At 37.7% G+C, this 70686-nt stretch overlaps 6 protein-coding genes, 1 long non-coding RNA gene and 1 pseudogene across 9 annotated transcripts; 5 read left to right on the top strand and 3 right to left on the bottom strand.

Moving 5' to 3' along the window:
• Window positions 1–8782: 8782 nt before the first annotated feature.
• LOC102720728 lies at window positions 8783–12459 on the top strand (annotated as a pseudogene).
• Window positions 12460–14311: 1852 nt separating this feature from the next.
• On the bottom strand, window positions 14312–19306 carry LOC102720897 (alpha/beta hydrolase domain-containing protein 17C). The gene is made up of 5 exons (XM_015840289.2): window positions 18418–19306; window positions 17770–17806; window positions 16677–16913; window positions 16540–16587; window positions 14312–15184 (listed from the first exon to the last, which is right to left on the bottom strand). The coding sequence occupies exons 1-5, from the start codon at window positions 18723–18725 to the stop codon at window positions 14609–14611; spliced, it is 1206 nt and encodes a 401-aa protein (XP_015695775.1). The 5' UTR covers window positions 18726–19306; the 3' UTR covers window positions 14312–14608.
• A 7151-nt stretch (window positions 19307–26457) lies between these two features.
• On the top strand, window positions 26458–28897 carry LOC102721184 (NADH dehydrogenase [ubiquinone] iron-sulfur protein 6, mitochondrial). Its single transcript, XM_006659089.1, has 3 exons — window positions 26458–26674; window positions 28375–28471; window positions 28604–28897. Exons 1-3 carry the CDS (start codon window positions 26528–26530, stop codon window positions 28714–28716), a joined length of 357 nt encoding a protein of 118 aa, XP_006659152.1. The 5' UTR covers window positions 26458–26527; the 3' UTR covers window positions 28717–28897.
• Window positions 28898–29392: 495 nt separating this feature from the next.
• Window positions 29393–32829, top strand: LOC102703236 (secretory carrier-associated membrane protein 5-like). 3 transcript variants are annotated; one of them, XM_015840335.1, is made up of 12 exons: window positions 29393–29636; window positions 29853–30015; window positions 30148–30210; window positions 30475–30508; window positions 30593–30715; window positions 30934–30996; window positions 31095–31188; window positions 31278–31323; window positions 31655–31722; window positions 31806–31854; window positions 32008–32073; window positions 32348–32829. In XM_015840335.1, exons 1-12 carry the CDS (start codon window positions 29620–29622, stop codon window positions 32378–32380), a joined length of 819 nt encoding a protein of 272 aa, XP_015695821.1. In that variant the 5' UTR covers window positions 29393–29619; the 3' UTR covers window positions 32381–32829. The 3 variants fall into 3 exon arrangements, with proteins under 3 accessions (XP_015695821.1, XP_015695822.1, XP_015695823.1); XM_015840336.1 differs by having other exon boundaries at window positions 29395–29636; window positions 29905–30015; XM_015840337.1 differs by having other exon boundaries at window positions 29579–29636; window positions 29870–30015.
• Window positions 32830–33002: 173 nt separating this feature from the next.
• LOC102721469 (choline-phosphate cytidylyltransferase 2-like) lies at window positions 33003–35323 on the bottom strand. Its single transcript, XM_006659090.3, has 8 exons — window positions 35065–35323; window positions 34456–34569; window positions 34267–34362; window positions 34070–34112; window positions 33828–33983; window positions 33676–33744; window positions 33490–33600; window positions 33003–33398 (listed from the first exon to the last, which is right to left on the bottom strand). The coding sequence occupies exons 1-8, from the start codon at window positions 35226–35228 to the stop codon at window positions 33309–33311; spliced, it is 843 nt and encodes a 280-aa protein (XP_006659153.1). The 5' UTR covers window positions 35229–35323; the 3' UTR covers window positions 33003–33308.
• A 2223-nt stretch (window positions 35324–37546) lies between these two features.
• Window positions 37547–39823, bottom strand: LOC102721757 (dnaJ homolog subfamily B member 4). Its single transcript, XM_006659091.3, has 3 exons — window positions 39242–39823; window positions 38341–38750; window positions 37547–38247 (listed from the first exon to the last, which is right to left on the bottom strand). The coding sequence occupies exons 1-3, from the start codon at window positions 39407–39409 to the stop codon at window positions 37794–37796; spliced, it is 1032 nt and encodes a 343-aa protein (XP_006659154.1). The 5' UTR covers window positions 39410–39823; the 3' UTR covers window positions 37547–37793.
• A 5344-nt stretch (window positions 39824–45167) lies between these two features.
• Window positions 45168–49632, top strand: LOC102703512 (transmembrane 9 superfamily member 2-like). Its single transcript, XM_006659797.3, has 8 exons — window positions 45168–45365; window positions 45509–45672; window positions 46275–46315; window positions 46671–47250; window positions 47335–47472; window positions 47559–47715; window positions 47808–48292; window positions 49014–49632. The coding sequence occupies exons 2-8, from the start codon at window positions 45521–45523 to the stop codon at window positions 49231–49233; spliced, it is 1773 nt and encodes a 590-aa protein (XP_006659860.1). The 5' UTR covers window positions 45168–45365; window positions 45509–45520; the 3' UTR covers window positions 49234–49632.
• An 866-nt stretch (window positions 49633–50498) lies between these two features.
• On the top strand, window positions 50499–52338 carry LOC102722037. The gene is made up of 4 exons (XR_001550858.2): window positions 50499–50541; window positions 50633–50789; window positions 51139–51231; window positions 51933–52338. It is a non-coding gene; the product is annotated as an uncharacterized LOC102722037 (long non-coding RNA).
• The last annotated feature ends 18348 nt before the right edge of the window (window positions 52339–70686 follow it).

Raw genomic sequence — 70686 nt, forward strand, 5'->3', positions numbered from 1 at the left:
AGCAACTGCAACTGCGCTGCTAGCAGTCGACGATCGATCAGGTGTGCACAACGACCTTTTCTATAAATGTTGGCATGGCATCTGCTCCCCGTCCCAAAATAAACCATTTTTCTATTTTTTACTTATAATTTTTGACTCTTCGTTTTATTTAAATTTTTTTATGATTGATATTTTTTTATTAGATGATAAATCATAAATAGTACTTTACGTGTGACTAATTTTTTTTCAGTTTTCTGAAAATTTTTTCAAATAAAACGGATGGTTAAACTTTTTGGACACGAAAACCATATATATATATATATATATATATATATATATATATCGATCCCAATCATTTATTAGATACGGCTGATCGATCGATCGAGATACCATGCTTCACAAGACGGGAACCAATTAAGCCAGGAAGCAAGCACGCACAAATATATATTCTCAACTGTGTGATTGTTGTACATGTCGTGATACTTGCATGCATGGGTGGACATGCCATGGAGCAGTACTGTTGTATGCTCAACGCATACAGATAGATTGATGTCAGATTAAACCACTGACACTGTACATGTGTAGCCTCCTGCGCGCGCACGTCTTAATTTCGACCGTATTTTGCTCGGAAAGTGGAAAGTTATTAACCTACCTGGCTAACTCCTTTGGAGGCAGTAATTTCACATGCTGATCTTATTTGTTCTAATTGCTACAAATATAATGTAGTCGGTTTCAGAGGGTGATCGTTTGGCTTATTTAATAAAAATGATATATTTGTAAATAAAAAATAATTTGCGAATAAAAATTTTGTATACATGTTCTTAGCGATCTAAAGTCAAAGATAAAAAAATAAATTACGATGAAAACATTGCAAAATTTGCTTCAAATTTAAGATTAGAAGTTAGAATTTGGCTTACGAGCATAAAGAGAAGCGAAAATATGAGGCTACAAATTAGTTAAACAAAATTTTTGTGTACAATATCGTGATTATGTGCTTATACTTTTAGTACACAACAAAATTCGATTATCAAGAAAAGACACTATCACAATATTGATATTTACGGATAGAGGTAACGGTCATCATAAATATTCATTTCGGATTGTAATGCGTCGAAAACACCGCTTTTTTTCATCTACCTCACACGTATGTATATAAAAAAAGTCCCAATTTGTTCCTAAATTTATCAAGCCCCAATGCGAACATCTCACTTTATCTGGTCTTAATATATTTATTTCTACTTCTAAAAACTGCAATATAATGATTGTATATATAAAAGATAAACTTACATAAATAAGCAAAAGAAGACAAAAAGTAATCTTATCATAAACCCGAGAATGCGGGTGCTATACTGTCACTCTCTCCGTCCTATAAAAAAAATTCAATTTAGTATTAAATGTAACATATACTAATACTATGAATTTGAATATATATATATATAGCAAAACTAATATGTGCACCCTCCTTGGAATAAGCTATTCTATCCTCCTCCTCTCATAAGGTCCAAACCCACTGAAATTTTGACAGGCGTCAATGACATTAGCGCAGTCAAAAAGGTCCATTTGTGCAATAAGTTTTTTAGGGTCTATTTATAAATAAGTTTTCTAAAAGGACCAAAATGTTAAAATTACAGTTTGGGGTTGCAATTTTGACATTTTGGTCATTTTAAAAAACTTATTTTATAAATAAACTTTGAAAAAACTTATTGCATAAATGGACCTTTTGGACGCGCTAACGTCATTGGCGTCGTCGCTGTATAGGGCGTCGCCAATGACATTGGCGCCGTCCTCTATAACAACGACGCCAATGACGTTGGCGTGGTAAAAAATGTCCATTTATTAATAAGTTTTTATGGACCTATTTATAAAATAAGTTTTTCAAAAGGACCAAAATGTCAAATTCCAGCCCTTCTCTTCTGGCCTGGTCAAAGCTCTCTCCCGTTGGTCAAACACATCCTTTGATATTCCTCCACACCTCACATTGTTCAGTCTTGTCTATCTGAAAAGTGCAGTAACACGAAGGCAATAATACAATAGCATGTCTTATGAAATACAGTAACAATGTCATGACAAATCTAGTTTTTTTTTAAATAAGATTTTTTAACCACCGTAGTGAAAATGGTTTTAAAAAATAATATAAGATACATGAGATATTAGTCTCTAAAGATTGAGAATACAACCTTTTAACTCTCTCACATGTATTAGTTGTATTATAGTAATAGTATTTACTACAATTGTACAGTAATAGCACACATGTTACTACACTTATATCATTATGTTACTGTAATTATGCAGTAACAATACACATATTTTATATTAACATGGCGTTATTTCTACATAGAATGTGTAGTGTTACTATGGCTATTGTCATAGTATTAGCGTATACTAATACAAATCCTATAGATATTTCTTAAGATTTCAAACTTTAAACAATTTTATCTCACCTCATATATTATTTTTTAAAAACGTATGTACCACATTGTTAGAAAAAGGTGATTTCAAAAAGTAGATCCCTCATGAGTATGTTTCAATGTTGTTACTGTAAATTAGTTGTCATATTACTGTAGAATTCTTATGAGACGAAAAGTGAGCTTAGATAGACATGAGAGGAAGCTCATAAGAGAGTTGACCCATGGGGGAACCCATTAACCAACCTTTAAATAAGGTGGGGATGGTTTTTAGGCCTTTGAAAGAGAGGTGAGAGGTGGGATGGGCCTCGGAAGTGAGGGTTATATAATATTTTGTACTAAGGGGTGTACGTATTAGTTTTGCTATATATATATTGTATTTCTCATAGTACGATATTCTATACTGTCTCTGTCACGTAATAACTTTATTTTTTGATTTCTGTGTCCAACGCTTTGACAATTCGTCTTATTTGAAAAATTTATAAAAAAACTTAAACAAACCTAGCCACACGTAAAGTACTATTCATGATTTATCATCTAATAATAATAAAAATATTAATCATAAAAAGTTTTTAATAAGACAAAGAGTTACAACATTACATCTAAAAACTAAAAAAAAATAAACTTATTTTGGGAATTTTGGGACGGAGGTCGTACTCGATTTATTTATTTTCGTAACAGAGGCGGTAGCGGTGATGCTGCGCGAGGGCGCCTAGTAGCAGTAGGTAGGTACGCATGTGGAGGAGGGAGGCTGGCATGCGGTCCGTCCGTGTACGTACCGTGTCGGTGCATGCGCCGTCGCATTTGTCTCGGCTAACCCAAGCCAAGCCAACCCATGCCGCAACGCAAACGCAAACGCGCCGCGCCGCGTTTCGCACAGCGGGGTTCCAAAGGCTACTTGCTACTACCGGTATATACTGGAGTAGTAGCATGTATGCTTCTTGCTGGAAGATAAACAATATTTTCTTATATTTACAATATCTATATAATAATAATTATAGTATAAATAATAAAATTGATAACTATGCAGCAAAAAGTTATTTTATAGATGCGCGGATTTTTTTTAAAAAAACATGCACCGTCTCGCTGTTTCGAAAGCGAATCACAGCAAAAACTAAGGTGGTGTTTAGATTGAGAAAATTTTTAGGAGAAGTGTCACATCAAATATTTGATCGGATGTCGGAAGGGGTTTTTGGACACGAATGAAAAAACGAATTTCACGGCTAGCCTGGAAACCGCGAGACGAATCTTTTGAGTACAATTAATCCATCATCAGTACATGTTGGTTACTGTAACACTTATGGCTAATCATAGGTTAATTAAGCTCAAAAGATTCGTCTCAAGATTTCTTTCATAACTGTGCAATTAGTTTTTTGATTCATCTATGTTTAATGTTTTTGAGAAAAATTTTAGAACTAAACAAGACCTAAGATTACTCTTGGGAAAAGAACACGCCCTATCTCTTCATCCTCTAGCCCGGCCCCACACCTCACTCCTTCCTTCTGTCCATCTCAGTCTCACCTCACTCAATTATTTTATTAATTAAACAACAATGCCCTTAACTAATTACAAATATTTTCTTCCTTGCCAAAAATAAATAAATAAATTGCCTGTGGTTGGAGCCTGCATGATTGCCCCGGTGGCCCCCCCACACACACATCGAACAGATACTCTAGCTTCCCTCACCACCCCCTCCAACTTGCATGTGCATGCATACATTTCAATATTCCCCATAGACCATAGTGATACTTAATCATGTGTAAGTGCTGTTGTGCATGCAGCATATACATAATCCTAGCTTCCTCGAGGCTAATTAATTTCCTTTTTTTTCAACGCTCTCTTGACCGGGTGATCGAATGGCCAATCAGAATCACACGGTATAAGTAACAGGGTTGGTCAGGGAACAGAGAGAGCCTCACGAGATCCTATCTAACAGTGACGTGCCACCATATGCATATATATGCAAATAACCCAGCCGACCCGACCCGACCCGGCCGCATTTTGTCAAAAAGGCAGCAGAATTGCATGGCACGTAGAAAATGGATCGATCGAGTTGGTGATGACCTAGCTAGCTAGCTCCTTCTCGATCGACACAGAGACTTATTAACGCCACAAAAACTAACCATCCATGTGCAACTAGCTAAAAAATATGTAAGCATATTATAGATTTTAATTTATCATGGATAAGATCACCCGGCCTTAATTTACTTCAAAAGATGCTGCAACCAATTATTACAAAGTTTACGTCACACTCTTACTCTTACCGGCCCCGAATACAAAGCTTTAAATATGACAAACTTGTACTCCTAAACACTGTTAAAAGACAAGAAATAACTATATTAGTTATATGATAAAATATTAGTATATCTCCATCCAAATTTGACGAAAATCTACATGACAGTAATTAGCTTATAGACTTCTGCACGCAACAAAGATGAGTTTCTTATCATCATCAAGCCTTTGAAACGGAATCCAAAACCTTAACCAGTATATTATACATATAGCTCATAGTAGTATTGTACTCCTTCTGTTTTATAATATAAGTCTTTCTAGCTTTGCCTAGATTCATATATAGATGTTAATGAATCTAGACACATATATAAAGTATATATATTCATCAATCAATGAATTTAGACAAAACTAAAAAGATTTACAATATAAAATGGATGTAGCAGCAATTAACCAGCTAAGTGATTAAAATCGATATGCAATTGTGTCGGCCAAGTTTGCAATGCAACACTACCTGAAACTCTTGATGCATGGGTCGGTTGTTAATTAATTATACGATGATTTAGAAGGGAATTTAGTGTGACATATTCTTGTGTCGGCCAAACCAAACAGACAGAAACACAAACCTTAACTATGTAGCTGCATGGATAAGCTAATCGATCCCCTGCAAATTGCAACTATCGGCCGTAGAATGGGTTTAGCTCAGCTCAGCTCAGTTGTGTTTTTGGTTAATTTGATTCAGAAATGGTCGAGATGATCGAATTTTGTATGCAGCTAACGATGGCACACTCAGTGTCCTCTTGACAGAAACAACACTGATCGATGACTGAGATGGAAGTACAGCTCGCTCTTAATGATGGGTCGTCGGTTGTTAATTATCCTATATGATTATATATAGAAAATCAAGTGTGGTTGTGTCGGCCACGCAGACAGAAACACAAACCCTAACTATACATGCAAACTAGCTTTCTATCTATCTATCTATCTATCTATCTTAATTAACTCCCTGATCCAATTGCACTGATCGAAGAGCAATGGGTAATTAATTCAGTTCGATCAGCTATTTTATTTCAGTTCAGTTCAGAAACGGTTGAGACGAATATATCCAGCGATGTCTACTCAGTGATCGAACATGTCAGTCCTCTTGACAGAGAGAACATCAACATCCTTTTGCAGTAATGCATGGTTGATCATTGTAAAAAGCTCGAGCACACTAATTGGGTCAGCTGGCACTACTTTTAAACACACTCATTAGACCTAAGACAAACATTCTGCCTAGTAGGAGAGAGGACTCCTCTCAATGATACAAATCATATGCAGTATGTATGTATGTATGTATATGTGGTCCTCAGTCAGTCAGTCAGAGACAGAATTAAAGATACTTCATTTGATCAATATATCTACCACATTATTAACCTACACTTACCCAATGCATGATAATAAACTAATTTCCAGAAATATATAGAATTATGTGCAGATTCCCCTTCCAGCTGAAATCATTTGGTGGCTTTGTTTCCTAGCTGGTACGGCTGAGAATGTACGTATTATCACTGGCATTGACACTGTACTGTACTGTGCTCTGTCTCTCTTACACGTTCATAACCTTCTCAGCGTGGTGGGGGCCCACGTGTAAGGGGACTAGCCAGCTACCGAACCCACATTGCAAATGATCAACAGAATTAATTAATATATGCAATTAGCTTGTTAATTAGGGAGATTCCTAGCATATACCCTGTAATAATGAGGCTTAGAAAATCAAGCAAAGCATAAGTATATTGGGAGATTCTTGGATGAGAGGAAGAGAGAATTGAAAGGAATCATCATTGGTGCAGCATTGGCAAACTGAACTTACTTAACTATCTCTTTCTGAATGCAATGCCATAGTGAAATTCTGTGTAAAATTCTTGTAAAATAAGAACTATATATATGTAATTGTTGCTATGCTGGACTGGAACTGAGAAATCTTAGAACCTATAGAACTGTGTGGCTATTCCATCCTTAACACTATTGCTAATGCATATGAATGACTGATTGACAGGATCCCTTAAACAAAAGGATGCTATTAAAATTAAGCTGAATGCACTGAACCACCAATAATTAAGCAGTGCCTTTACTTGCATGCACCAACCAGGCAGGCAAGCAAGCAATATTAAGCTAATGTTGTATACAGCTACAGATACGTACATTGCATTGGTTAGTGGGCCCTGCACAACACAACAAGATCTGCCAGGTTGCAAGATATGGAGAAGAGCATATATATATATACACACATACATGTTACATCAACACTAGCTAGCTAGCAAGCCCCAGCTTCCAGCCATGGAATGGAGCCATAAGCAACAGAATCAATCAATTCAATACACTTCATGATATGATATTTATATATGAATAAAGGGCATGAAAGGAAAATTAAAAGAACTGAAATAAAAATACAGGTACATATACATACATCATATCACAAGGGAAGAAGAAAAATCTGCATTGTTATTGTTATTAAGCATAGGGTTAGAGAAGCATGCATCATCATAATGCAACCAAGCTTAGGGTTCCCCATCACCTTAAGAGGGGCCCCATGGCCCACACACATCACATTACAATGGGCCAGTGTAGTGAGACACTTGAGCTACTGCTACTGCCAAGTCCACTGTACTACCACTGCTACATTTTGTATACACCTGCATGAGCCCCAAGGCCAGATGGCCTTGTTCCAACACTCATCTGAAGATCTGATCCTTCCATCCTGACCATTCATTCATTCATTCATTCATTGGCAGAATGCCCTAGTGAGTTCTACTAGTTGTGAGTAAGTAGCACTAGTACAGTAGGGTTTGCCATTCAATTCACTTGATCAGTTCATCCCCTTGTTACCAGAATCTTGATGGGTCATTGTGTCCTCATTTCCTGCCTTTACAGCAGCCATGCTATATGTTTGTACATGACAAAAATGTACTGTGTGGTGCTATGCTATAGCTGAGTTAGGTAGGCTAGATTGGCATAGTGAAAGGTACAGAGAGCAAGAGAACAAGCTAGCAACGGTCCTGTCCTCCTGCAGGCAAGCTTAATACAGCTTCTTGTGCCACTGCCTGCCCAGCTCACCATTGGATACATTCTTCAGACATGCCTGAATACAGACACACACACAGGATGGCTCAACGCGGCGAAAGGTCAGGGAAAACGCCCATGCTACCAAACCCTATGCCTTGAGAAACCATCGGAATCGGATTCTCTCGTCTCGTCGTTTCCAATTCTGCAGAGAGTTCTGAATATGGACAGTACAGTGCAGTGCAATGCTGATTAGTCAGTGAGTGATTGTTGCTGCTAGATGGTATAGCATGGTTTTTATATGCAAGTCAGAGGAGGAGGAAGAGGAAGAAGAAGAAACTGCATTGATCATCCAGTGAGTGAGGCAGTGATTGTTCTTCTGTGGGATCTTGGCATGAATTCAGAAAAAAAAGGGGGGGAATTGAATGCAATCACATGGCTTAGTACAGAATTATGAGTAGTTGGGCTTCCGGTATGCAACTGTGCAAACACACATAAATGATAAATGGGTGATCGTTTCTGAATTTGCACGCATAAATGAGAGGTCCATGATCTCAGGTTGGTACTGGTCCCCTGTGAATGCTAGTAGCTAATACCGAATGCCAGTCCATTACAGTGGTTTCCAAGGTCCTATGTGATGTGAAGGTTTCAAAATTTGAGTTGATGTTCCAAAATTTTCGTCGAAAATTTACTCAAAATTTAATTTCCAAATTTAAAATAAACAATTTTTTTCGTATAAAACTATGTTCGATACTACCATGTATTCCACTAGCGGAAAAGGCCCAAATATGGCCTGTTACAACCGGCCCGTGTCGTGTGCACACGCGTGGGCCGTATATGGGCCTTATAAGGCCGAAGCCCCATCCTCCTCTTTCTACCCCGGAGGACTCGCTCCGCCCCCGTCGGCGGCGCTCCTCCTCCGGCGAACGGCCGGCCCCGCGCGCCAGATCCTCCTCCGCCACCGCCCGCTCGTCCCCGCCGCCGCGTCCTCCACCCGGCCCTTCTCCCTCTTCTACTCCCGCGGCGACGGCTCCCGGTTAGTGTACCCTTGGTTCTCCCTTTTTCTGGTCGGGATGGCGTGGGAGGGGGAAATGACGGTGGGTGGCGCTGCAGCCCGCCGGTGAACTTGGGGGGGGGGGGTGAGCATGGTGTCAGAGACGGACGTGTTCGTGGTGGAGCGCTTCGGCAAGTACCTACCACCAGCCGCTCGACGCCGGGCTCCACCTGCTCGTGCCCTTCATCGACAGCATCGCCTACATCCACTCGCTCAGGCAGGAGGTCCTATCCGTCCCCGACCAGTGCGCCATCACCAAGGATAACGTTCGCGTCCATACAAGCGGCATCCTCTTCGTCAAGGTATACCTCGCACATCGCCGCCTTGCGCCGACGTTACTGCTTCGCCGCAATTTCGGTTGCTGGTGGTAGTGTAGATGCGATGCGTTGTGGTGCGATGGTTTTGCGCCGGTGATCGAGCTTGTAACTGCGCTTCTGTGGCCTGAGATATGGTTAGGATTTCTTGATTTAGATGGTCAGGTTTGGTGCTCTAGCTGAATGAAGGATGATTATTATGTATTGCAGGGTTTTTCAGCATGGATTCTCTCTTCACTGTTGTAGGACGTTCTAGGAGATGTTAATGCTTGCTGCATTTCATTTTTGGAATGAATATTTCGTTGCTGGTAGTATATGCAATATGTTGTGGTGTGATGCGGGGTTTACTTCTTCTGGGCAATCTTGATTGCTGGTAGTAGATGCAATTCTGTGGTGCGAGGGTTTTGTGCTTGTGATCGAACTTGGAACTGCGCTATTTGTGGCCTGGGTTATGCTTATGATTTCTGAATTTACAATTTAGATGGTAAGGTATGGTGCACTAGCTGACTGAAGGATAATAGCGGTTATTATATATTGCAAAGTTTTTCAGGGCGGAGTCTCTCTTCCCTGTTGTAGGATATGCTAATGCTTTCTGTATTATTAGGGATGGGGAAAATGTGTGGAAATGCTACCTTGCAAATTTCATTTTTAGAATGCATATTTTGCTCACATTTGTAGCTTTTAATCAGAGTTCAGTGTTTCAGTTGAATTTGATAGATGCTGTTGCAGATCCTAGTTTGGTTGTTTAGGGATATATATGTGTGGGAAAATACATTATGATGAGTTATCGTGAGGCTGTTTCTATAAAGTGCTAGCTATACCTTTTCTGGTGGCTATGAACTTTGCAGATTGTTGATCCCTATCTTGCCTCGTATGTCATAGGCAATCCAATCTCCGCAGTCATTCAACTTGCCCTGACAACTGCAAGAAGTGAGCAGGAAAAGGTTACCTTCAACAAGGCTATTGATGAGAGGAACACACTAAATGAGCAAATTGTGGTATGGCATCTTGTTCGCATTATAAGTTATCTGTTCTTCTTACCATACCATGACATTTATTGTGGATAACAGTGCATATGTGTTTAGAACTTAAAAAAAGCATGCAATGGCTATCTCTCTCCAAGTATCCTATATTATGTGATGCCTCAAGTAGATGGAAAAAGAATAATAATCGTACAGATTCTCTTTCAGTATCTTATATATGGTGTGTGTTGCATGATTGTTTTGGCTTGTCTGTACTCTGCCTCATGCCTTTCATCGCCTTTCATCATATTTCTAAGTTTTATCTTTTATGCAGTGCTTTTGATGTATTTTCTGCATTTGTCTGACAGAGGTCCATGAACGAGACTATAACTGATTGGGGACTGAAGTGTTCTCGCTATAAGATCAGTATGTTTTCTTTTTGCTACTGAACTGTTGAGCTAAAATTATTTCCTGTAATACATCTGATGTTTAACGATTGACTATGCAGAGTGTATATCTCATCCACATGGTGTTAATGTGGCTATGGAGATGCTATCGAAAGCAGAAGGAAACTACGTGCCCAAATGCTTGAATTAGAAGGTGATGAATGCACACTTTCTTCTTTTAAGTTTCTAACTGATTTGCCTTAGCATGATTGAAAGGTCATTATTGGATTATCGTACGTGGAAGATGAATTTTTGGCTGACTCATTCCATTTGATCTGGCAGGAACTAATGTTGGAGGCGGCATACGGATCTCGGTTTTAGATATCGTTTGTTGGGCTGCCTTAGTCTATATTCACTTGCAGAGAATGAAAACAGTCAAATTTATAGCCCTAGTTACCTGATAGATCACATTGAACATGTATCCCTACAGGGAATTTAACAGTGTTACCTCTCTATGTATATGCATCGCAATGGCGTTTATGACAGGGAAGTTAACTATTTGCTACTCTTACTGCATGCCATCCTTCAAAAGTTCAAATGCTGCTTTTACATTTATCCCTACAGATGTGCCATCGGAGATACTGTGTTCCTTTTAACTATATGCTTCAAGGTGTTTCTTATAACATCGGCCAGTAGATTATTTGAGGTTGTAGCATCTTATATGTTCAGTGTTCCATTTATTCTGCCATCATCTTATAGTGCTTGCTGAGCTTCTATGTCCCTCATTGTAACTGGCATGTATTTGTTCAGCTTTCATATATCCTTCTCTTTTCAAGTGCTTATCTTCAGCATTGCATCTCTTGTTTGTTCTATTACTGCACCATCCTCTTGTCTACTTATGGAGATGGGATCACTGCACTAGACTATATTTTTTGTTTTGGTTACTGCGAAACATCTTGTTTTGCATTTCTCTTTCGCTGTTGGGAATTAAAGGATTATCTACACGCATCAATGCCAGTACAATTTTCTGTAATGAATGCCTAGTGAGGTTGAAGCAATTCTTGGAAAGTTGGAGCAACTGCTCGGGGAATCAGATTGGTTTCTGAACTGTGAGGCCATGAGGACTAAAGGCAGCACAGATGTATCATGATGATAGCATGCTTTTTATTCTGTGTAGGTCATGAGAAGAAGGTGCCCTGATCAGTGTTAGTGCCAACACATTCCTTAGCGTAGAATTATGAGTAGTTTGGCTTCAGGCATGCAGCCGTGTGTGCAAACATGCATAAATGGGTGATCGTTTCTGAATCTGCACGCACGATTGAGAGGTCCATGATTTTAGGTCCAAGATTGCAAGCCATATTACTCCATTCTTTCATGCAATTCATAGTGATGCTATCTTTCCAGGCTACTTTTTAGCAGCTTGCAAACATAGTGATTTTCTTAGGAAAAATCTTTTTTTTTTGGGGTTCATATCTCAATTTGCCTGCAGACTCTCTGTTCCCCCTGTCCACTGCAAACCGTCAATTCAACTGAAAGCCCATACCAAAAATCAAACGATGCTCCAAACATTCTGTTCACTTTGGTCCACATCCAACTTTGCAGCCCACTTCAATCCCAAGGGCCAAGGCAACTTTGGATAAAAGCAAGCCCTCTGTAACCCAAATTCACCATTTTGTTGATAAATAACATGCACATGAAAAATAATTTATAAATAAAACTTTTATATACATGTTCTTAGCAATATAAAAGCAAAAGCTGAAAAATAAATTGTGATAGAAAAAACCCCTCCAAAAATAACTTTAAATTTAATGTTGAAATTTCAAAGTTTAGCTTATAAGAATAAACAAAAGAGAAAAGACAAGATTGTTTATCTCAGCATGATGACCAAATATCTGTTTGTTCTATGCACAATAGCAATATGTATTTACCAATCATTGCACATCAAAATTCTATTACAACTAATTGCTTTTTGTATGCTCAGTTCTCTTCTGCAAATTGCAAGAACTGGCATGCCCGAATATACAGAATGTTCATCGGATGAAGGAGGTGTTGCTTTCTGAGAAGGAAGAGTTTGAGCTCTATGCATGAGAGCTACCTATTCAAATTGGCATATTTTGGAGATCATTTACAAAATTTAATCAACCAAGCTGAAAGGTAAGTTAATAGTTATCCGATTTGAATATACACATATATTCGTTTTGTTGTCATGTAATTGTTTCTCTATCGTCGTACAGATCAAGAGAAAAAGACAGCCCTAAGATAAAGATAAACTTCAGTATTGTTCTAATTTTTTTCTTTTTGTATTATGTGGAATAGGAAAGATCTAGACATATATACAAAAGTGAACATGCTGATGCCAAGGTTTCTAAAACCGCGATCCTAATTAGAATCGAAATTTCTAAGTTGGCTCGCAATAATAGAACCGTAAACATAAAATATTAAAACCGTATATTTTACCTAAATATAGAATCATATAACCAAGCTACTCATTTAGAATCGTAGTAAAATCGTATGACATAATCGAGATTTTGAAAACTACTCCGTACGCAGGTGCCACGCATAAATTAGGGCAATGAATTATGTAGGTTGATAAAGAAATGCACTATGACGGGCCAAGATGGTATTTCAGTTTATAACATTGGTTTTTCCAGATAATAAGTTTATAACATTGTGGGAGTACATGTTGGATGATTATCTTAACGGCGTACTTTCAACTGTTCATCATCAATTTTCGGGATGCATCTGCCGGTAAGCAGTTTGTTAAGCAGAAAAATTCATGCAGAGCTACAATAATTGAGCCCAAAACTTTAACTTGCTCCATTCGGAGGAAAATAAATGATTTGGATTTCTAATAATTAATTCCTATAAGTGTCATTCATTTTATATGAATGAATGAAGTACATACTAATAAAAGAAAAGTTTCCTTTCCTACAAGTTTAGATAAAAAAATATAGAAAAATTTACATCCACTAAAACCTCATAGAAAATTTTACATCCACTAAAACCTCATAGAAAATTTCTATAGATATTGATGTGCCCATACATTCCATTTTTCCTACTCCAATGCAAAAAAATTCGTCCAAATCAAATAAGCCATAATTTTGGATCTTCGAACAGAATCCTGGCATCAAAATTGGTTGCCCAGAATGTGAAATCACTTAATGGAATTTAACAGTGCTACCTCCTCCGTTTTAATTTAAGATTTTTTTAGTCTGGTTTAGATTCCTTCATTAATGAATATATTTAATTTATATATATATAGTTGTGAAACAGAGGAAGGTCGTGTTCAGTAAAGGGTTAGTTATCCAGCAGAAAACATAGTAATAGTTAATACATGATTAATTAATTATTAATTATAAAAAATAAAATAGATTAATATGATTTTTTAAAGTAACTTTTCTATAGAAAATTTTATAAAAAATACACCGTTTAACCGTTTAGAAAATGTACGTGCCAAAAACAAGAAAATCTGAGTTAATAGGGGGCGACGAACACGGCCAAAGTACTCTATATACTCCTATGAGATGTTAATTTCTGGCTCCACTCCCACCAGTTAAAACCAAGACGACACGCAAAAATAAACTTCTGAATCTCTCCATTTCCTTCATTCAAGTGTGTATGAGATAGAAATCAGAAGGCCAATAACAGTTTTCCCCTCCAAAAATTAGCTAGAACTGTACCCCAGTACTATATGAAGCAAAAAATGTGAATTTCTGTGCTATAAAGATAAATTGCTAACAAAATATCTTCTAAAAAATGGCTAGGAGCTCTAGCTTACATAACCCAAGTCACCCTAGGATGTGAAACAAATGGTGGAAGGTTAAATTCCTCATCACCACCTGGTCATTTGCTTATTTGCGAATTAATCCAATTAATTGACAAGAAGAGAGGGGAAAAAAGAAAGCAAACTCTAATATATAGCAACAATCTACGGCTGGACACCTCATAATTGACCAATCTACACTTTGGAGGCTTCTATAATTTATTAAATAAATACCCACAATAACTATAAGCTGATGCTAAACACAAGCATGGGTTTTGCAAACAAAAATCTAATTGGAAGAAAACACAAAAACAATGAGAAAAATTCCAGACAAGCAACTGAAAAGGAGAAGCATCTCTATCTTGTTATGGTTGTTTTGCTAAGAGAATCCAGGTCTGGTTTCTACAGAATTAAACGGGTCAGATATATCGGAACCACTCTTTTTCCTATACACGAGCACATAAGAGATTGGCATTACTGCGCATCTCCGCATGAACCACAGCAGCAGCACTTGAAGCAGCTCCTGCAGTTGCAGGAGAAGCTAGTTGGGCACTTGAAGCAGCTCTTGCAGCTGCAGGAGAAGCAGGTTGGGCACTTGAAGCAGCTCTTCAAGCTGCAGGAGAAGCAGGTTGGGCACCTGAAGCAGCTCTTCAAGCTGCAGGAGAAGCAGGTTGAGCACTTGAATAGACGGCATGAGAAGAAACTCTTCAGACCGCTGCAGCAGCTGCAGCTGAAATTGCAGCTGGGGCAACTCGGTTTGCGGACTCGGATACGGCAGCAGCAGTTGGTGGTGAAGGTGGTAGTTGTCCCAGTGTGCACCCGGTGGGCCTTCTTCGCGGGTTGCAGGGACTGCCGAATCTTCTTGAGCCTCATCTTTGTTGTGATATTTTCCATTTCGCGGATGAACTTGGAGAGGTGGCGGATGAAGTCGGGATATAGCTCCAGATTGCAATGACCTCCTCCTTTGATCCATAGTGGATCATAGGGCTCCCTTGCCAATTTCCACAGCTCTTTACCATGCGACCAGTTCACAACATCATCATCAGTTCCCTGAAAACATCAGTCAAGTACACATGAAGTTGATGTTCAGGAAATTCAGACATCAACAATGGTGAGGGAAAGAATACACAAAATACTTCGGTAGATAAAATAAGTGGCTACAACAGGTTAAAGATGTATGCCGTTGACCTCAATTTAGCCACAGAACAAGATTTCTGGCCCGTCATCTTATACTGTGGCTTTTACTTCAAAAAAAAATCTTATTCTGTGGCTTTATTTATTAAAAGAGGCAATCAGGATTTATATTGACAGCTGATATTGGTATAACTCAAAGATGTTATATGCTTATATACCAAGACTGCAGTGAACAAATTTAATAAAATTTGACAAAATAGGATCTATTTTCAACATAAGCTATTCTAAAATCCTCATTTTACTTGTCTTCAACACAACAGATTCGTTTGGTTAGGAAGCTGCTGTTGCGTTGGACAGAATTATTACTTCTGCCAACATGGGAGCACCTCAGTTTTAAAAGAATCAGCCAAAGTTGTTTTTGTCACTGCAGAAAAGATATATAGGTTTTGAGCTAATTGCTATGAAGTCATTGCGTAATTATTTAGGCCTATGCAAGTTCTGATCAGAAAAAGATCTAGTCTTTTGGGCCTCATCCAATGGTCTCTGTACCAGCACAGCCATCTTACATGGCTACACCTTTCTTTAGTTTCAATCAAGCCCAGAATAATGTTAGTCAAACCAAAGAAGGCTGAATAGCAGGCTGAAGCGAATCAAATAAGTTATTACAGTAATACCACATGCAATTAACGTGCACAGCATGGCACTACAAGAATTAGTGACACCTCCCAGCTCCTCATATCTGCAGCATGTTCTACTGTACAGTGTACATCGCCCATTTTAATACTCTATGATTTATTACTTTTTGCAGAGGGTTCTGTTCTATTAATTTCTATTCCTATCCAATGCATTAGCCTATGACTGCAGTTGTAAACTAGTTAAAGAATTTGTCAATATTTCTAAAACAGAAAGCATCAAGGTGTATTTCTTTTGGTCTTTACCTTTAATTTGTATATAGGAATACCTAAATATGCATGGTACTTTTCTAACCTAACATAACAGCTTTTTGTAAGGTCATGAGCTAGCTTGTTAGGACTTGAATACATGATCACCTGTTACTAAGGGAACTAGTTTACATATTTGATTATTTCTCCAAGAACTGTAACTAAGTAGCAAGGATAATAACAGCACCACCAAAGGATGGACAATCAATTATTACAAAAAGATTTTAAAAATTCAGAAGATGCAGATTGATTTGAATGTATAACAAATTATCCATGAGAACAGGGAACATAAAGCGAAAAGGCTTGATATATAATCAGTAAGATACTTACATGAATAACAAGCACTGGGGATTTAACCTTCTTGATTTTTTTCACATTCTGCAGAGGAACGTTGATTAGATATTAGTAAAAGGTTACTCCTCAAGGCAACAAAGGTAAAAATAAAAAGAATCTATTCGAAATATTACTTTGTAAATGTCAAAGCAGAAAGTAAAGTTCACATGGCAAACAACACGGAGGCCTGACAGTATGGCACTATGAAGAACCACACCACGCAATCTTGGTAAACGGGAAGCTAAATGCAATGTTGGCCCACTGCCAACAGATTGCCCATACAAGATAAGGTCTTCCTGGCTAATTCCATACTCCGTTTCTAAGCACTGGTAGACTGCCTCAATGTCTGCATATGTATTCTCTTCGCTTGGCTGCACTTCAAATAATAAACATAAGATTGGCTCCTCAAAATGCATTTCTTCAGAAATAAATTAGGAATAATTCATAAAACAGTGAGGGGGGCAGTAGTTCAAAGTTAACGTGTCATCTCATTTAGCTCAAAAGAAAATATACCATCCAAGTAGCCATTAACATCCTATAGGCAAAAAGAAATTTCAAACACAACATGCATAACATGCCTAGTCTTCTATGCGGGAATTCTCTATGTAGTGAATGCAGGTTTCTCAAAATTGATGACTGCAAGAATCAAGATAAACTAACATTCACTTATTGAAACTTCATGAATGAATCAACAATTAAATGACAATAAACAACTCCACTTAAATAGAGAATATGTACATATGGTCCATATGTAGATTTGACAATTGATATCCAGTGCCTAATATACTCTAAAAAGGTAGCACACGAATATCTTATGGACTGGTATTTCTACAGCATGCATGGCTATAAACAAAAGTTATAAAGATATTCTAATATGTTAAAATAACATGGTGATGATTGCTGTCTTGGAGAAACTTTTTAAGATGAACTGGCCATGCTATGCCTGAAATGTACCAGTCAGGTATGGGTCAGACTCTCTTCTGATATAGATACATGCAGCATGTTCTTGAAAAGTGAAATTAAACCACGGTTGTCGAGGTATCTAGCATGTATAGATCCCTTCAGGTTGATTAGTGCAACTTGCTAATTAGGCTGCTATGTTAGTAATTATGCCTGCATTAATCCAGGGACGCTACTAAATTTTACAGCTGGCCAAACTTGAAACAACTCAACTGTAGCCTGTACATGGTATGATTTAACATAGTTCACACATGATAAATAAGTTACCTTGCCAGTAGATGCTCCATACCCAGAGTAGTCGTATCTGCATACATAATTAGAGAGTAAATTACACCAGCATGCTTCGCATATTTTACCTCCAGAGTATTGAAATCAAATGAAAGGGGGACTGAAATGCTTCGTGAAATAATGGCAGAAACACTTGTAACATAATATTCAATATGCTCTCAGCTTAGAACAGTGATATGCAATAATTTTGAACAGTTAGAAATACTTCAGGACTGACAGAACATGATAATCAATTATCAAACCTTAAAGAGTTCCCACAAAATACACCTAGTGAGAAAAAAAATTCACAAGAATTCTCCCCTGCCCCCACATACCCCCCCACCACTCCAATTATTTATCTGCTTTCAATCGTCTCATGCTTAACAAAACCGATCCATGCACACTACTTCTCCTCACAAATTTCACCGGAGCAAATTCTTCGCTTGCGCGCAAAGCACATGATCTCCCGCTCCTATAACACATAGAGTTCCAACAAGGAATGCATTGCTGCACTATAATTTCCTAAACAGTTAAACAAACAAGCATAGCATTTGATATGACTAAAAGAATACGGGAAAAGGGCAACAAAAAGGAGATGCTACTAAGTATCCTAGAGATGACCAAGAAGCAGCATAATGCACCACTAACCCCATCAGATTGACCTTGAGATTGACCTTGAGCTGCACAAAGAGGTCGTAGAGCTGGCCGAGGTCGGCGGCGTTGCCGTGCGAGTAGAGCACGGTGAGGCGCGCGGCGGGGTCCCTCAGGAAGAAGGCCACCACCTTGCTCCCCCTCCTGGTGTCGACGCGCAGCACGTCCATGGCGCCGTCGCGCGGGACGTTGGAGGCGACGAGGCGGCCGGCGGCCTCGTCCTTCCGGACGGCGTAGGTCGCCGGGTCCGGCGGGAAGAAGGCGAACCTCGCCGCGAGACTGGACACCGAGCACCCCGACAGCATCGGCGGCAGCGCTCAGTCATCGACAGGCGGCGGCTGCTGCTGCTCGTCGGAGGGAAACCTCCCCGGCCCCCCTCCTCCCACCACCACCAAAAACAATCCTTTACCACCGATTCAAAACAAACGATCAAAAACGGATCGAAAAAATTCCCTGGGTTTCGCTGGATCACAAATGATCAATTTTTTTGCGAAACAAAAGGCGGCGCCTTTCCGCTGCTCTCGAACCAAATCGATTCGATTTCGAAGAACAGCGAGATCAAAATTTCCCACGAGAGAAACAAAAAAAAAAAACACAGCTTCCCCTTCCTCTCTCTCTCTCTCCCCCAAAGCGATTCCAAGATGATCCAAAACCAAAAGACAAAAAAAATCAAGAACAAACCCCAATCATCAAGAACCGAAAGAGAACCAACTCCTCAAGAACCGAGCCGCCTGTCCTCCTGGGAGGTTTTGGGAGGGTTTAGCGAAGTGTCAACATGACAGGAGGAGCAGAGAACCCGCAGCAATGGCTGCACCTGCGCATTGCACAGCTAGACTCTAGAGCTCTCTGCCCCTCGGCCACGCACGCTCCTCCTCCTCCTCCTGCCGCTGGTCACTGCCATTTATTACTCATAAGAGAGAGAGAGAGAGAGAGAGAGAGAGAGAGAGAGAGAGGTGGCTGCTGCTGCTGCCGTGGTGCGTGGCGTGAGAGAGCGTGCAGCAAAGCGAGCGAGCGGTGGTGTTGCGCGCGTGTAGTGCAGTGCAGGCGCAGCGGCTGGCGATGACGATGCAGATGAAGCTGAAACAGGGCAGCAGAAAGCGCAGGGGATCCCCCGCCTTTGCAAAAGGATGTGGTCTTCACAGGTTTCTTTTTCGCAACAAATTTCTTTGGTTTTGTTCGGCTGATTGGAATCCTGCTGGATCCTGACCACGCTTACATTTCTTCCATTTTTAATATTTTTTAAAAGTACATTTCACCGTGGTTTCTATTAATATTATATATATTTCATGTCACGGTATGGCATTTCCGTGCTCTATGCATATACAAAATATATTCATTAATAAGTTAAAATAATTTATAAAATAAAATAAATGTAGTAGTATTTTATTATTAGAGTTATTGGTATATTATTATCTTAGCGAGCTCTGTTACCGTATGAGTGCTAATTGAATGTTGTAGATCAAACACGAAGAGAAGTGTTAAACCATGCTTGGACCTGGAGTTCAACTTTATCATAAGTTATATGCTTTATTGTTGCTGCTATATTATTCATTTTGTTAGTATCTTTTAAGTGCACTTAGACCAGTAGATGTGGAAGGAAATTAAAGAGCATATAAAGTGATGACGTTTCTTTGATTCTTATGGTTTCACCAATTATAATGGTACACACATTCTCTATTTTTCACAGTGTCATCTATTTTGTAAAACTTATGGTCGAGAACATATATAGGTTGATAATTAATGCTTTTATGCGGAATCTTCTAGCACTATTTAGGAGTTAATTGGATGTTAGAATTTTGACGATGGAAAATCGGCTATTTCATGTGACAAGTGATAGGACAACCCTTATGTGGTAGATCTTAACATAGATGCAAGCCTCTATCTTTTTTAGACTAGCATATAATTTATTATTATGGCATTTTCTCCTTTTTTTCCCCTCAATTAGCTCTTCCATGGCACTGTTTCTTTTATGGTCTTTTGGTATTTGTTTGCTTGGAAATGCAACAATTTATTGTGACACAAAAGTCTATTAAGTAAGAAACAAGAAAGAGCAACTGGAAGGGACAAAAGACAAAACCTTATTTGTACCTACTCCCTTGCTACTAGCACATCTGTCTGGATCACCACCTAACCCAAAAATTACATGTGCTCTCTCAAAAGGGGAATTTTATGTTAACTTAAGCTGGTGTTCATAAATTGCTTTTGGAACAAAGACAAGCACCTCCTGCTAAATCAAGGATAATCATCACACATCACTTCTGAGAGAGATGAACAGATTATGGTGTAGTAGGCAAGAAAACTAGGCTGTCTGTCTGTCCTTCTCTATATACCAAGGAGGAGAAAGCTACAAGCATCCCTTTCAGAAGTTGACAAACCCTTCTCCTTTCTTGGATTTGTTCTCATCTCTCCAACTTCAACATGTTTTTTGAGGGATTCTTGGCTTTCTCCCATGATTCTAGCTGTGCATGTACTCTTTTATGGTCTAGTAAGTTTCTAGCCTCTCCCATCCACGCTGCTATGGACAATTTGGATGTTGCTTTGGCACTTTGTACTTTCTGTTTGAGATGTTTTTGATGTAAAACAATTAAAAATTAGTTTGTAAAAGAAAGAAAGAAAGTTTAAAATGCCTTCTAAAGTTATTGAGCACATGTTAATGCGCTTGTGGCATAGTGGTTGAAGTCCCCTTTTGAGCGAACTTGGGTTTCGTAAATGATCGAGTATTTTCTTTTTAAGTCACTAAATGAATTTTTTTAAAAAAAAATCGTTCGCACCTCAATGGTTTTGAAGTCGAAAGCTCACTCGACAAATTTGAAAGCTGAGGGAATGAAATGCCATCCCCAATTTGCGAGTTTTCTAGTTAGAATAAAATCTCAATATAGAAATTATTCTTATATCTGAAAGTTCATCAAAACAAGCAAACCATTTTTAAAGCTGAAAATATTTCATAGGAGAAAAAATATCCACTTGTGTATTTGTGGTTTCTAGCAAAACAGAAACTAACCAAAACTGTCCAGATCACAAGAATTTCTCTCCACATCCAACTCCACAACTTGCACAGAATCAATATATAATAATTCAACCTAATGAAAAAGAGTTGTTGTCAAATAATTAACCAAAGACACAAGTAATAGCTGTCATCAAATTTATGTCACTCCCTCCTAATTGTGGTTTATCAATATCTTTCTATTGCAAGGTTGTGTGCTTACTACAAAGATACAAAGAAAGTACACCCTACAAAGCTGTCTTGTTTCAGTAGGGAGATTCTGTGAACACACACTCTCTCTCTCTCTCAGCAGGGGATTCTGTGCCATTATTAAGGACACACACGGGCACATCAAATTGTTACCTCCTTGTACTTCCCCCTGAACACCAAAATCAAAGAAATTGGGCCATGTCTACATTCACCATTCATTCATTCATTCATTCATTTGTTCATCATTCTAGAGAGAGAGAGAGTTGCAGGGGGTAGGGGACCTGGAAGAAGCTGCAGCCAACAGGGGTAGAGGAAGCACTTGTGTTTGTGTAGGTGGCCAATAAATTTGCAAAACTTATTGCCAACGGCTAAGGTGTTTTTGTAGTTTTCCTCACAAGAAAACAAAGAGCAAGTTGTCAGGTTTATTTATGATGCCAGTTAATCAGTTTCCAAATTGAATAGTACTCCCTCCATATTTTTTTATATGACGCCGTTGACTTTTAGGTCCATGTTTGACCCTTCGTCTTATTCAAAAAAATTATATAATTATTAAATATTTTGTTATAATATGATTTATTATTATAGAAACTTTAATTATGCATTATAATTTTGTATATTTGGATATAAATTTTGAATAAGACGAATGGTCAAACGTGATTCTAAAAATCAACGGTGTCATACATAAAAATACGGAGGGAGTAGAAGATTTCATTTACTACTAGTGGTAATTTACTAGAGAACTAATGGTACTAGCGTTTATGTTTCAGAAAGCAATTTGGTTTCACTCCTCAAGGCTTTGAAAAGCAAGAAAGCTGCCTTTTGTGTTGATTTGAAGCTTTGAACACATAAGAGTCAAAGAGTCAAGGTAGATGATCATTGCACTTCACAGGAAAGCAGGTTCACAGCAAAACTCACTTTCTCACTCAAAACATGTAGTGGCAGATTAATTAGATGCCATTATTCCATTAACCCATTTTCCAACTGTTAAATGGGAAAAGGATGCAGTATATTTGCATGGTTGAACTAGAATCTGAATAAAAAGTAAACTTTTGGGGGGTTAAGAAGAAGAACTACATTGACATGAGTATAGTTGTTTCCACTGTAGAATGATTCCAAAAGCTTAACCTGACCAAATGTGGCAGCTTTTACTTGTACTAGTACTTGTGAATTGTGATATCAGCAGTTACATGGATGGCATGTTTGACTGTTGCAGTCTATCCAATTCAACTTTTACAGCAGCAGGTTGTGGATGTGAAATGTAAAAACAACATTTTCTGCCCTTTTTTCTCATGCTCTGATTCAAATGTTGGTTTAGTACTTTACAGGGCAACACAAATATATAAGTCTTGACACATTATAATATTCTAACTTAGCTAAATATGTTCCAATGTTTAGACCTATGTAACTCATACTAATATGGGTTCCGCTATATTAGAAAAATAGTATTTTTCTCAACTTTTTTCAACATGAGCCAATGAGCCAACCAAATGCTCTAACTAAAATTAATTTTTTAGCCTAAGCACTGGTCGTCCAAACAAGCAACAGGTGGTTAGAATTTCTAGCCTAGCGTCTATGCTCCATTGTATAGTATCTCTTCCTATAGTTTCTCTTTTCTCCATACACCTTCTTGGTAAATACATTGGAGCTGCCTAACATTCCAAACATAACATTAGTGTGTGTTACAGATATTGTAAAAAAAAAAGTACTGTATTACTTCTTGAAAACATACAACATCTGTATCAATCAAACGGATCTCTTAAAAAATTCAGTAGCATTTTCATTTGCTCATCCCAGAACAGTGTCTCTAGCACTTATCTGATCAAAGAGCAGTTCAACTGAAGGACCACCTCAAATCAACTATTGTAGGCTGGCAGAGATTATGCTTCTGTCTGCATTACATATGTGTATTTGTTTAGTGTTTCCAAAGGCCAAAAACAGAGGCTTTTTTTTCTCTGTTCCTTCCTTTTGTGGTTGACACTCTGTCCCCTTTGCATAATTTTGGGATCAAGACAAGCACTTCCCCATCTTGCCTCATGGCACTTCCTCTTCTGTTGAGGTAGTTAAGAATTGTAGTTTTCATGGTTTTAGCCCGGTTTTCCCTTAATTAATAACCAGGCATTGCACGGTTGGGCATCATTATCTCCTTAAAATGAGGCATCTTTTTCTATTCTTAAATGTAACGCCATAAATCACCATGATGTTCCAAAAAGAGTATGTCTAAGACAGTCAGAGCCCATCTTCATAATTATGTGTCTGCATGTTTCACAGGGTGTCATACATATTAAATAGGATGTTACATCAACAAAATTGCTGACTTGACAGAATCATTAAATAAGGATGTTTCATGAGATGAGAGAGGAGTTTCATCCCCATGAAACTTATTTGACTCGGCTACCTAGTTTATAGTCTTGGTAACTATAACATGAAACTATGCATTGAGACTAGTCTTATAAGCTAAAATTTAAATTTTTAACCTTAAATTTAGAGTACATTTGTGAGGATTTATCGTAGTTTATTTTTCAGTCTTGGCTTTTAAATCGCTAAGAATATATATAAAAAATTTTATTCACAAATTATTTTTTATAAAATATGTCATTTTGGTCTTTTCCCTAAATAAGCCAAACAATCACCTCCTTCTTTGGGGCTAATTCACCATTTGCTACCATCTTTCAAAATGTTTGGTTTTTGTCTAGAATAAAATGAAGTGCTGGCACATTTTGCTTCTATGTACTAGCATGAATCAGGGACTAATAAATACTACATCCAATCCTCGAGGCAAGATTTTCTAGCATTGTCCAAATTTATATGGATACTAACGAATTTATACAATATACAAACCATATGTATCAATTAGTTAATAAATTTAGACATAATCAGAAAATCTTACAATATAAAATATAAAAGTAACAAGTCCTAGCGTTGCCATGGGCTCATGTCATGCAAAAGTTCCTCAAGTAAGCTAGTCAAGTGACTGCTGACAAACAAGATCATCCTTCCAAACCCCCATGCATTCAACTCTTGTCTGCATCCCCAAGACTGGCCTAGATTCAACCAACTAACCCCCATTAAATTAGCATGCCCCTTCAATGTGCAGGGCAAGTTAATTTAGTTTCATGGCAGGGGCTGGATAGAGAAACCATATCCTGCTGCATCAAAACGTGAGATTATTCCAACACCTAATGCATGTGGCCACTAGATTAACCCAAGGATTGGATTCTCATTGGGTTAACCACTGCGTGATCTTCCAACGGTTAGCACATCAAGTGATGGCCATTGGACAAAGAGCGACGGTAATAATACTGATTACTGAAACATTTTTTTTACAGTTATTGTGCAAGTTACAGCTACTGGGCGAACACTACCATTATCGGGAACCACACAGGAACGAACCTCTATTATTAACAAGTGGGCCCTTAAAACTTACCAGCATTCTCATTTTTTTCATTTTTCTTATACTTACGGTTAAAAATTAAATTTTAAACCTTAAATTTACAGTTAATTTTGAGGTTTTTTCATCATAGTTTATTTTTAGCACTTGCTTTTAGATAACTAAGAACACATGTATACAAGTTTTATTCATAAATTATTTTTTTTACAAATATATCGTTTGAATTTTTTCCTCCAACCCCGATCAATATGAACCACTCGTCGCAGAGTAATATAGCATTTGGTGTGGGGGTACACGTGTGCAGCCAAATGGCCAACTTGAGGTGCAACCATTTGTTTTTTGGAGATAGGGTTTAAAAGGGATTAGTGCTGATGAGTAGCAGACAAGCATAGGTCCAAATAGTAGCAATTGACCAGACAAAATGGGGAGGCATGATCTGATCATGTGAGATTGAAATGTTTGAATGTTTTGGTTCAGGAGCATGTCGGATTTCAAGTTGATGCATGATGCAACAATGAGGAGGATTTTTTTTTTTTTTGATCAAGAGCTGAATATAAAGAAAATGGAAACTGAAGAATGTTTCTTGTTTGAATCATATCATGAAAAACTGTGAATATTTTTTTTTGGTTTGAATCATGAAAAGTGTGATATAGATTTTGCTGGGTGCATCAAGCTGCGGGGATAGTCAAACTTCAAAGGACTATCCATCGTATATTTGCTTGCTTTTATTAAAAAAAATCAGATCTTATCTAGTGGCAAACTGCCAAACTTGTATTATAAATATTTTTTTACTTAATGCGGCATTGCATCACTGATTTAAGGACGAAGTCTGGCACGTTCAACAGTAGGGACTTATCATAACAATAGAAAACACAAACATGTCATAGGCTTGGCGCTAGTGTCCACCAAATTTGAAACAACAAAATTCAACCGAAATTTGATTAAAAAAAAGTTATACTGCTGGGGGTAGAGATCCAAATGCTCAATCGAAAAGGTGATGAATGAAAATTTTAACTTTTTTTCACTCTTATATACCAGTGACAACAAATTTATCGTCCCCATCTTACAAGTCTTGTGAGGGTGATTAAACTTTTCTCGTAAAGAATGGTAAAAGGTTAAAAACCCTAGTGATTAACCCTGCCCTGCCTACAAAAAGCCCTAGCGTGTGTAGTGACGTGTACGCTGGTTTGTGCACGTGCCAACTGTTTTTCTACATGCTTTAAAAAAAACCCAAAAAAGAAAGAAAGAAAGAAAATAGAGAGAGATTTTGAATTTATCCGATAGCCATCCATCTGGGCCGGGCTTTGTTTCTCAAGTGCAGCACACATTGCAGTACTGAAGTGTGGCCTTACTGGGCCGGGCCACATTGGGCCTTGATGGGCCGATTCGTATTGGGCCTTTCTGGGCCGGGCCTATTTGACGAGCCCACCTAAATCCATCAGAAAAGGGATCGTCTCTCTCCTCCGTCTTCCCGAAATCTCCTCGACCCACCCGTGCAGAGCTTCTCCTCCTCCGCCCCATCGGCCATGGCGACCGCGGCGAGGCGGCTCCTCCCGGCGCTCCGCAACTCCCTATCCGGGTCCGGAGGCGCCGCGCGAGGCGTCTCCACTGAGAGGGCGGTCGGCCCCGCCGCCGCCGCCGTCCTCGGCAGCCACACCGCCAAGTGGATGCAGGTAACCTACCATCCATCCATCCTCGCCGCTCTCCGGCCCTCGGGTTACCATCCGCTGGAGCCGGATCCCTTGGTTTTCGCGATCCTGGTGACCCTCCCCCCCCCCCCACCGCGTGTAGCCCTCCCCGATTCGGTGGGGGGAGGATCTAGTGTTTAGGTTTCCGGCCCCTCGATTCTGCTTGTGACCGCTGTTTAGGCGTGTAGCTCGCGCTGATTAGTTTCACTTTCCGACAATTTACTTTTGGTCAGTCTGGATGCCTAAGACGTCTCGATGGATGAGTTTTTTCTCTTTTTTTTTCCGTAAGTTGTAGTTTTATGCTCCGATAGCTTCTTCTGTTTCTTGTTTAGATCTGAAGCCCGCCCTCAGGTTTGCTAGATGTATTGCTTGTATGAATGTATGCAAAGCATGTTGTGAATGGATGCATGGAGTTTAGGGTGGATGGTATGATTTTCAGGCTCTGGAATTATTGTCACCATAACATTGCAGACAGATAAGGGTCTATGGGTTCACTTTCATATATGTCTGGAAGATGAATATCTGCATCATGTTGCACTGCCTGAATTCCTTTGGTGGGTGCTGGCACCATTAGATTACTTGAGGAGTCTTGTTAAGCGTTAATGATGGGCAAATGCAGCAAAAATGAATACTGATTAATGACAGCATCTTCAAATGTTCCGTGTTACCTGTGAGCATGTCAACATAGGTTTATTAGCACTGCTTGTGACTCAGGTGTGGAACTAATGTTGTTGTTGGATGCTGTCCTCCCCTAAAGGAAGGTACTTTGTACTATACGTCTGCAGACTCAAGTCACTGGACTGTCCTTGAATTAATGTGTTAGCCTCATCTGTAATATGACTTATTCTCTTGTATGTAAGAAAAACAGTTATCGTGATGAAATGTGTGTGCCTTACTAGATAGTGGTTGTACCATTAGCTGAGGCATGGCCTTATCGGTCTGTTCTCACAAGACGTGCATAGCATGATTTTGTAACAAAGTAACTTATGTTCAGTTTGCAAATTACACATTCCCCCTTATGATGTTTTAATGTTGTGCTACACACCCTTTTGGTTTGTGTTAAGATTTCCATCAATGGTTAAGTGAAACTGGTGTCCGGTTGCAGGAAGGCACTTAAGAGTTATTATTGAATTGTACTTCCTGTTGCATTTTAATAATTTTAATGTCACAGGATCACTGCTCGATCCACATAGAATTTGCTTGAACTTATGTGTTGATGGGTTGGTATCTTGGTCCATCCCAGCCCATCCAAGAAAGGCCTAAATGATGAATATCCATATCCGATTGAGTTATGCTTTCAGTAAACTAGGAACAGCAAACCAATAATAGACAATGAGCCACCAGTTTAATTGAGTAAAGCATAGTGTTCTGAAAGACGCTAGTCAGACTAGGCAGCTGCCTAGAGGCCCTAGACAGACTAAATGGTGCTTAGGTGACTCGTTGCTTTTTAAAAATACTGTTAAAGACCTATGTTTGTTGTTGCGCTGAGTAAGAATCTAGAAATCATATGCAACACAGTGATTCCCAATTCCCATATTTTCAAAATTATTAGGATTTGCATATTACCAGGTTCAGACCATGATAAAGCTTAGGAGATTGGTATGCAATATTCACACCTTAACGCTTGTCGAATCATGAGCTCATTTTCTAAACTATTTTCATTCATTTACTTTACTCATTTACAGGACACAAGCAAGAAGTCCCCAATGGAGTTGATCAATGCAGTGCCTCCAATCAAGGTTGAAGGACGAATTGCAGCTTGTGATGGGCGTAAGGATAAAGGTGAGCCTTGCAATCTAACCATATCTATATATTCTTGTATTAGTGCTTTGGCTGTCTTGCTTCTTGCAAACTATACATATCACTAGCTTACTGCATCTTCTGCAAACTGACCTGTTTATATTTTTGCTACAGGTCATGAAACTGCTTCACTTGGCCATCCCATCGAGTATATCTGCCTTGACCTGGACCAGCCTGCTGTATGCAAGTACTGTGGCCTTCGTTTTGTTCAAGATCACCATCACTGAGTGGACAAGATCCCGTCCTTTACCACACTGAAATTTGGAGTTAATGTGTATTTGGTTTTAAATGTTCTGTCAGCGTGTCATGCATTCTGCCTGTTGGCAAGATGATGATATCTTTGACGATCATCCTACTTTGAATAACATAATAATGCCGCATTTATAACAGTGGACTTATTTTTCTGTAGACGGCATTTGTTGCATTTTCTGGGTCTGCAATTTATGCATCAAATGGCCTGCACAACGAATGCAAAACCTAAGATCAAAATTGAATCAATTGCCAAAAAAACAAAATGCTACAGGATTTCCAGTTTTGCCTGGCCCAAATGATTTATGGCCTCGTTTGGCATTTATGTGGAAAAGGCCAAACGGCATATCTACATATAAAAAATAATTTATTAATAGAATTTTTATATATATGTCCTTGAATCTAAAAGCAAATATTGAAAAATAATCTACGATGAAAAACCTAAAGTTAACTCAAAATTTAACGTTGAAAATTTAAATTTTGACTAATAAGCATAAACGAAAAGATGAGACTTTAATTATTCTGTTTTACCTTACCCAAATAATTTCTCACCGGTTTCATTATGTTTATCTTTGTTTTCTTCTTTGTGTTTTTTTCAGACTTTTGACGAATACCGATTAGTTCAAACACTCAAAACCGATACTGGCATCGAAAAATAAAATATTGCTAAGACTCCTCGCAAAAGATTAAAAAAAAAAGTAGGATGAGGGGTAGATTGGTAAGAGCAAGACTGTAACGAGGGGCAAACTGCAATAACATCCATGAACTGAAAATAGAACAATCCCCATTGGCCACGCGCAATTCTACTGCAAACCCCGAGACTTGTTCATGCCAAGTGATCATCTCGATGTCTCCTAATCCCAATCCGTTCGACGACGAAAATGTCAATCCTACCGCGGTATTCCCAAATTTGCCTGTTCTTTGTTCTTTCAGATCAAATTCCTTCTCTTTTTGATGAGACATCCCCGTTCGAAACTGCATGCGTGAAAGAACATTGGATTACTGATGATCCTGTGCCAAGATTTTCTCTGAACTTCATGCGTAAATTTATTCAAAATGTTCTTCCCTGTATAAAAATAAGAACCTTAATCATTCACTCTGGTTGGAAGTTCAGGCACATTAACATTGCAGGTTATGAGTTCATCGTCGTGTGCGATGTGTTTCAGAGCGGTGCGGCGACGGCATCAGCGCCGGCGCCGGGGAAGAAGAAATCATGGATGCCGGCGGGCTTGGGAGGCAGCGGCAAGCACGGCGCCACCATCGACATCCCCCTAGAGGTACAACTATATACTGTTCTTGCATTCTACAGCTGATGCCAACATGATGGATTGGTTGTCATGTGTTCTTGGTAACATTATTTTTCAGGATGAACTGTCACTGAATTCTGGCAATGGTGCTGTTTCATGCAGGATCCAAGGAAGAAGGAGAAAGAACTCTTGGCATGGGAGGAGGATTTGAGGCGGAGGGAGCGGGTCCGATCGCCGTTTTTTTTCCTCTTCAATAAAATTCTATTCAATCATTATATTTATCTCCACCATTTTAGTAAAAATTGAAGTGGCTTGTGCTCTTTTAAGTTGCTCAATATTTAATTTTCATGCCCTTTGTACCACTTTTTCTTTGCTGTTTTCTCCAAATTGAACATGTGTTTTTTTTTCCTTGTTTTCATTTTCCGGGTTTTTTATGTGATTATGTGAAGTTTAATCAAGCTCTCAAAAGTGTGGTGTTCTCCTTTTCAGGATATCAAACAGAGGGAGAATGCAATGGACAGAGGTAGTTCTGCTAGACTTTTGTTCAAGCTTCAGCTTGTGTCCTACTATATTTTGTCTGAATCTTTCTTGTTCCTTTCCTTTGCAGCTGGGGTCACTGTAGAAGTGAAAAATTGGCCACCTTTCTTCCCAATCATCCATCATGATATAACCAATGAAATACCAATCCATGCTCAGAAGTTGCAATACATGGCATTTGCTAGTTGGCTAGGTAAATATTTGACCTTGTGTCTGCTTTTCTATATTAATTTACTCACTATGTTCTATATTGTAAGATTTTCTGTTTCGGTCATGATCTGTGAATCAATATATATCTTTTGTATGTGTTCAAATTCATTAACATCCATATGAGTTTAGGTAAGACTAAAAGTTTTACAATATGAAACAGAGATAGTATTATTTATGGCTGCATCGGTTGCGTTTTTGCAGGACTAGTGGTATGCCTCAGTTGGAATGTGTTAGCTGTCTTAATTGAATCAATTCATACCGAAGGTTCTAAACAAGTCATCATACATACAGCCTCTTCAGTATATGTTTCTTTTTTCTTACAGATCTCTTTGAATAATCTCTTGTGGATTTTGTATTTGCAGATATTGTGCTTTTTCTCCTTGCCATCATCTACGCAATATCTGGATGTCCTCTTTCATACATACTGTGGTACAGGCCTCTGTACTGTGCAATGAGGTTTCCTTTCTTTTCAGCCTACAAATTAGCATACGATGCTCCATGAGTGTGCTAATTTTAAGCTTAATCATCTGCCTTTTCTTGTACAGAACTGATAGCATGGTTACCTTTGGTCAGTTCTTCGTCTTCTACTCGGTAATTTTATGAGCCTAGCAGCTTCATGTATTAACATGCCACTCAATTGTACAACAGCAATAGGGAAATTTTATGGTTCTTGAGAAAAATATTTAAAGGTGCCAAATTTTCAGTATAAAATTTTGATAACTCTAGTTTCCTAGCACCTAGAGATGCCGAAAATTTACACTGAAATATAGGGTATCTTCTCAAGGACGGTAAAATTGTCCACAGTGATATATCTAACCAAAATTTTTCGATTTAAAAATCCTGTGTTTTTTTCTCAATAGTTGTTGATCTTTTAGCAATGCACTTTTGTCTAATGAAGTTCATGATGGACTTCCATTGCCAGATGCATGTTGGGTTTTGTGTCATTGCTGCAGTTGCTCCTCCAATAATATTCAAAGGAAATACTCTTACGTAAGTCTGAATATTAGAATATTTTCCTTGCTTAAGTTTTATACTACATCAGTTCTCATTTCAACTTCTTGACCTGAAATCAGGGGAATTCTGGTTGCAATGGAAGTTTTAACTGGAAATATGTTCACTGGGGTAAGTTCTTTCGCATTATCAAATTGATTGAATTAATAATATTTTAATCAGTTATGCAGTTCCAATACTTGCTCATGAGCTCTTAGCCTCTTATAAGTGAAAGTGTGAAACTTGCTGGGTAAATTGATTGGTGTCCTTTTTGGAGTAATGCAGGTGCTTTATCTAATTGGATTTGCTTTTTTCACCTTGGAATCTATTATAAGCATCTGGGTGCTTGAGGTGAGCACTAATTATTAATTTGTTTCAACATTTTCAATGTGAGGGTCCTTGCTATCATCTTTTATGAACTCGTGTGGTTTGACAAAGCAGTAAGCCAGCAAGTACTGGCTTCAGCCTAGGCCCTAGAGTATGAATTTTTCACACTTTACCACATAACTAGTTATTACTTCTGATCAAATTTTGTTCTGACATCATTGGATTACCTGAGAACTTAATGATTGCCCTAGTTATCATCCTGGTTGCATGATATCCTTCCAAATTTGTTCTTTTGCAGAAAGTCTACATGTATTTCAGAGGGCACAGGTGAAGAAGGAAAATGCTGAGGAAATCATTCTAAGCAACAGTTTCTCCAAAAGCAAATACCAGGTTTTACAGCAGGAAGTTTGAAATTGGAAATTTACGGAGAATGCACGGGTTTCATTTTACTAATCTTTGGAGGATGCAGTTTTTAGATGTGTTGCTTATGACAGAAGTGTATATGATGTCAAGATCTATCGTCTGCCCAAGATTTCGGATAACATGTTTGAATTTCCCTTCATAGTGTTTGTTTCTTTCCCATTAAGACCATCAGATTGAAGATTAGGAATGCTCTTTTGTGATGTTTTATAGGTTTATGATCAGTGTAACAAGTATTGCTTCATTTGACACTTCTGAATAAACCCTATTGGCAAGTTTCAAGTTCAATTCTTGACTCCCTCAGACTCTCAGTCTACCATAGCTCAAAGTTTAATCCAACAGGAAAATAAAAAAGTGTCTCCTGCAAATCTCATACTTGTCCATCTTAATTGTCTTTTCATTGGATGTGCCAAGTGGCGTTCATATGATGATTCACTAATACTTTTTTTTAACATTCATCTAGATGAAAGTGACCTATCCCTGCAAAGAGGTCAGACCACTTCAAATGGTCTCTAAACAATTACTAGTCAATATCCATGCCAATAATCCTAATGATCTGATAGCAGAAGGTACAATATACAACTAGGAAAACTGTACAAACATTAATGTTCAGTTTGTGGCATAGATATGCAGATAATCTTTAAGTACAAGTTGCATATCAAAATATGAATCCAGGAACAGTACTTGCACAAACTATTATTATTCTCAGAAGTACATAACCTCTTGGTACAAACAAGCCACTGTCACTTTAGTGTCCTACAACAATAGACTAATCTCATACAGGACTAGAAATGGTCTCCACAATGTTTTTTCCAGTTTGATCTAATAATTGCAGGGCATCATGAGTCAGAGTCCTCTCCAGAAAGGTTGGGGTCTGACCTGCCTTGCCTCTTCAGCCCCTCCTGAATTCGATCTTTAATCGCAGTTTCCTGTCAATGAAAAACACCATACCATGAACTTGTTCATTGTCACAGTTTTACAAGATTGACAAAATGTGATAATCCCTGCAGATAAGCTTACCATCATGTGACAACCTTCCTCAAACTTTTCAAGAAAACCGACGACCCAACGGTCAGCATTCTCCATCCACTCCACAGGATTGCTTCCAGCTATCTTTGCCGCGCTGTGAAACTACATATGTATTATGTAGAAAACTTAGTAACAACATTTTGTAAAATCATGTAATTCTTCAAATTACTTGACTACCTTCTCTTGATGCTCCTTCACCTTCTCCCTTAGCTTGCTGATTCCCATGTTCACTCTAAGTTGCTTCTCCTGATCACAAAGCAAAAAACAACACAATTCAGTGCATGCTTTTCCAAATCATTTGGAGAAGTTCTTCTTCATTGAACATTCACCTTGACATAGCTCACACCGAGGTCTTTGCGGGAGTATCCCCGGGTCAGATTCCGCATGATGTACTGGTTGTAGTCCTTCAAGATCCTCATGATAATGTCGGATGTCGAGACGCCATCGGTGCGCTTCGTCTCCTTGAACTTCCCGACGGCCTTCACCTGCACAAACACACATGACACCAGGCAGTCAGATACCTAGCCATCAGAAATGCTTATTGAAAATGAGAAGATTCAGAGGTCCTGACAAATTCATAGACATCATTGGCAGCTCCACTGGTGTCTGCATACCTGAAACAATCACATGTAGTCAGTTACACACATTATATTGGCCAGGCTATTCTAAACATACAAACAATCATGAAAACATGTATGAAATACCAATATTGCTGAAATTATACATCACTTTTTGTTGAGCAATAATTCTACATAAATGTCTACTTACGGAAGCGCATCATGAGCGACATAGTCGATGCGGTGCTTGTCTAGGAACTCCTGATTGATAACCCATGGTGCATCTGGTATGACCTCATCCACCCACCTTCGGATTTGTGTTAAGCAACAGAAGGGTAAGATGAAATTTTCAAATTGTGTTTATGGCACAAGTGCAACAACAGAGGAGGTGAAAACTTGCTTGCAGTGGCGAAGCGATTCGTAGCGCTCATCTTCGGTCATGACGGTCTTGCCTTTGTACAGGTTGGTGATCTCGTCGCTGCAGCAGCCGACGAGCAAATACGCGTTGGGGAATCTGAGCAGAGAAATTTAGAACATCATGTGGTGCAAATGAATGTCAAAATTCAGAAACTGAGGCAATATTTTCTTCAGAAGCTGATTCTGATTTAAATTTCAGAAATCAATTGAAGTGTGCAGCTTGCAGCTGCCAATCTGCACCAAGGTCAGAAAACTTCTTGCCCGATTAAACTACAGCACTTGCAACAAAAATGAAGCAAAATGAAACTGTTTAAATCTACTCTTTGTCATACCAGGGAAAGAAATATTTACAAACAAAAAATAATTTTTAAATAAAACTTTGATATACGTATTCGTAACGATATAAAAGTCAAGGCTAAAAATAAAACTTTGGTGAAAAGAACTCCCTAAATCAACCGCAAATTCAAGGTTAAAAATTTAAATTTTAGCTTATAAACATAAACATAAACGAAAGATAAGATAGGAGTGCCAGACCGCCAGATGCTTGTAAACAGAAGAAAAAAATTGTGCAGATTAAGAATCCAAAGCTCACGATTTCTTGGCCTGCTCGAGCGCGCGGGCATGGCCGAAGTGGAAGAGGTCGTAGATGCCATCGGCGTACACCCTGACAGGCCGCGGCGACGACACCGGGTCGTACCACTCCGTCGGCGGCGGCGCCTTCTCCTGCACGGCCGCATCCTCCGCCGGCTCCATCATCACCGGCCGATCCCAATCCGACGGCGCAGACCAAGCCCTACTCCTTTTTTTTTCCCCTCTCTCTCACTCTTCCTTCTCGCGGGAGACGAGACGACGCGGCAGCGGTTTTGGCGGGAGCGGGAAAACAACGACCACGAAACGGAAATGGAGAAGACGACGGTTCTTCGTTGGGGGAAGAAAATGCGGTGGGCCCACGGATCCAGCGAGGCCGTTGCTATCTATGGAAGTTCAATAAAAAAAATCCCCGTGATGTTATTAACTTTTAGATCTATTTTTTTATTTTTTTAAAAAGTATTCAAATATGCAAAATTATAACTCATGCTTAGAGTTACTATAATAATAAATTAAATTATAAAAAACAATTAATAATTATTATTTTTTTTGAATAAGGGAAACATAAACATAAAAGTCAACAACGTTATATAAAAGAGTGAAGTGCACCAACGGTCTCTAAACTTGTGTGCATGTGTCATCTAGGTCCCTGAACTCTCAAAATGCATTTTTGGGTCCCCGAACTTGTCCGAGGGTGTCATATAGGTCCATTCGGCTTCCGACCTGCTCCATCCGCTGACGTGGCATGCCACGGTGGCGCCTACGTGTTGTTGAGGCCATGTAGATCCCACATGTCAGTATATCTCTCCTCCTTATTCTTTTCTCTCCCTTCTCGTAGGCGCCACCGTGGCATGCCACGTCAGCGGATGGAGCGGGTTAGAGCCCGTTTGGACCTATATAACACCCCCGGACAAGTTCGGGTACCCAAAAATACATTTTGAGAGTTCAGGGATCTAGATGACACATACACACAAGTTTAGAGACCGCTGGTGCACTTCACTCTATATAAAAACATGAAGAGAGTACTGTAAATGTATACTTGTAGATTTTTTGTATTACTAAAAAAGAGCATATATAGATAATAGTGGAGAAAATTTACACCCAGTTAATTTAGAAAGATAGGTATCTTATGTTACTAGAATGGATATATGATATCGGAATTGCTATATGACATTCGAATGAAATTTGAGGATAAAATCTTACAGATTTTGAACCATTAGATTCATGCCAAGATTCGTGCATGAGCTTCTCTCCTCCAACTCCAGCGAGCTCCCCTTCTTCTTCGGCGCCGGCGACACCCCCAACTCCGGCAGTGAGCATACATGGTAGGGTTTGGGGTTAGGGTGGGGAGGGGAGGGTTGTTGGAGAGGGAAGACAGGAGTTTCCTCCGGGCTTAGAGGGATGGCTGTGGGCGGCGGAGGACCGGCGGTGGGCGGTGGACTCCGGCGGGCAGCGAGGCGGCGACGGCGTCGCCAAAGCCACAGGGATGGAGGAGGCCGATGGGCCGGACGACAGTGGGAGCAAAGCAAGCGGAGATTAGGAGGCAGCAGCCGGTGGTGGTGGTAGATCCGGCGGCGGGGAGCCGCTGGAGACGGGGAAGATGGCGGGGAGCCGCTGGAGACGGGGAAGACGGCGGGGCGAGGAGGGGCGTCATCGTCACCACCTTGAGAAGAAAGAGAGAGGGGAAGGGGGAGCGGGGAGGGGAAGGGGGCTCGTCGGGGGCGGGGGGAGGGGCTCGCCGGCGCCGTTGACTCCTTCTGGCCAGCCGGCGAGGTGAGCGGCAGTGCGGTGGGGCGATGGTGGCGGCGCGGTGGGGTGGTGGCGAGCAGTGGAATAGGGATGGAGAAAGAAATAGAGTTAGATTTTGCACGAATCTTAAAGCAGATCCAATGTCCTAAAATTTGAATGATAGAAGGTGAGATTTTCTGTCACATGATGTATAGGCAGCCCCATATGATATATCATTAAGGGCTCCTTCCGAACATATGAAATTTACAAGATTTTCATGTGAATCAGTTTAACTCCTGCAAAATTTCTCCAAAAATTATCCTTTCTAAAGAAGTCCCAAGTGTAATGGGGTTTGAGAGGCTCATCTTCTTGTACCTTCATGGTTTTCCTCCTTGTTGTCAAGGAGTTCATCTTATTGTAGCTAGGTATTGAGTAATTCTGACCTATTTCAGCCCATGCAATATCTGTATCTCTGGTCTGAATATGCTATTAGGATTTGGTTTTTGTTTGAAGATCTCAGATAAACTGTTCTAGTTTTTGTGATTTTGTCAGGTCTGTGAAGGATTTGTGTCCCTGACACTTCACTTGCATTTTGGTGCCAACGATAATGCAAAGCTTGTTTTGCATTTTTCAGACGGTACAGCAATACCCATCAAATGAAGTTGATGATGCTAATTTCAAGTGTTGAACAGATGTTTTAACCTCCAGAGATTCATTTGTCTTACATCAAAGAACAGCAATCACACAAAAAAAGGGTCTTCACCAAACGTACAATGCACTCTGTAATTCAAGTGTAGTGACATTTTTTTTTCTTACACGTATAGTGGTCATCAATTAAGATTGCTATTTTTCCAAGAAAGGTGGCAGATCAAAGAAGATGAACAACTGCAAAGGACAAAATAACTATGTGTACAAGCCAACTGGTGAAGAAGGACAACTCTGAATAACTGAATTAGTCTGTATTTTCAAGAACTATGGCAAAGGTGATTTGCTTCTGAATTGTGGTCACTGCTGCTGAGGTTGCCCTCCAAGAACCTTCCTAATATTCTGCCGCTGCTCTGATGATAACCTCTTGGGAAAAACGACGTCAAACTTGATCCTTAGATTGCCTCTCCTCCCGTTCTCCTTGACGATAGGCATCCCTTCCTTCGCGATCGCAAGTTCATACCCAGGTGTAACCACATCAGTGAGCTTGATCACCAAATCACGGCCATCGAGAGTCTTCAGATTAACCGTGGTTCCAGCCAATGCATCCACCAATTCAATCTTCTGGTGCACAAGGAGATCATTACCTTCTCTTGTGTATAGATCATGGGGCTTCTCATCGATTACGAAGACAAGGTCAGCAGGGAGCTGGTTTGGCTGCTCATTTCCCTTGTCCGGAAACGTAATCTTGGTTCCTTTCTTCCACCCAGGCTTTATATCAATAGTTAGAATCTCTGATTCAGTCCCTATTTGCCTGTGTAATAAACAGCAGCAGGTCAGAACAAACTATCAAAAGCAAGTTATGACTCATGAGAAAACAATCCATCGAAAAATATACTCCACTTACCCAGTAGGTCTTACAACGTTCCTTGATATCTTCATCTTGCGCGTCGAACCTGCATAGAGCTCTTCAAGTGTGCAAGGCAGTTTGGTCTCCACGGCCGGTGGCTTCCGAGTCTGGCTTGAACTGGTGCCAACTGAATCGTTGTACGATTTAAATTTGTTCTCGTTCCCACCAAAACCACCAAAAGTGCCAGCACCTTCTGTCTGGAACCTCATAGACTTTGCACGCCCCATTCCCTCAAAGGGCTTGCTGCTGCCAAAGAACTCGGCAAATACATCTTCAGCATTCCGAGGATTGAACCAGCGGTTAGCAGACCCGTTCATGGACGATGAAGCACCTGCATCCACAGAGGCCTTCAGACCCTCCTCTCCATATTGATCATAGATCGCCCTCTTCTGGGGATCACTCAAAACCTGAAAGCAGCAGTAAGAATTGTACAAGGATGAATGTCTATCTTAACGTTAATATATTGGTTCATAATTGCAGATTCAGTTTGGCCATTGATCATTTGGAATGAAAATAGGCACGAATGCATATGATGTATTCATATCAGCAAGCAAAGCAAGAATTGCAGTGAATTTATTCAACCGATTCTATTTATTTATGTATTGCAGAAACATCGCACTAGTCAGATATGATTAGCAACAGGTGATGAAAGATTCTCAGGGCACATGCGCATAATCACAATGCAAAGCGAACATGCTTGCAGCCTCCTCACAAATAAAAAGCTTACAACCTAAATGAAAACCACCATGCACAGTAGCAATCGATTCATACATATATGAAAACTGAAAAACTGCATTGCAAGATATCTCCCCTAAATTCTTCACAAAGAAAACTAAAAGCTACGCATTAATTGATTCCATTCGGATGTACAAGAAGGTGAAAGCTACGGGATTTATACCTCATAGGCCTCGGAGATCTTCTTGAACTTGGCCTCGGCCTCCTTCTTGTTGTCGCCGGGGTTCTTGTCGGGGTGCCACTTCATAGCCATCCGCCTGTACGACTTCTTGAGGTCCTCCTCCGTCGCGTTCCGGTTGACCTTGAGCACGTTGTAGTAATCCATCCCCATCTTCTCCGACGCTCATGCCAAGAACACAACAAGCCAACCTGACCCTTCCAAGCTGAAACCCAACCTCGCCGCCGCCGCCGCCACGAAACCAAAGTTCCCCCAAATCCCCCACAAGAACAGCACACCGAAATGGATGAGACCGGATCGATCGATCACAGAACAAAAAGGAAACTGCCTCCTTTCACCCCGACTCGCACTTTCTCCACCAATCAACAGGCCAACCAAGATCGCTCTCAAGACCCACCAACCAATGAATCAATGGAGCAATCTCATGCGACCAATCGACCAAGAAACGCTACCAAAGGCGCCACCTTTAGTTTCCACCCCGTAATCCGGCCGGATCAATCAACCAAGACAAGAAACGAACCAACCTTGCGACCAAGGAACAGAGCTCCGAGGGGGTGCAATGGAGAGGGGGAGGAGGGGAGATCTTGGAAGGAAGGAGAGGGTGGAGCCGACAGACAGCGAAGGGGGGGAGGTCGCGCTATTATTGGGTGCGTGCAGTTTTTTCAGTTGCTTGGCAAAAATAGCTATAGTGGGCGCCATCGTGCCTGGAATGGGGGTCATGGCTGGCTGACACGTGGGCCCTCCAACTGGCATGGGTTCCTCCACGGTGTTTCTTTGCCCTGTTGAAACAGGTTATTGAATATAGAAACAGTTAAGTAAAAGAAATCTTTCATCTCAAAAATTACAAACAAATACATTATATTTAGAAAATTGATTTGTAGAGGTACTAATCAGAGAGCAGCCAGAGCATTCACGCATGTTCTACATATATAATAGCCCATTTGACATCAATTGTAATGTTCCGAGTTTTATGGTAGTATAGATCTGTAGTCACTTAACGATACATATTTGGATAATACCACGTGTGCTTTATATGTGGGGCCATGCTTGGTGATATGTGTTTTAAAAATGTAAACATTGTTAAAAATGATATTATAATAATAATAGCAGCAGTAGTAGTTTTTGTAAGGAAATATTACAAAAGTTTTTTTTAACTTCAAGTATAATTGTAGATTCCATAAAATGGATACTTTGTCTGAGCTATCATAAAATTATTTTTTAATTTTATAAAACTACATGCTCCTTCAATTTCACAGTATAAGATTTGTTTTAGTTTTACTTAGATTCATATAGATGCCAATAAAACTAGACACATATATATTGATTAGTTGATGAATCTAGGAATTATCAAAAAAATCTTATGATATGCAATGTGGGGAATATTTAACAAGTCATGTCACAAAACTACACATTTAATACAAAATTTATCACAAAACTACAAATTTAAATCATTGTATAATAAAATTTTATCATTAAATTAAAACTTTTATAAATTTAACACAATAGGAAAGCTTTGGGTTTAAAGTATTCATTTTTTGTTGATAATGTGTTGCTAAATCTATAATTTCATAATATATTTGGTGTTAATGGCTTATCCAATTTGGAGGAAAAATGATTTGATTCCTGAAGAGTAGTTCCCATAAATGTCATCCGGTTCGTACAAATGAAGTATCATCAAATAAAAAATTGTCCTTTCATACAAGTTGCAAAGACAAACATAGAAAAATTTGCATCCACATAAACCTCTTGAAAAACTCCTATAAATTAATGCATGAATACATTACTATTTCTTCACATTTTCTATTTCTCTTGATTGAATTTTGTCCAATCTGAACACACCTAAATCTGTAGTATTGTGGTATATTTTATTAGATATACAGTTTTATGATAGTTTGATCAAAATTTAAGTAGTTTTAAACTCCGAGTTTTAATATAGTCATCATAGTAGTACATGGATTACAAACTTTAATTCAAAGATAAAACTACTTTTTTGTGACAATGCGAATAGAAAAAAGTTACTACTAAGTTTTTTTCCCCGTATTGTTTTTTTTCTTTTGTGAATTACTTGTCCAAGTTTTGCGTCTCTTCAAAAGAATACAATAGAAAAATACGGAGTCTTCTATTAAGTAATTTCCATAGTCTATACTCAACTATCCAGATAACCTATTGCTTAAAACTTTACCCATATCTCAATTTATGACTCTATTCCATCTATTTTCTACTGCTACGGCATTAAGGTGGTGTTTAGATTGAGAAATTTTTTTGGAGAAGATTCACGTGAAATATTTCACCGGATGTCGGAAGGGGTTTTCGGACACGAATGAAAAAACGAATTTCATGGCTAGCCTGGAAACCGCGAGACGAATCTTTTGAGCCTAATTAATCCGTCATTAGCACATGTTGGTTACTGTAGCACTTATGGCTAATCATGGACTAATTAGGTTCAAAAGATTCGTCTCAAGATTTCTTCCATAACTGTGCAATTAGTTTTTTGGTTCATCTATGTTTAATGCTTTATTTAGATGTCCAAAAATTTGATGTGATGTTTTTGGAAAAAAAAATTTGGGAAGTAGACAAGGCCTAAATGTGAGCTATCGCGTTCGTGAAAATGAAAACATGTTAGTCCATATGAGCACATGACTACCTATATTTTTATGCTAGAGGCCTTAACCTATCCAAATAAATATATTTTTAACAAATTTAAAAAAATACGTAGTAATGTATAAGTAGGCATACCCAGCAAAATATTTATAGATATCGAGCAAGCCAAACATGGTGTGCTGACTGCTGACGTGTCTCCGTGTAGGAAGTAATCGGGTAGCCATAGCATGAACGAAACAAAAGAACGATTGAGGCAGGCACGATTAGGATCTCTGCACGTTGCTGCCCGTACGACAAATTAATTCTACAAAGTACTCTTTATTATTCGCCTAATCTCTTTTCTCTTCTCTAGATTGGTTATATTATAATCTCTCTTCTCTTCTCTAGATTGGTTATATTATACTCAATCCATCGTCTCAAAATATAAATACTTTTAGAATATAAATCTTTATCATAATATTAGCATTTCTTACATTATTCAGATTCTATTTATTACATCAATCATTTACTATTTAAAATTCTTCTTATTTTATCCCTGTGTACGGTTATACTTCCATATATTCATCATTTATTAAGAGTCACTATATCATTCTTAATCTCTTCTAAATAACCTAAAGATGGTTATATTTAAAAACGGAGGTAGTAGCATGCTTGCTCACCCAAAGCTTTGAAAATTATGAAATGTAATTTTTAAGAATAATTTGAAGTTTCTTGAGAAAAAAATAGTTTAGAGTAGATTTTTCCTTTGTCTTTTTGACAACCATAAAAAACGAGTAATGGAAGTGGTAAAAAACCTAAAATATTTATGAATCAATTTTTAATTTTAATATGGAATTGAGCAATGAACCACATAATAATTAATGATAATTTATGATGAGTTAACGTGCTCTGGAAATTTTTTATTAAATAAACATTTTTAGCAAGTAATTTTATTACTAAACCACCAGGCAAAATTTTTCCAAAACCGAACCTTTTAGCCACACCAGTGTTGGTGATGTGGCAAGACAACGCTGCTACGCAGCTTGGTCGGCATGGCATGACGTGACGATCTTACCACGCCACCGATAATGACGTGGCAAGCCGTTTCGTCATACCAATGTTGGTGCCATGGCCAAAAGGTTCATACAGTGGAAATATTTTCCCTAAATATTTAGTAATAAAATTATTTATTAAAAAGGTTTAAAAAATAAAAAAAATTTCCGTGCTCTGATATCAACTGCGGCGTCATCCGTCAAGCTTGCTGGACCCAAAGGCCATCGTGGGCCAGAATGCGCGATTCCGTGAACTGGAGACGGGCTGAGAATCCGGCCCAACATCAGTAGATGTTTTGGGCCATTCGTGAACTTCGGCCCAATCCATTCATATCGTTCCTTTAATAAAAAAAAATTGTCCCCGGTTTTCTTTGATCGCTATCATTGGTAGCTTAACTCCACTGAGAGCATACAATAGTAGGATATAAGCGGCCTATAAATGCTGATAGTAAAGAGAGGGAAGAAACGGACTATAAATTTATAGCTAGTCTAAACATAAGAAACAAGAAACTCTGTGAGAAAGATATATGGGTTCTATATTAATGATAAAGAACTAACTACTGTATGGGTGGACCGTAAGAAAACTATAGAGAGTTTTATAGCCAGCTGGTTTAGTTTTCTTTGATGCTTCCATTGGTAGCTTAAATTCTTCCTAAGGTAGTTTTTTTAATTATTTTTGTTTCAACATAAATCCAACGGCTTAAAATATAGGACCACCGATTTAAGTAAAAATAGAGGGTTGGATATTTTGCTTTTTTACTCAGATTTTCTAGCAATTTTCTTATAATTCATTAGAGCGTCACTCAATAATGAATTAGTAGTGCTCTCATGAATGTTTAATGGACTTTTAGTATACACTAATAAATAGGTGTGTTGACATATCTCGAGGTTGATTAAGTTATTACGGACGTCTCGATGTCGACGCTGCGCTGCTGTGTACCATTAAAAATAACTAGCTATAAACAGTGACAGATCCAGAAAAATTATTAGAAGGAGCTGGACGAAAGAGAGTAAAGATTCATAAACGCTGATGCCTACTTTCAGCCCTTATTCTCTTTAGTAACACCAAAAATTTTGTTAGGGGCTAAGGGGACTTCAACGGCGCCGATCGGATAGGAGGGGCTGAAACCCCCTAGCCCCAATGATAAATCCGCCCCTCGCAATAAATACATAATCATGTTCCACCATACACACAAGTCACAGAATCTAACAGTTTCATTTTTTGCATTGCAATTTTCGGACTTGTAAACTTTTCTATCAATTTTGCAACGAGTATTGTGCTGCGATTGGCCTAATTTCATATGCTGAGCACTCTCCTGTTTCCTGCATCCATGACAATGTGAGTTATTTGGGGATGCATCATCAATTAAGATACTGTCTTTCCACATTACAAGTTACGTTACTCCATTCAAGAGAATGTCAGCCAGCAAGTCTCCTCCCAACAAAAGAAAGAAAAACGTGCCATAGACTTCCAGACAAGACGCACGTAAGCTACGGAGTAATACACGTTCACTGCTCTACAAGTTAATTTGTTGTATTAAGAAAATCTATCATTTGCCACTATTTTAAGACGTCTTTATCATGGATTTGCTTTGCTTACTACTGCTGTCAAATTCTGGTTCCCCCATCCTTTTCACCATCCTACGGTTTTTTCGAGCTTTGTTAAGCCCCTTCGTATCTTAATCTTATTCTGAAAAACATATAAATATATAAAAATATAGTTATGGTTAAAATATATCTAGTAAAGAATCTAATTACAACATAATAAATGATAATTATACGAGTTTTTTAAATAAGACGATGATCAGACATGTGAAAAAAAAACACAACAAAAAGTCATGTGTTGAAATACTTTGGGTTACTTTGATACGGACAAAAAATATATATATTACAATATTATAGATAAGTAAACAAATGAAGCGTGTTACGTATTTTCTATAGGTAATATTTATCTTAATTTAATTTAAATTGACAATCCATTCAGATTTACTTGTTTCATAAACATTAAAATTTCAATGGTAATTTAAAATTTTCGTGATTGAAGTAGGTGCAGTGACTAATTTACTATCTTCCCACCACATTTTAAATAAAATTTTTAAGGATTTATTTTTCTTTTAACCATTTCTCTTCCAGATCTTCCCTTATCTGCACATTTTTTTTCTGATTCTTTGGAGGGAAAAAAAATTCTCCCCTTTCCAAACGTGGCTTATTATTCCTCGTTTAGACCTAAAAAATATAAATTTTATCCCCATTCCCGAACTGCTTGACCTGACCAGACATTTCCTCCACCAAGTCTCCACGAACTCGCCGAGCCAAAATCACCAGCCATTTCCCAACCTCGCCGAGCCCTCCGCGCAGACGCCGCAGCAGGGAAGAGCCGCCGTTTTTTCATCTGCCGAGAAAAATCTTCCCATACCCGTCTCGCCATTTCGGCGGCGCCAGAACCCGATCCGGCCGGCTAGAAAGGTTGGATCTTGGTAAGGATCTGAGGGGTTGGTGAGGTCAAATCTGCCCCCCTTTTTAACTCGTTTCCTTTTTTTTCTTTTCGCCGTCTTTTTCTTTGTTGAAGATGAAGTGCATATGATCTCTGAGCTTTCTGTGTTTTGGTTTTGCTGGCTAGGTGGCCGCGTAGATGGTGAGGGTGGGGGTGGGCGCTGCTGTTCTTGGGGTGGTGGTGTTGGCGTGCGCGCTGGGAGCCGGAGCGGACGGCTCCGATCACAGGTACAAGGATAGAGATTATGTGCCGCTCTACGCCAACAAGGTCGGGCCTTTCCACAATCCGAGGTATACATGATTCTTGGCTTCTATGGCAGTGTGCAGCCCGGCAACCTATTGGTGACAGATCAAGTTTTTCTTTCTTTCTTTCTTTCGCAGAGTAGTTTCTTTGGTTTTTTGCTTGAGCGTGGCTTCATTGTTTGGTCACATTGACAGTCTAGAGATGTGTGAATTAGTCCGGGGTTACTGTTTAAATTGGTGTGATTTCACAGATAGGTTTGACAGTTACTTCTTTGTATGAGTAGAAGCAGTTTACTGGAGTATTACCGGTGTCATGTGTTAGTAGCTGCTAAGTTAATAATCAGCAATTGCACAAATCTTCTCTACCCTGAGGACTCAATGTTTGCTATAGTACTTAGTAGTATTACACTTTTTGTTATGGTGTCCTACTATATGATTTCATATACGTTGCCTCCCAATTAGCGGTACAATACTTCAATCAAGTAGAAAGGTGCACTATGTTGGGCTCATAGGTATTTGGCGATTCAATGCCTCAACATTGAATTTTATAAGGCAATAACTTGTGATGTATTTTATGTTATCCGCTTTCTCTAATTTTTCTGCTTATCTATTTTGCCAATGATTAACGTGTTACATACTGTGTACTGCAGTGAGACGTATCGGTACTATGATCTACCCTTCTGTGCACCAGGTTTGTAATCTTATTAATGCCATTTTTCTTGGTTGCTACCCCCTCTACGGCTCCACGTAAAGTTCTTGGGTGTACTCTCTCTAGGATCATATACCAAAGAATCCAACCATTCTACCTAAGTAACCATATAGAACGTTGCTGTACTTGAGCTGTATGTATAATGTATTGCCTCCAACTTGCATTCATGTGTTAACCAATACCAAGTATGTAGTAGAGGGTATTATTGGAAAAGAACACACAAAAGGTGCTTGGGAAATCACATGTGCCTAACAAACATCTGCAGTTCTCTATAGCAACTTCTTTTATTTGTTTTTAACAGCTTTTCTGTTTCTTCTTAACTGTTGGCTTGTGATAGATCATCCAAAGGACAAAAGGGAAGCGCTTGGGGAGGTTCTAAATGGTGATCGATTGGTTGACGCGCCATATGAGTTGAATTTCAAGGAAGACAGGACCTCCAAGATTCTTTGCCAGAAAACCTTGTCTAAGGCAGAAGTTGCAAAGCTTCGGGATGCAGTTGCAAAGGATTACTACTTCCAGATGTACTATGACGACTTGCCTTTATGGGGATTCCTTGGTAAATTGGACAAGGATAAGGAGCAAGGCAATGCAAAGTACCTGCTCTTCAAGCACATCCACTTTGACATCATGTACAACGATGATCGTGTCATAGAAATCAATGTTCAAACAGATCCAAATGTGGCTGTCGATATCACAGAGGACAAAGAAGTGCAAGTAGAGTTCTCTTATTCAGTGACATGGAAAAAGACAGATATTCCTTTTGAGAAAAGAATGGAAAAGTACTCCAAGCCTTCGTCTATGCCACAACATCTGGAGATCCATTGGTTTTCCATAATTAACTCATGTGTAACAGTACTACTCCTGACTGGTTTCCTGGCTACAATCCTGATGCGTGTCCTCAAGAATGATTTCATCAAGTAAGACCTTAATCAATGCATTTCATTCTCATCTGTTGGGTGGCAGCTTAACTAAAGGATTTTTTATTTTCCATTTGATTGAAGATATTCCCATGAAGATGAGTCCCTTGAAGACCAAGAAGAGACGGGATGGAAGTATATTCATGGCGATGTCTTCCGTTTCCCGCAGCAAAAATCTCTTTTTGCCGCAATTGTTGGGTCTGGAACTCAGCTGCTTGCCCTGTAAGAACGTCCTCAGTTTTATTATTCTTATATTCAAACTTTCTTCTCCACATCCTAACAAGTGACAAGTGCTTCTCATTTGGTAGTGCAATTTTCATCTTCCTCCTTGCCATTGTTGGTGTATTCTATCCATACAACAGAGGAGCACTTTTCACTGCCCTTGTTGTGATCTATGCTCTTACATCTGGTATTGCGGGATTCACAGCCACCTCCTTCTATCTGCAGCTGGAGGGAACAAACTGGGTAAGGAATGCCTTAATGGCCCAGCCTTCCAGGTACCCAAGTTTCTTAATTTTTTTGCTGCTATGTGTTAACACATTCTGTCAATGTTTCAGGTCAGGAATCTGATATTGACTGGCTGCTTATTCTGTGGGCCTCTCTTCTTGACATTCTGCTTCCTAAACACTGTTGCAATAGCATACAGTGCCACAGCAGCTTTGCCTTTTGGTACTATCGTTGTCATTATTCTCATCTGGGTCCTTGTAACCTCTCCTCTCCTTGTGCTGGGTGGCATTGCTGGGAAAAATAGTAATACAGAATTCCAAGCTCCCTGCCGCACAACCAAATACCCTAGAGAAATTCCTCAGCTACCCTGGTACCGAAGCACCATTCCTCAGATGGCAATGGCAGGGTTCCTCCCTTTCAGTGCTATATACATTGAACTGTACTACATATTTGCCAGCATCTGGGGGCATAAGATTTACACCATCTACAGCATCCTTTTCATTGTGTTCATTATCCTTATCATCGTCACAGCATTTGTCACAGTGGCACTCACATACTTCCAACTTGCCGTTGAGGATCATGAGTGGTGGTGGAGGTTAGTGTTCAGGAGATCATTTTTTCTTGATGTGTTAATCATCACATGTTGATTTTTTTTCTAGTCTGTATTTACTGTTCTACCATTTTTGTACAAGTAGAAAGGTAAAAGCTAAAAATGGAAAGCTCAGGGAATTATCCAAAAAAAAATCACTTGATAGATTGTTAACATGAAGAGTTTGTCTGAGAGTTGTATGTAGAAAATGATTTAAGCTATGCATAAATGAACTGAAACTTATAAACACGTGAGCATGCACAAAAAATGATTAGCAAAATGGCTTATTTTCAATTAAAAAATAAGTTGTGCATAAAACTTTTATATATATGTTGTTAGTGATCTAGTGACAAATGTTGTAGAATAAACTACTATGAGAAAACCTCAAAATCAACTCAAATAAGTTTAAAATTCAAATTTTTGCTTATTCTCATAAGCTGAAGAAAAAGGATGGCCCTCTAGAACTCTAGAACTTTTTAAAGCTCCAGAACTTTCATAAACTCTTCAAGGAACTCTACAAATGGCACCATATTTTCTGTATGGTATATTATGGGAATAGGTCTAAATGAATCAATTCTTGGACCTCAAAAGTGCTACGAGGAACCATGTTGGAAGCATCCTAGTTTAATCTCTTTACTCTATTCTACCTTTTTGAACTTAAGTGTCTGTAATGCTCTTTGCACTCGGTCTTTCTCATCGAATAAAATCTGTGATTATGCATGTGCAGATCGATTCTTTGCGGAGGTTCCACTGGAATATTCATCTTTTTCTACTGCATCTACTACTACCATGCCCGATCAGACATGTCAGGCTTCATGCAGACATCCTTCTTCTTCGGCTACATGACCTGTGTCTGCTATGGTTTCTTCCTCATGCTGGGTACGGTTGGTTTCCGCGCATCGCTGCTGTTTGTGCGGCACATTTACCGCTCCATCAAGTGCGAGTAACCTAGGCCGCTGTGACAAAAGATCAAGACAATGCTGCCGCTAGGGCAGCTTGTGAGAACCAACACAACTTGTTTCACCAGATTGTACCTGAATTTTGTGCCTGAGCAGTTGTCTGTTCTTAATGTGAACCTATTCTCTCGTGTTTACAATCTTCTTGCACTTCTCTAGGGAAGGCTATTATAGTGTAGGACTGATCAGAGCCACAGTACAATGATATATGCCTGTATCTCCTCTTATTGAGTTTAATGTAACCTTCTGATTTGTTCGTGAATTCTTTCTCTTTTCTTTTTTCTCTTTTGCTGGTTGGTTCTGTGATTACCTGGTGGAAAATTCAGTAATTCTTTGTGAACAAGGAATGAGAATGTCTCAAATGTTGTAAACTGCTAAACAGTTCAGTTGCAATCTTTTTTCTGAACGTTATTAAGTGCCAAGCCAGTCTTCAGTAAAAAAAAATGTCAACTTGAAGGAAAGAAATGCCTTTTCTGATTCTCAGGTACAAAAGAAAATATAAAATCCAGACATATTTGAACCAAGATTAACCAGGTTCAGGTACAACTCTGAATGAAATTGTCAGCTTGTATGGGTGTGGGGAATGTTCTGAAAGCACACCTAGCATGAACAGAAATGGGCCTGAGGCCTCACAGCAAAGCCTACCTTTTTCCATTCTGCTTTTGAGGAGAGAGCCACTTCGCCGTTGGATACCCTGAACCCTCTCGCCGCCGGCAACGACGACGACGCCAGCCAGCGCTTGCTCGAGCTGGTTGTTTTGTCCAGCGGGAACAATAAGTGCGCGCACTGTCGTCGTCGCCGGCGCCTCGTCCGAACCACTCCGCCGCGTCGCCTTGGTATGTCTGCGGCGGCGCCGGCGTTCACCGGCAACCTTAAGGTGAGTTGTTGGCGTACTCCTTTCGTGGTACTTTTCACCTGGTTGATTGCAAGTTTGAGAGGTTTTGATAGGTACAGTCCCAAACCCATACAATGTCTCCTATGTAAAGAATCAATCAACTTTCTTAGTTATCTACGGAGTAGTTCTTGCAGATTTCTTGATTTTGGAATTAATTATCATCTACATAAATATCTGTCCAATACGAATCTTCACTCTACACCAAATATATAGTTCTTCTCTCTTCAGTTTTGAACTTATGTGGATGCAAATTTTGAGCATATACGTACAAAATAGTGCTCTAAAGTAGTGTCACTGTCTCACTGACAGTCGTTTTTGTTTGAAATTTGCAGAAAGCATTTGCAGGTTTGAGAAGGATCAATTTAGATGGGCTGAGATGGCGTGTGTTTGATGCAAAGGGTCAGGTTAGGATTCTTCCTGGTTGCTTCAAATCATATAAGATATTGTTCATGTGGAATGTTTATGCAGTAAACTAACTTGTTGTTTATGTGATAGGTGCTTGGACCGTTGGACGGTTGGCATCTCAGATAGTTGTTGTGCTTCAAGGAAAGGACAAGCCAACTTATGCACCACATGTGGAATGCCGTACTACAAAAGATATCAGTGTTACAGGGAGAAAAATGGCTGATCAGATTTACTACTGCCACACTGGGTCTGTATGTTTCTATAGGGCCCCATCGGTTGGCCAATTGCTCATAACAACAAACTGCATATTAGCAATAAAAATAATAATTTGTGACTAAAACCTTTATATATTTGTTCTTGGTGACTTAAAAGCTAGTGCTATAAAAAAGCTACAATGAAAAACCCCCTAATTTTTTTTTCAAAATTAAGCTTTAGAATTCAGATTTTGGTAACAGCATATATGTTGTAGGGCAAACGACGGGGCCCTATACTGTTAAGATGTTGAGTATTTTATTTGGTTTTACTAGCAGTTGATTCTTATGTTTGTTCCCCCCCCCCCCCCCCCCCCCCCTGAAAGTTATATTGGCCATTTGAAGGAAAGGAGGCTTAAGGACCAGATGGAAAAGGACCCAAATGAGGTGATTCACAAAGCTGTGATGTGCATGCGTCCCCGTAATAGGTTGCATGATGTAAGTTAAAATACCATTTGTTTTCTTGTGATTTTGTGATTCAGGATTAGAAATTAGTTCATTGGCTAATTCTGGTCGAAGCTTGATGCTAAGTTTATTTACTCTTGATCTATATGAGCAATTTTCCCATCTTTGAGGAGGTACCACTGTTTTCGTTATCTTCATGGAATGTAGTGTGATATTGTAATGATTACTGTATGCAACTTCACATCAATGCTTCTATATATGCGTTCAGAAATATTAGTTATTCAATTATACTATTATAGACTATGATGTTTCGTCTTTGCATTTATGTGCAAATGGCAATTCTACTCTTTTATTTTTCATTGTGCCATGAGATGCCTGTATATTAGCAAGCCCTTCTATCCTAAAACTTGGAGATCCTAGCTCTAGAGCTGTGTATATCGAAGAAAAAAAATCAGTAACTTACCATAATTCGTAAGGCTAACCATAATTTCTTTTGTAATGTTACAAGAGGCTTATATTGCACATGAAGTTGTATACTGATGTCTGATGGGTCTTTCCTTGTTTTATATTTTACAACTCTGTTTTGCTTGAGAATCCAACTCTATTTTCCCCTGGTATTATCAAACAATTTGGTCAATAATGTATATTTATATTAGTTTTCCCCCTCAAATTGTTGAAGGGGCAATGTGATACTTCTATTTCATGTTAAAACATCTAGTGCTGTGATCCTCCAGGATAGGGATCACAAACTGGGGATATTTTCTGGAAGTGAGCATCCATTCCATGATCGGCCTCTTGAACCTTTTGTGATGCCACCACAACAAGTGCGCGTGAGACGCGCCTCCCGGGCAAGACGGGCACTTATTAGGGCTCAGAAGAAAGAGCTGGACAGAGCAGCATGAGCAACCAAAGATGACAAGGATGCAAAGAATGCCAAAACTGATGTCACTTCATAGGCATCTCCAGATGTTTTTGGCATGTAGCCTGCTGAGTTGAATAGGCACTGGGAGTCCAGAACCATGTAACCTGGAGATGAACTGCCCAATCTGAATGCCTTTCTATATCATATACTGCATACAATATCCAAAGTGTGTTGCTCTTTCCTCCAAGGGAGTAAACTTCTTATCTGAATTTTTGTTCTGTCCTTTTTGCTCTTGGATAGTGCAATAATCAGAGTACATGGAAATGCCCAGTATACCCAAAGTACACTATCATGGAAAGTTATTATGGGCTTTCAGGCCTCATGGTAAGACCATATTTTTCCATTCTGCCCTTTTCTGAACAAATTGGGGGAGAAAAAAAAAAGGAAGACAGAGTTAGTGAGAAAGGGACATGAGATCAGAATCATGAGATTCAGATATCCTTGGATAGCTTGGTCTCTTGGAATAACTGGAAAAGCTGGATATGACAATGTATGTGGTATGTGCATATATGGTTGCCTGCAGAAGATGAGGGGAAAGAAGATGCTTGAAGTTAAAGGGAAGGCAAGAAAAAGGCCACACTTGGGGACAAAAAAGAAAGACTGATCTGAAAACAAGCATGGAATAGAAGAACATTTTTTGACAGGAACCTCCCCTTCTCACAAAAGTGATGGAAATGCAAGAGTCCAAGCAAACTGGTAGCCTTTAACTCAACCGAATATATGTGGTAAGTAATGTACCACTATTCCACTAGCATTATCCTCATTAGTTACACTTTTGCCAACTGTAAATAAATTAGATCATGGAATAAAAAAGGTTTAATACATGCAGTTTTTTCTCTCTCAAAAACAAGATTGGAGTCGATGGACGGTAATCATAGTACTCATTGTTTGGGTGTTTCATAAAAAAAAATCAAATGGCATATTTGCAAATAAAAGATAATTTCTAAATAAAATTTTATATGTGTATTATTAGCAATCTAAAAGCTAAGGCTGAAAAATAAACTTCGATGAAAAACTCTAAAATTAACTTCAATTTTAAGGTTGAAAATTTAAATTTTAACTTATAAACACAAGTATAAGCGAAAAGATAGGAACGAGCTTTTTAAGATGGTCTGAATCTTCAGTGTTACCATACCGATGGTAACCAAATACAATAATGAGTAATATCATAATGACCATATCAAACTCAAAACAATTTTTTAAAAAATAATTAGAATTTTTGATAAATTTTGTTCGGTTTTTTTTGTGGTTATCTTACTGTAAACCTGGTAACAACTAGGACACGGTAACCCATCTCTAAGAGAAACCCTAATTTTAATATGCCCGACAAACTACCACTAGTCGCCGTGGTTTTAGACCTCCAGGTTGAGTAACAATAATACTAGTATAATAAGAATATTGGTGCATGTAGCTATCCCTTTCAATTCCTTGTATTCTTGCAAGTCGAAAGCTCTGTTTGGCTGGCCTTTCCGATGAGGATGGGTCGCTCTCGCTAAACCAACAATCCTCAGCTTGGTAACCCCAACACAAGTCCAAAAATAAGTTCTTATACATTCATACCCCATACCCTTTTTATGTACTCCATTCGTCCAAAAATATAAGGACATCTGGAGTTTAAATTTTATCTAATAATATAAAGACATCTTTACGTACATGTTTATCTTAACCAATCACAACCATCCATCATTTAATTTTATCGCCTACTCTCCATCCTAAAATAAGTGCACATCTCTAGTGGAAGGATATAATACTCGTTTATTTCCACCAATCGCAGTTCTCCCTTATCTCAATCTTAATCTCTAAAAAAAACTCTTATCATCCTCATATTATTGGACGAAGGGATTATAATGGTTGCCAAAGCATACACTCAAGTACTCTAGTTAGTCTATGTCTATATTCATTTTGAGAAACGTGTAGAGATGTTTATATTTTAGAGCCGAGATAGTACCTGGTATGTCTATTTTGCTGTGGTATTTCTTTTCATTTCCTTTTCTAGTCAGCTGATGAATATTCTTTTTTTGTAATGGATAAAAATCCTGTACAACCAATAACCAGCTGATGATAACAAGTGGAATAAAAAAACTGCAAATTTTCAAAGCGCCACAGGAAATTCCCATAGGGATAGTGTTGCTATGACATCAGCATAGTTGGTAAAGAAAACCCTATAACCTCAATACGTAAACCTAACCCTTAGTCAAAGCATACATCAGTTCTACATCGTGGTGAACTGCATGGGTAATTTCTCAATGGTATTTTACCATATCAGCTCATTAAAACCAGTTGTTATGTCTGGATTAGTCAAACAGTACCACGACCAATTAGGCAATTAGCACCAACACTCCAAAGGTTATATATGTCCATCTCTTGGTTTATTCCTAGAATAAGTATTCGCTAACGAAAAATAATTTATGAACAAAATTTTTATATACATGTTCCTACTAATCTAAAAGTAAAAGCTAAAAAATAAACTATAATAAAAAAACTATAAATTCAACCTCAAATTTAATGTTCAAATTTTAAATTATGGCTTATAAACATAAACGAAAAGATATATTCGTATATATACAAGGAAAAAAAATTCAACCCTCGGTCCTTTACAGAAAACAAACAATATCCCCTCACCTTTAAAGCGGGTCCTCTGGTGAGATTTTTTTCCATGGTCAAAATTAATAACAACTCACTAAGAGTAGACTTTTCCATGGTAATGGTGGTGAGGCAGGAGTCCACAGGAAGAGAGAGAGATGCGTCGTCCATCGATCACCATTCACCCGTCCTTTTCAGCCACATCAACAAATTCCTGATAGTAGTTACTTCCTCCGTCCTAAAATAAACTACTTTCTATTTTTTACCTATAATGTTTAACTTTTCGTCTTATTTAAAAAATTTTATAATTAATATTTTTGTTTCTATTAGATGATAAATCATAAATAGTACGTTATGTGTGACTATATTTTTAAACTTTTTAAAATAAGATGATGGTCAAACGCTAAACACGAAAACCTAAAAATTACAGATGGAGAGAGTACTAAAATTACTAACCTATCTTTGCTGCCCATGCTACAGAGATACAGAAAACCACAGCAACGAGATGGAGATCTATTTTCCAGACAGCGACGGGCCTCTCGTCTCGTTCTCACCATCTCGTCTCGCGATGTTATCGTGATATATCGTGGGAAGAGATGTAGCGGAGGGTTTTTTTCTCGAGGACCAGTAGGGAGAGAGAGAGAGGGAGAGAGAGTGCTGGTTGGTTGGGAGCTGAGCTAGGAGTAGTAGCTCGGATCCGTTGCGTCATTTATTTTATTTTATGCGTGCTTTTGATTTGATTGCGATGTGATTACAAGTAATTACAACGATGTGAGAGAGAGAGAGATTCTTAAGTTGGGGAGATGAGCTGCTGGCTATGCTTAGCTTAGCTGAGGTGTTTAATTAATTAGCAAAGTGGAGATGGAGAAGAGATTGATCAGCTTCCTCCCTTCTCCGGTCGACGTCGACGTTCTCCTACCCAACAAGCCCACCAATAATCTCTCTCTATATATCTCTCTCTTGCCTAGAGAGAGAAAGCTTTGAGAGTGTAGGTATGGGGACCCTGCTATATGGGTATCAACAGGGTTTATCTTTTCGCTCCTACTTATAAACCAAATTTTATATTAAGTTTAAAACTTGTTTTGATTTTACAATTTTTTCTATTATAGTTTATTTTTTTTAGCATTTACTTTTAGGTCGCCAAAATATGTATATAAAAGTTTTATTTATAAACTGTTTCTCGTTTGTAAATATGTTATTTGGTTTTTTTTAAAGAAAACGTCAAAAGATGTTCCTCCAAGATAGATCTCGTGAGGTTTTCACAAGAGGTGCAGTACTTTGTCTGTAGACTTAGTTATTTGTCAGTGGGAGATTAGTGCTTTTTGTAAAATAGGACCTTTATATATACATGTGGTTCCTTTGAAACGCGGTGAACTTCATCTCTATTTTATGAGAGTTGGAATGTTGCTCTATGAAATTTCCGTGAAAATCACGTGAAACACAACTCATATATTATCTCGATCTTATATATTTGGTATATTTATAGATGCTAAAATATGCAATATTGCAAGCCACATTGAATAGAAAAACTACCAAAGAAAGGAGAATCTACGCGGAACTTTGTTACGAATTTTCTTTTAAACTGAGATTAGTAACGAATAATTATTTATGTGGTTGGAATCCGATGCCAATTTTAGCACATGTAGAGGAGCAGACAAACTAAGGAAGTAGCATAATTAATTAGTTCTATTATCAATTAGAGGGACACACATCCCTGTTGTTAGAACAAATGAGCCATACAAAATAGCAGCGGTAGTGGTGAAGGTGAATCTGTCACTACTACTATCTCTGTTGGTGGCTCATTACGTTAGCACAACACGTGTAGATGCTCTGGCTGCTATTTGTATTTACTGGCTGTACAATTCAATCATCTAAGCATACTATATTTGTTTTTGTTTTTTTCCCCGATAAATGACTCTTTATGTATTTTTTTAAGAAAAATTTACAAACGTGTTATTATAATTTTACAAAGTTGGAGATATGTTATTGGTATTCCAATGACACGTGAAACCCGCACGAGCCAATGACATGTGGGCCAAAATAACATATCTCTAATTTTGCAGAATTATAATGACATCCTTGTAATTTTCCTTTTTTTTAAACACAACAAAACACAAGTGATATTGTTTCAAATAATTAATTAAAAAATCAAAAGATTTATTTTCATTTTCAATCGCTTGTTACCACCCACATGCATTTATCTAGTTATAGAATAAATTTTAGTAGCAATGGTCATTATATTTTGGAACAAGAGAATAGCAAAGTGAAGACCAGTTTTGGCCCAATGATAGATGGACAACGGATATGAGTGAAAGTAGAAAGATGTGGCCTTGTGGGGGCAAAGGCAGGCACTGGAGTGAGTTGTCTACCTAGAGTCTAATCAAAAGCAGAGGGGAGAGAGATGTGAAAACTTGAAAGAACAATACTCCTATTTGTGTGTGTGTGCCCACCAATTTTAGCAGGGAATGGGGAACAGGAAATGCTAGGCTCACTTACATACCATTTTTCTGAGAAGCACACATGCATGTGAAAACTTTGTAGATCTTTAGGGCTGGGTTTCTCTTAGCCTTGATGAAATTTTGTTAGTAGAAAAGAGAAAAGCTAAAATATTTATGGAGTGGTTTGCTTATTTTAATACGAGTAACGAGCTGTACGATAGCATTTAGCCTTTTAATCAAAAGATTATGAAATACTATGATCGATATAGCACTACATATATATATTATTCCGACCAATGAACAGTACAGGTAACATGTTTAATACCCTCTCAAGTAAAAAAGTAAATGAGTGTGTAATATTATAACGAGATGATAAAGTTTTCAGTATATAACAATGGAGTAATAAAATTATATCATAACAATTTTCAAAATTACTGTCCTCCAAAATAATTTCATTAGAAACTCTATATATGAAAATTTTGACAACTGGCCAGGACAACTCTGTGAATTATTGTGGATAGTATGGGCAAGATGTTTGTTCAGAAAATTTTAGTAGTTTTATTTCTTAATCTTTTATAGTAAAATATTGAGAATTGTAAAGATAAAATATGTAGGGGTCATGTTTATATATTCCAAAACAGACCTAGAGCAGATAGCATCATTTCCTAGAAGGAAAAAGAAGGAAACATTTTAGAAAAGCCAAAGCCAGGTACATGTGATGGAGTAGTACGTACTTCCAATTCAGGTGCATGCATGTGCGCGGTAGTACTGCTGCGTACCAGCCAAACCTCATCCCGATCATTGTATTGGACCGTCAGTCTATCTAACTATTTGCTAATTAAACTAGCAAAGTAACCGTGCTTTGTAATGGTATATCAAATGTTTTATAAATTCTTTAAGAGAGAAAAAATTGTATTCTAGAGATGAAATAAGATACTAATAACATGTAAAAAAGCTATTTTTTAACACTAAAGTTAGTTCATAGAGTAGTTGTTAAAGAAAACAAGAAAGGTAGCAGGGTGGCAGATTCACTGCTATCACCATTGCTTTCTTTTAAAGTATAGATTTATTTGCTACCACCTTCAAAAATATAAGAATTTTTAGTTTATTTAGCAAAGACTAAAAAGATGTCAAAAAATCCTATTTTAGTCACTTAATGATCAATTTTTAAATTTTAAATTGATTAGATTTCATATGTAAACATATGATTGACTCTGTAATCATTGAAATAGTTCAAATCATGGAAATCAATGCAGAAATGTTTATATTATGGTATAAAATTTAAATCTTAAAAGTACTTATATTTTGATATGAAGCTATTTACCGATTTATCTCTCTACTTAGGCATTCTTTGATCTATATAAAACAATATATAAAGCTTAGAGAATTTTAATCATATGAAAAAATTTCTATGTCAACTTTGAAGCGAAGGATTGCATCGTAACATTCCTTTAAAATTCGTATGGATCGTGCATTCCCTACAGGGATTTTGGAGAAAAATAAACTAGAGGTCATATCTCATGTTTTCTTCCTCACATGACTTTAAATTTCTAGTTTCTTCTGTGTATGAATTGAACGGTGGTTCTTTGAACTTTCTTGTGTTTTCAATCTTATAGGAATATATATAGTGGATATAGCATTTCATTCCTATATTTTTTTCCTCTTACCGCATTTTGACAACCCTATGTTCCAAAGGAGCCTTAAGTGCTACTTCGTACGGTTGCATATGTCCTATAAAAAAACAATTTCTAAATCTTATAAAAAGTTATTTAAGACAAAAATACCAAACTATCTCTTATTAATATTAATAGGGGAGTAGTATTGATGTTTGGTTAGTTATAAGTACCAACGGTATACAATTTTCTAGCAGGGGCGGAGCTTTTGTCGGGGTCGGACGACCCGGCGAAATTTCCAAAATATCTGCATAAGCACTATTCCGAGTCATGTTTTTCTATGCTATAGAATGGAGATGACCCCGGTGACATCTTTTAACTGGCTTCACCCCTGATTTCTAGACTCATAAACCGAGAATACGTAAGACGGTAAGAATTGGTTTATGATAAAATTTGAACTTTATGGATTAGTTTATTTTATGGCATAGGGAGTGCATAGTAACCCAAAAGGTGAAGAGGGAACTACCATCCCCTTGCTTCATCACAAGTTTACTTTAGTAACAGGGGTTAACAGAGTATATGCACGTAAAAAGTTGGTCTGCAGTATAAATTCTCAATATGCAATGAATTGCTGCCTCCATATTTATGATGATGTCGTTTATTTTTTGGCACACGTTTAAACATTCGTCTTATTTAATAAAACTTATGTAATTATTATTTATTTCATTGTAAAAGTATTTATTACCAAATGTATTGAATTATAACTTAAACTTTAACATATTTGTACATTTTTATTGAACAAGACGAACCGTCAAACACACTATAAGAAGTCCACTGTGTCATCTATTAAAATACCGAAGGATGACTATTTTAATTTATAATTTATATCCTTTGTCATAAAATATATCCACTTTTATCATTTAATTTATGTTCCAAAGTAGAGTTGCTTCTCCAACTACTTCATCATTTCAACCTATCACAAGCGTCTCTCATCGTTTTTTTTACTTAATTACTTTCTCATTTTAACCAATCACAACAAACATTCATTTGCAACATATGGTTCTATAAGAAACCTTGAAAGAAATTCAATCCTATGATAGATTTCCCTATGTAATCCTTTGGATAAAAGGAACAGCTATCCAAAAATTAAATCCTATGAAAAGTCTTTGGATTTGCTCAAAACATAGGTGTATGGGAGGAATTTGAACACCAGGTTCAACCTCATGTGAAAGAAATCCCTTGTGTATGTCTCTATATTTTATTCTTATATTTTTTTGTGTGCTCTCAAATAATCTATCTAAGGTTTCTGTGTTTTTTGGTCCAAATAACATATCTAAGGTTTCTGTTTTTTTTATCGATAGGATTTGAGCTGCTAAGTGACTCCAATCTATTTTTATTTATGGGTTTTGAGTATTTTCCTAAAGTAACTATATTATTACTCCCTCCAATTTCATAATTATTATCTTTTTAATAAAATTATTGTTAATTTTAAAACTTTAATTATTAATAACTTTTAAAAAATTATTTTGAAGACTCTGGGACAGTTATCTAAAACGGTAAAAATGATCAAATTGGGTAGAATAATTTGGTACAGGGAGGGTAGTCATTATCTTATCAGTACTGCTATACGTACGACCTAATTATACTACCTACGTATGACTAAAACACTGCAACCATTGATTACGCAAAGAGGGTCAGTGGGTGGTACTGCAGCCATTAATGTCGTAGGTAAATCGGATGGTTGAGTGATAGGCATAGCAATTTCATTATCCCTATTCACTAGTGTGCCACTGTGTCTTACTGGCAAAGTAAAAAAAGTTAAAGCTAGAAAGAGATGCTGTCATACGAGACACAGCCAGAGCCACCCTGCAGCAGCAACATCAACATGTGCACCCTAGGTTAGCTTCACTGTTTGTGATAAGTCATGTAGCCCACCAACGAGGGGTTTTCACCGTTCTCCAGGATTGCACATGGATGTACTCATTGATCCCAAAGAACTAGTAGCAAGTTTGCATTTATGTATCCCTTGAAATTTACTCTCGCCATTCTCCAGGATTCATCTTATGCCTTTTTTTCTTTAGAAATTAAGGTTAAGATAAGAAATGATCATGCTTGTTTAAGAAAAAAATAAAAAATTAATTAATATGGTTGGTTAAGATGACCAAGCACGGGTAGTATGAAACTAATTTAATTAAATCCCTAGTACCTAGAAGGAGTACTTAATTAGAATCTTAGGGCATCCCCAGCAGTACATCTATCTTATCCTTTATCCTGAAAATAAAGGATAAATGATAAAATTGAGCTCCAGCAGAACATTCATCACATCCTCTATTTACTGATGTCATCCATATTAGGAGAGAGAAACTCCATATTTGGATGTTTTCTCTCCATTCTCTAAAGAGATATGGATAATGTTATATATGAATAATCTGCTAGAGTACAAAGATATAGAAAGGATAAAACTATTTTAGATGATCATCCAATGAAGATATGGATTACCAAATTTAGATGAGCTGCTGGAGATGCTCTTAGGTGCTTTTTAGACTATCAATCCTCACAAAAATAAGGAAAAAAATCAATCAATGTATCTAAAGGTGTCCTAGAAATTCATCCCTACTGTTAACTCTTCGTTGATATATAAAAAATGTTGTTGTAAACAAATAATGATTCTAAACATATCAACAATGAAAAACAGAGGCGTATACTTATGAGATAAAATAAATACAGAAATCCAAACTATGGAGTTGATTGTAGCCAAACGACATATTTACGAACAAAAAATAATTTATGAATAAAATTTTTATATATGTATTCTTGGCGATCTAAAAGGATGGCTAGGAAATTAAAAGTTAGTGAAAGAACTCTAATATCAACTTTAAATTTAAGATTAAAATTTTAAATTTTTATCTCATAAGCATAAGTAAAAGCAAAAAGATGAAGGTGTATAAGTGGATTAATTATTGCACGCACGGATTTAATAGCATGAAAGTAGCATGCATTTTCATGGCATGTGCTCCTTTTGACACATGGACACCCAAATAGTACATACATGTCTATGGTCTTTAGAGGGTGTTTGAGTGAAAAGAAAATTTTTTGGATGTGTTTGATCGGATATTGAAAAGGGTTTTTGGACACAAATAAAAAAAACAAATTTTACGGCTAGTCTGTAAACCGCGAGATGAATCTTTTGAGCATAATTAATCAGTCATTAGCACATGTAGGTTACTGTAGCACTCATGGTTAATTATAAACTAATTAGGCTCAAAAGATTCATCTCACGATTTCTCCCATAACTATGTAATTAGTTTTTTGTTTCATCTATGTTTAATGCTTCATTTAGGTGTCTAAAGATTTAATGGGATATTTTTGGGTGAAAATTTTTAGGAACTAAACAGGGCCTTAGTTTGGTCTAACTGAGATTGCAATATATACAGAGACACTGAAGGTGTCTGCCTGCGTCCTCTTTCAAAGGTTGGATACTGAAATAATGGAGACTCCTGCCTGGCTAAAGCAACTGTTGAAAAATTTCATTCAGAATTTTCCTCACAATTATGGCCTAATTTATTTGAGAGACACTTATGCATGTACGAAGTACTTTGTGGTCCAAATGCAACATGCACGGAGTACATGTTGGTAAACTAGAGAGCAACCACATAACTCCTGCGACAGTGATATATTGATATGTGTACACAGAAATACTCCTGACAATAAAAACAACATTGCAATGTACTGTTACCACCGTTTCACCGTATACGATTTTCTAGCATTATTTATTTAGATTCATATCGATGTTAATAAATCTAGACATGTATATAAGCAATATAAATTGATATGTAAATAAATCTAGCTACGGTTAAAACATTTACTATTTTTATGTGTACTGTAATAAAAACTTATGCAGCAAAGTTATGCTTTAGCTAGGATTATGTCGACGGCAATAAGAAAAATTAGGCCATCGACCAAGCATATGTGCCAATGTGATAAGTGAGACAAGCACGACTGTTGGTTATATGTAAAGGTCTCCACAAAAATAATATTACTGTACAATTAATCTAGACAATGGTGTCGAGTTGTCGATTGATAAGTTAATCGTTACACGTGTCTTACCTGTCACCGGCCGTTAAATTGATGAGATAGATGCACCGGGATTTTGGGATATATGGTGGCACAATATGTCACCTTGATGGTTGCTGTGTCCAATAGATTTATATGCGGAACGGTTATTGTCATACATATTCTGTGTCAAAAACATCATCGATTAGATTAAATTAGATTAGATTAGATTCAGCTCCCTTTACTGCATGCCTTTCCAATGGGACCAGTGATTTGTCGTCAAACAAGAACTAATTCACTGCCGAAAGTAAGGAAGAAAAATTCTCCCTAAACTAGCCCTGGGGTAGAAAATGACTTGTTTAGGGAGTGAGAGATAAAAAAGGATTTTTTAAAAGATATTCTCGAATGATTATGAGTCATTCGTTGCTTTGGATCTAACTAATATGATTTTGTTATACTACACCGTTAATATGTATAGCAGAAACTCTATAAGTATAAAATTAAAACTAAAATATATAACTTTATGATAAATTATATGTCATATATTATTTTAAAATAGATAAATACATTTACCAAAGTTTAAAATAAAATATTTAATATGCTTGTAAAAATATATAGTATAAATTTTACTACACTACTACCACTACATTGCTAAAAAAAATAGCTATAGTCATACGCCTTCAATCGTTAGGGTTTAAATTCTGATACGCACAAATTTGATCTACAACAAGAAAGTTTGCTTTAAAAGAAATTTTATCAAAATCGTCGATTTATCCTTCACCTTTTATCTACTTGGCATGTGGTTACGAGACAGCAAAGGCGTTTATGTATGATGTTCATGTGAGGTTGCACTTGCACGTCTCCTTTTTGACAACAGAAAAGGACTTGTTCTGCAACCCTTGCCATTGATTCTCATCCCTCTACTGTCCTCTCTAGACAGCAACCATTTGATGGGCTGCCACTTGCCAACGACTCCTAAAATACAATATTATACTCCCTCCATTTCATAACGTAAGATTGACTTATCATTTGTTTTATTTAAAAAATTATGGAAATATCATTTATTTTGCTTGTGGTTTACTTTATATCAAAAGAACTTTAAACACGACTTGTCATTTTTTATATTTATACTAAATTTTTGAATAAAACGAATGGTCAAACGTTACAAGTGCCTTAGTTTTAGATGTTGTGGGGATGATGGTAATATATACTCACATTTATTCATCAATCAAATTATAGTTCCATGATAAATAGAATTTTAGTCATCCACTATCCCTGGGGAAATTATTTTTAAGGCAAAAATAATGTCTTATGCTAGTATTTTATAGATACACACAACGGCGGTTTAATCAGTTTGGGAAAAGATTAGTTTTTGTCCTAATAAAAGAGTCAATATCAGCAGGTCATGAAAGCAGGTGGGGCATATCCCTTGAAGAATATATAGGCATATATGACCATTTTTTTTGTGATGCTTACTCTGAGTTCATAAGTCTTCTGGACTTACATATCCAGAATAAAGAATTTCTTCTTCGCAAAAGAAAAGAATGAAGAATTTCTGAAAGTTGCCCTGTCGTGGAAGCAACAAATTAACTACGCAAGCAAAACAACAGCTTTAGAATACTGTTGTCATCCACAAAATTGGACTTGATCAAACTCATATAAAAACTAATTAAAAGATTGATGTGACACACACATATATAGTCTAGCTACACTGACCGGCTATTTCGTGAGTCAGGGTCCAAAAACATATTAAATTATCTCTAAATTTCTATTTATATGGCTTAATATATTCTTCATATCAAATCATATAGCACTTTTTTTCTATTTTTAAAAGATTTTAAATATTTGTTTGAGATTTTTTAAATATATTCTACCATGAGTCGCGACTCAAGTTATACTATCCTAGAAACATTACTTCTTAATTTATTTTAGTTGTTTTGTCTTACATGCGTGTCTACATTCCACATGCTTATCCGGTATATAAACCAGATTATTTTTAAAGAGACTGACTGAATTAAAAAAAATCGAGCTAATATACTACTTTCAAGCACATCGAATTAATCCAATCTTTTTATGAAAGGAAATGCATGAGTCTAATCACACCGGGACAGCATTTGCATATTGAATTAGCAAGCATGCTGCCTTTCTCCACATATTAATCAATCCAAAGATGCCGTTTTTGTAGAATTAATCTCTGGCCACAAACAAATAAAATCAATGGACCGACTGATATGTCTGTTATCATCATGCGACCGTACGTAGCATAATTAAGGACAGTTTGGTCATTTTCAACTGCACATCCTGTCCAAGATCGACAAGAGTGACTATCACAAAAATCGTTTTCAGAGCTTGGGATTGAACATAATTTCCATGGATCTAATTAATCAATTTCTCATGGTCCTGATAGTGCCATGTACATGTTGTAGCATTGGGTCTGACAGTGACTCCTGGGCAAATTTGGCACAGAGGCATTCCTTTCCATGATGATGAGTTGAAAGAGTTGGGACCCAGGGCACATCCCCAAAGAGTGACGATGAATGCTACCATATTTTGTTAAGTACTGCTCCCTCTGTTTTATAATATGTAAGATATTTAACTTTTTTATTTGAAATGTTTGATTATTTGTCTTATTTAAAAAATTATGGAAATATCATTTATGTTGCTTGTAACTTACTCTATTATCAAAAGAACTTTAAGCATGACTTGTTATTTTTTATATTTGTACTAAATTTTTGATTAAAACGAATGGTTAAACGTTGAAAAAAAAAGTCATATATGTTATATTATGAAACAGATAGTACTAGTTTTGAGGGGAGAAAAAGACAGACACCATTTGAGATTCTAGCTCTAGATTGTTCCCACCTACTAGTATTATTTCTTTTCCAGTGCCGTCAAATACTTTCTCTGTTTTATATTTCAAGACTATCCAGTGTTATCTAGATTTATTTATTAATTAATACATATAATTTGTATATATACCTAAATTATTAATCAATACATATAATTTATATATATATATCTAGATTTATTAGCATCTATATTTAAATATAGATAGAACTAGAAATTCTTATTAAACGGTGAGAGTACCAACTAATGACAGGCGGAGTTAGGAAAAAGTATAGAGGGTGCTAGGAAGGCAAGTAAGCATACGGATTTTTCATACTTATATGGCTATATTAATATAAGAGTTAATGACATTTTTAACCATATTCTATTATCTAAGTTTCACTTTGGCCCACTATAAGCATATTTCTTTAAAAATTAAATATGGTAAATTTGTCATTGTTTTAGTTTGGACCATCCAAACGGTTTTCTCGGTACACATCAATGACCTCAAACAAATCGAGTGCAGTATACCGTTTGAACTCTCGTTTATATGCAATCCATATATCAGCCAAAAGAGATATTAGACATGGTGAGAAAATTGTCTAAAGTGGTCAAACCGTAACCATAATAAATTTATCTAGTCCAAATTTAAAAAAATAGGTTTAAGATTGATTCAAAGTAAAACTTTGGTAATAAAAAGTGGTATTGTGTGTTCTTACGCACGCAGGAGCATGTTAGTGGTTTTTTAAATATCACCGAGACCAATGAGGTCGGCCATTTATATTGATAAATAAAAATGTAAAATATATAAAATCTGAGCAATACTTCAAACATGTTTCATTTACTACCATAAATAAATCAGCAAAAGAAAGAGATAAAGCAAGAAAAAAAACAAAATGTGCAGTGATAAACACACAAGGGGTAAAAAGTGAGAGGGTGTGTGCATCCGTCCGTTGAGTCACTGGTGCTCACGTTAGCACTGACACCGCCTGTCCGGGTGGTGACCTGGGAACAACCAATCCCTTCCCCCGTCGGTTTCCCCTAGTGCAGGACCACTCCCACCTCACCATCTCGCGACATCTCGCGCGATATCTGTACGTTTCAAATTGGCGTCTCGCGGACGTCTCCTCCCTCCCTTCGTTCTCGCCCCTGCGACGAGGTGTGCAGTGCAGGAGGAGGAAATGGGAAGCCTTTAAGGCTGCTTTCGTTTGGAGGAGAGAGTGGGCTAGCTATCCGGCGCGAAAAACGTAGTAATAGATTATTATATAATTAATTGATTATTAAAATAATATAAAATAGATTAATATGATTTTTTTAAAACAACTTTCCTATAAAAAATTTTCATAAAAAATACACCGTTTAGTGGTTCGGAAAGTGTGCGCACGAAAAAAAAAGAGGTATTAGATATCTAACTTGAGTTGCCGAACACGGCCTAATTATAATATTATTACGTGTTAATTAATTAGAAAAAATGAGAGTCATTGTCAGGGCTGTCTCCTTTTCTTAGGGATTTTTAGTTTATTTTTTTATTTTCCGGGTTTGATTTGGCTTCTTATTACAGGGTAAAGTACGGAACGGAATTGTCCTCTAGCGAGAGGAATCCTATGCGCCGCACAGTCTACGAGCACTCCGTGTGGCCGTTCCTCTGTTTAGAAGTACTCCTAGTGGAAATAAACAATTTAATCCGCGCAGCTCTAGACAAACTAACTGCAAAATCTTCCCTACTCCCTCCGTTACAAAATAAATTATTATTTCACTTTTACCTATAAACTTTTACTCTCGTCTTATTTAAAAAAATTACGATTAACATTTTTATTTTTATTGGATGATAAATCATAAATAGTACATTACGTGTGACTATTTTTTAAAATTTTTTGAAAATTTTTTAACTAAGACGGATGGTCAAACGCTGGACACGAAAACCAAAGAATTATTTTATTGTAGGACATGTGTAGTTTCTTTTTACGTATAGAAAGTGGTGTGGTGACCCAAATTTATTGATTAGATTTTGAATATGATACGATGAATAACTTAAGAAGTGGATGAACAACATGTTATGTTTGCGATATGCTAATCCTGAACAATGTTTAGGACTTATTCAATTTGAAGAAAAAATCATAGGATTTTATAGGATTCCAATCATCTTTGATTTTTCTTCTACAGTTATTTGTAACCACACCTAGGGATGAGGAGCATCAATATGGTAGATGTAAGGGAAACGGGTTTCATTGTGTTGTTTTAGAAGGGGATGGTGTCGTCATGTTAGATAGAATGGTGATGGGTGGTGCCAGTGTAATAGGTAGAGAAAAAAAAGACTGAATTACATCCTTAGCCATATTAACTATGGCTGAATACGAATTACACCCATAAATCAAAAAACTGGCATTTTTTACTCTCAACCAGTAATACCGCTCTCGAGCAGCTGTGAGGCTAGTTTTAACTTAGATTAGTAATACCGTGAACTAGTAGTACCATGAGGCTGCTTTTTCACCCTCAACTAGTAATATCGTAAGGCCAGTTTACGGATAAAACTTTTATATATATGTTCATAGCGATTTAAAGCCAAGTCTAAAAAATAAAGTACGACAGAAAACTTTAAAATTAACTCTAAATTTAAGGTTAAAAATTCAAATTTTGGTTTATAAGCATAAGCAAAAGCAAAAAAAAATTGGTGGTGTTGCTTATTTTTAGTCTACATTACATATATAGATACAAAACTACAATAGAGACTGGAATGGCATTTCCTTTTTTTCTACAATAAGAATAGAGAAGCTACCTGCTTTTAAGAATTTCAATGGATTTATTATTACTTTGTTAAATTTCAATATAATAATTATTAAAAAATAGAGTGTGTTTTTACACAAATAAGAAGAGATAAAGATTAAAACAAAGTATTTGTTGGACGAATCTGGCACTTAATTCATCACCAACTCTCCCATATTTTTTAAAGTAAAAATAACTAAAACATATATCAAACAACTTTTATTAACTCTATTATAATAATATGCTAATGATATTTTTTAATAAAATTTTATGAGAACACACGAATAATACGCTGGTACTCCCTCCATATTTTTATGTATGACATCGTTGACTTTTAAAATAATGTTTGACCATTCGTCGTATTCAAAATTTATATCCAAATATGCAAAATTATAATGTATAATTAAAATTTCTATAATAATAAATCATATTATAACAAAATAATTAATAATTATATAATTTTTTTGAATAAAATGAATGTCAAACATAAACCTAAAAGTCAATGGTGTCATATAAAAACATATGGAAGGCCTATAAAATAAGGCGAGCCTACCGTCACGGCTGGGTTGGCCGTCTGGCGACCTGCAACGGCTAATGTGTCCAGGTACAGACCATGCGGGCGCCCGTAAACCACAAGCTTTTTGGTTATTTTGACCCGTCTCTATACACACAGGCGCACGTACACCTCCACTGCTGGCAATCTGCCATCATCTCCTCCCGTCCGCGCCGAGACAAGCCTCCCCTCCCCCCTGCTTTAAAAAGACTAGCACAAACACCGTCTCCCGATATATCGCCCCGACAAAAAGAGAAGATCTCCTTCTCCGCAGCAAAGGGAGCGACGCGATTATATCGCGTACGTACCGGGGGAGGTGGTCCCCGCCACGCAAAGGACGCCGGGGCCATGTTCCTCGGTCCACGCGGGGGGCCGGGGTGGACGACGCTGCCCCTGCCCGCGGAGCCGCCGGGGGCATTTCCGTCTTTTCCCCTCACAGGAGAGAGAGAAGTGTGTGAAAGCGACCGTTGGAGAGAGAGAGAGAGATGCGTCGTCACGAGTGATTCGGTTCACTACTGAGTACTGCAGCGGCAGCGGCAGAGCATGCAGGCAGTGGCCATGCTCCCCTGCCGTACGTTACCCTCCCTCACTCCGCTACACGGCACCCAGGCTGCTGCCCCCAAGTGATCGGTCTACGCCGCAGTCTATTTTGCTAAATTATTTCTCGGCTTTCACACGTATTACTCGAGCTATTAAACGATATTTTTTTATAAAAGTTTTATATAGAGAAGTTGCTCATATCATCCTTTAAAAGTAGAAAAAGAAGAATGTATCAAATAAAAATAATTTACGTGTAAAACTTTTACATATGCACAAATAGTTTTATTTCTATAAACCAAGATGGGTGGGGTTTGCGGTATTCATATTTATACCGATGAAACATTGATGATTTTTTTTCAAACATTCAAATTTTAGTTTGATTTTTTTACCTGTTAATAACCAAGACAGGGTGTTTTGCATTATTGATCCAATAAAAGAAATCCTACCAAGATCCTTTAGATCTTATATAGAAAGTAAAGGCAACTATAGATGAATATATATTTCTGTTAAAATAAGTAAATGTGTGGTGAATATGTCACTCATCCTATTACCAACCTCCTATTTTTTAAAAAGAAAAAAAAAACTATATAACCCACGTAGCAACCACCCCGACTCTACTTTTTAGGTCAAAAACATAAGACCAATGAACCCACATGTTATTAAAAAGAAATATAAATGATTAAGAGATAATATATAAAAAATAATGATAATGATATTTTTTTATAAAATTCATTGTAACTCATAGGCATACTACCAGTATACTCCTACTTAGAACATCCTGCTACCTCCGTCCCATAATAACTTCATTTTTCGATCTCCGTGTTCATCACTTTGACCATTTGTCTTATTTAAAAAATTATAAAAAACTTTAAAAAATAATCACGCATAAAGTATTATTTATGGTTTATCATCTACTAACAAAAAAATTATTATTCATAAAAAATTTCAAATAAAACAAAGAATCAAAATATTGCATCTAAAAACCGAAAAATGAGCTCAGGTGGCTAGACGATGGCAGATATCAGCTGTACGCTTTCCATTTCCATACAGTACGGTTAGGTTCGATTGCAGAGCGAGGACTAATGAGGAGCCCTGCCATTATAGTTCTTCCAACCACAAGACGCATCGCTCTCACTCACTTTCTTTCGTTTTTTTTTCCTCTCGCTTTCTTTGACAATGACCCACCTCTGTCAGTCT

The sequence above is a fragment of the Oryza brachyantha genome, chromosome 8, assembly GCF_000231095.2.
Source record: "Oryza brachyantha chromosome 8, ObraRS2, whole genome shotgun sequence".
In the NCBI taxonomy this organism is placed as follows: domain Eukaryota; kingdom Viridiplantae; phylum Streptophyta; class Magnoliopsida; order Poales; family Poaceae; genus Oryza; species Oryza brachyantha.

What these genes read in the sequence shown, in the direction of transcription:
- LOC102721184 (XM_006659089.1), top strand. Translation starts at nt 26,528, where the DNA reads ATGGCGACCGCGGCGAGGCGGCTCCTCCCGGCGCTCCGCAACTCCCTA. An exon ending in ACACCGCCAAGTGGATGCAG is followed by an intron (nt 26,675 to 28,374) that starts GTAACCTACCAT and finishes ACTCATTTACAG; the next exon opens with GACACAAGCAAGAAGTCCCC. An exon ending in TGATGGGCGTAAGGATAAAG is followed by an intron (nt 28,472 to 28,603) that starts GTGAGCCTTGCA and finishes TTTTTGCTACAG; the next exon opens with GTCATGAAACTGCTTCACTT.
- LOC102721469 (XM_006659090.3), bottom strand. Translation starts at nt 35,228, where the DNA reads ATGATGGAGCCGGCGGAGGATGCGGCCGTGCAGGAGAAGGCGCCGCCG. An exon ending in CTCGAGCAGGCCAAGAAATC is followed by an intron (nt 34,570 to 35,064) that starts GTGAGCTTTGGA and finishes TTCTCTGCTCAG; the next exon opens with ATTCCCCAACGCGTATTTGC. An exon ending in TCGGTGTGAGCTATGTCAAG is followed by an intron (nt 33,745 to 33,827) that starts GTGAATGTTCAA and finishes CTTTGTGATCAG; the next exon opens with GAGAAGCAACTTAGAGTGAA.
- LOC102703512 (XM_006659797.3), top strand. Translation starts at nt 45,521, where the DNA reads ATGGTGAGGGTGGGGGTGGGCGCTGCTGTTCTTGGGGTGGTGGTGTTG. An exon ending in TCTACCCTTCTGTGCACCAG is followed by an intron (nt 46,316 to 46,670) that starts GTTTGTAATCTT and finishes GGCTTGTGATAG; the next exon opens with ATCATCCAAAGGACAAAAGG. An exon ending in CTCAAGAATGATTTCATCAA is followed by an intron (nt 47,251 to 47,334) that starts GTAAGACCTTAA and finishes ATTTGATTGAAG; the next exon opens with ATATTCCCATGAAGATGAGT.
- LOC102720897 (XM_015840289.2), bottom strand. Translation starts at nt 18,725, where the DNA reads ATGCTGTCGGGGTGCTCGGTGTCCAGTCTCGCGGCGAGGTTCGCCTTC. An exon ending in ATGGAGCATCTACTGGCAAG is followed by an intron (nt 16,914 to 17,769) that starts GTAACTTATTTA and finishes TTTGAAGTGCAG; the next exon opens with CCAAGCGAAGAGAATACATA. An exon ending in CCCCAGTGCTTGTTATTCAT is followed by an intron (nt 15,185 to 16,539) that starts GTAAGTATCTTA and finishes TGATGTTTTCAG; the next exon opens with GGAACTGATGATGATGTTGT.
- LOC102721757 (XM_006659091.3), bottom strand. Translation starts at nt 39,409, where the DNA reads ATGGGGATGGATTACTACAACGTGCTCAAGGTCAACCGGAACGCGACG. An exon ending in AGATCTCCGAGGCCTATGAG is followed by an intron (nt 38,751 to 39,241) that starts GTATAAATCCCG and finishes TGCTGCTTTCAG; the next exon opens with GTTTTGAGTGATCCCCAGAA. An exon ending in AACGTTGTAAGACCTACTGG is followed by an intron (nt 38,248 to 38,340) that starts GTAAGTGGAGTA and finishes TTTATTACACAG; the next exon opens with GCAAATAGGGACTGAATCAG.
- LOC102703236 (XM_015840335.1), top strand. An exon ending in AGTTCTTCGTCTTCTACTCG is followed by an intron (nt 31,324 to 31,654) that starts GTAATTTTATGA and finishes TTCCATTGCCAG; the next exon opens with ATGCATGTTGGGTTTTGTGT. An exon ending in CTGGAAATATGTTCACTGGG is followed by an intron (nt 31,855 to 32,007) that starts GTAAGTTCTTTC and finishes GGAGTAATGCAG; the next exon opens with GTGCTTTATCTAATTGGATT.